The 65,745-nt window shown below is 40.5% G+C and overlaps 8 protein-coding genes across 15 annotated transcripts in view; 2 read left to right on the forward strand and 6 right to left on the reverse strand.

The window, feature by feature from the left end:
- Positions 1-7,510: 7,510 nt before the first annotated feature.
- On the forward strand, positions 7,511-8,520 carry foxd7 (forkhead box D7). Its single transcript, XM_040123812.1, has one exon. It carries the CDS (start codon positions 7,546-7,548, stop codon positions 8,518-8,520), a length of 975 nt encoding a protein of 324 aa, XP_039979746.1. The 5' UTR covers positions 7,511-7,545.
- An 18,331-nt stretch (positions 8,521-26,851) lies between these two features.
- Positions 26,852-31,985, reverse strand: si:dkeyp-69e1.8 (uncharacterized protein LOC100001340 homolog). 2 transcript variants are annotated; one of them, XM_040154888.1, is made up of 3 exons: positions 31,882-31,985; positions 31,264-31,412; positions 26,852-30,403 (listed from the first exon to the last, which is right to left on the reverse strand). In XM_040154888.1, the coding sequence occupies exons 1-3, from the start codon at positions 31,904-31,906 to the stop codon at positions 29,537-29,539; spliced, it is 1,041 nt and encodes a 346-aa protein (XP_040010822.1). In that variant the 5' UTR covers positions 31,907-31,985; the 3' UTR covers positions 26,852-29,536. The 2 variants fall into 2 exon arrangements, with proteins under 2 accessions (XP_040010822.1, XP_040010816.1); XM_040154882.1 differs by having other exon boundaries at positions 31,806-31,978.
- A 904-nt stretch (positions 31,986-32,889) lies between these two features.
- Positions 32,890-38,965, reverse strand: hmgxb4a (HMG box domain containing 4a). Of its 4 annotated transcripts, none has more exons than XM_040124358.1 (13): positions 38,877-38,965; positions 38,090-38,195; positions 37,661-37,797; positions 37,439-37,514; positions 36,763-37,350; positions 36,390-36,593; positions 35,204-35,382; positions 34,887-34,968; positions 34,706-34,770; positions 34,470-34,566; positions 34,175-34,338; positions 33,886-34,008; positions 32,890-33,709 (listed from the first exon to the last, which is right to left on the reverse strand). In XM_040124358.1, the coding sequence occupies exons 2-13, from the start codon at positions 38,124-38,126 to the stop codon at positions 33,665-33,667; spliced, it is 1,797 nt and encodes a 598-aa protein (XP_039980292.1). In that variant the 5' UTR covers positions 38,127-38,195; positions 38,877-38,965; the 3' UTR covers positions 32,890-33,664. The 4 variants fall into 4 exon arrangements, with proteins under 4 accessions (XP_039980292.1, XP_039980294.1, XP_039980293.1 ...); XM_040124360.1 differs by having other exon boundaries at positions 38,090-38,168; positions 38,877-38,961; XM_040124359.1 differs by having other exon boundaries at positions 38,090-38,168; positions 38,599-38,920.
- Positions 38,966-39,199: 234 nt separating this feature from the next.
- ankrd54 (ankyrin repeat domain 54) lies at positions 39,200-44,161 on the reverse strand. The gene is made up of 8 exons (XM_040120058.1): positions 43,415-44,161; positions 42,751-42,798; positions 42,565-42,663; positions 42,175-42,246; positions 41,886-41,933; positions 40,251-40,375; positions 40,047-40,154; positions 39,200-39,890 (listed from the first exon to the last, which is right to left on the reverse strand). The coding sequence occupies exons 1-8, from the start codon at positions 43,806-43,808 to the stop codon at positions 39,816-39,818; spliced, it is 969 nt and encodes a 322-aa protein (XP_039975992.1). The 5' UTR covers positions 43,809-44,161; the 3' UTR covers positions 39,200-39,815.
- A 113-nt stretch (positions 44,162-44,274) lies between these two features.
- foxred2 (FAD-dependent oxidoreductase domain containing 2) lies at positions 44,275-51,278 on the reverse strand. Of its 3 annotated transcripts, none has more exons than XM_040120047.1 (10): positions 51,114-51,278; positions 50,303-50,526; positions 49,887-50,192; positions 49,542-49,793; positions 48,733-49,050; positions 48,399-48,565; positions 47,949-48,114; positions 47,013-47,239; positions 46,721-46,891; positions 44,275-45,026 (listed from the first exon to the last, which is right to left on the reverse strand). In XM_040120047.1, the coding sequence occupies exons 2-10, from the start codon at positions 50,518-50,520 to the stop codon at positions 44,794-44,796; spliced, it is 2,058 nt and encodes a 685-aa protein (XP_039975981.1). In that variant the 5' UTR covers positions 50,521-50,526; positions 51,114-51,278; the 3' UTR covers positions 44,275-44,793. The 3 variants fall into 3 exon arrangements, with proteins under 3 accessions (XP_039975981.1, XP_039975965.1, XP_039975974.1); XM_040120031.1 differs by lacking the exon at positions 51,114-51,278 and adding an exon at positions 50,638-51,085 and having other exon boundaries at positions 50,303-50,523; XM_040120040.1 differs by having other exon boundaries at positions 44,276-45,026; positions 50,303-50,523; positions 51,114-51,277.
- A 1,230-nt stretch (positions 51,279-52,508) lies between these two features.
- Positions 52,509-54,209, forward strand: hmox1a (heme oxygenase 1a). 2 transcript variants are annotated; one of them, XM_040123790.1, is made up of 6 exons: positions 52,509-52,591; positions 52,683-52,741; positions 52,890-53,001; positions 53,111-53,326; positions 53,409-53,681; positions 53,857-54,209. In XM_040123790.1, exons 2-6 carry the CDS (start codon positions 52,692-52,694, stop codon positions 54,019-54,021), a joined length of 816 nt encoding a protein of 271 aa, XP_039979724.1. In that variant the 5' UTR covers positions 52,509-52,591; positions 52,683-52,691; the 3' UTR covers positions 54,022-54,209. The 2 variants fall into 2 exon arrangements, with proteins under 2 accessions (XP_039979724.1, XP_039979725.1); XM_040123791.1 differs by lacking the exon at positions 52,683-52,741 and having other exon boundaries at positions 52,514-52,591.
- Positions 54,210-54,260: 51 nt separating this feature from the next.
- On the reverse strand, positions 54,261-60,421 carry mcm5 (minichromosome maintenance complex component 5). Its single transcript, XM_040123789.1, has 16 exons — positions 60,078-60,421; positions 59,096-59,222; positions 58,846-58,974; positions 58,585-58,757; positions 58,338-58,493; positions 58,039-58,208; positions 57,744-57,915; positions 57,528-57,639; positions 57,249-57,392; positions 57,097-57,162; positions 56,830-57,006; positions 56,627-56,739; positions 56,368-56,496; positions 56,107-56,249; positions 55,574-55,701; positions 54,261-54,683 (listed from the first exon to the last, which is right to left on the reverse strand). The coding sequence occupies exons 1-16, from the start codon at positions 60,248-60,250 to the stop codon at positions 54,582-54,584; spliced, it is 2,214 nt and encodes a 737-aa protein (XP_039979723.1). The 5' UTR covers positions 60,251-60,421; the 3' UTR covers positions 54,261-54,581.
- A 1,231-nt stretch (positions 60,422-61,652) lies between these two features.
- The window catches only part of gcat (glycine C-acetyltransferase), a 4,940-nt gene continuing 847 nt past the window's right edge, over positions 61,653-65,745 (reverse strand). Inside the window, exons 2-9 of the mRNA XM_040154680.1 lie at positions 65,345-65,475; positions 65,137-65,238; positions 64,888-65,034; positions 64,267-64,421; positions 63,256-63,338; positions 62,867-63,038; positions 62,157-62,278; positions 61,653-61,981 (exon numbers count right to left, since the gene is read on the reverse strand). Coding sequence (XP_040010614.1) covers positions 61,830-61,981; positions 62,157-62,278; positions 62,867-63,038; positions 63,256-63,338; positions 64,267-64,421; positions 64,888-65,034; positions 65,137-65,238; positions 65,345-65,475 — 1,064 coding nt within the window. The 3' untranslated portion in view covers positions 61,653-61,829. The remainder of the gene's footprint in view (positions 61,982-62,156; positions 62,279-62,866; positions 63,039-63,255; positions 63,339-64,266; positions 64,422-64,887; positions 65,035-65,136; positions 65,239-65,344; positions 65,476-65,745) is intronic.

Below are 65,745 nucleotides of genomic sequence, written 5' to 3' on the forward strand. Positions count from 1 at the left end.
CCTGGTGAGATATGAGAAGCCTGCTTTTGTCTGCAACTGTCAGACCCATGGTTTTGAAAACAATTACAAATAAATTTCAAGTGGTAAATTTGCTACCATCTTAGCATTGTAAACTGCATGTGTCATCCAAAAATGGAAAGCTTGATAGGTAAAGGAACGGTATCTAACCGCAGCAGGGCCTAGCAAGTGGTCTCGTATATGTTAAATACAGTATCGCTTTGTTGCCCTGATAATACATGTTACATGTTCCAAATTGATTTTGCTATTGAATCAGACTGAGGAAATCTTCCAGAGGAGCTGTTTCCCTTCTGTGAGAACACTGTACACTGTTACCGTCACTTAAATTAGTCTTTCAACAAGATGTCATTAGGCTCAACAATTGATGTAGAGCAATGTGGGCCACGCTGCATGAGTTACATGTTGCATTGTGCATGTAATGTGCACATCCAGCCTTGGAAAAAAACTTTGTTACAGTACTGTACATCTCTTGGTTTACATGAATGGGCCAGAAAGCAGAAGAAAAAACTGGAACCAACTGCCATCTGTCATCTTGCACTGCCCGCGCGTTTCCAGAGAAAACAGTCTCATTCCAACAAAAATACATGCTCAAGACATTAGCAGTGAAAATCAGTAGAAATGGCACAACTTCAACCACAAATTAAACAAATATAAAATATTCTGTGTCTAAATTAAACCACTCTGCACCTATGTTTTAGTGGCTGTGCCACTGCTGTGTGAGGATGTCAGAAAGGTCATAGGGTGGAGGTTGAACTTGTCCGGTGGTAATCACCCCTGTAATGTGTATAGCATTACAGCTGAGGGTGTCAGTGTCACTGGTGTCTGTTTGTGTGTCTCTGGGTGTGGAATACTTTATAAAATGCATTTGTGAAACCGTGCCTGCATGATTTATCTTGCAAGCATGCATCATGTTTCAGTCTGTTTGTACAGACTTTGCATTTATAAGAACGTCAGAGTTAATTTTAGATAGAAAGGAATAAAATTGGTCATTGTGGATCACCTCTAGACTCCATCATTGTTATTATTTTAAAAGAAAAACTGTTTTTTGTTTATTAATGAATTAGTTTAATTTTTCATTTATCCAAGGAGGTCATTCATGTAGTTCATGACAAGATTGAAATAAAAAATAAAATAAGATGAACTAAAGTTACTCTTTCTTCTAGAAATGCCTTTGTGCACAAGTGTGCATATGTTTCTTTCTGTCAGTAGGATGTTGATGGTTTATAAAGTGGCCCAGTGGCCCAGCAGCCTGACCGCTAAATATACACCCAAGCAACCAAGGGTCGTGACCCTTGGATGTCCAGGGACCAGTTGCTGCGTGGGCCCTCTCTACTCAAAAGAGAGCAGTGGGGTCAAAGCATGTGACCAAACAAATTGCTTCAGATGTCAGGGAATATTTTACAGTGGTCCTTTTGTGTCACACCAACAGTTCTGACAAATGTTACAACTCTTTACTAAGAAAGATAGTGTGTGTGAATATTTTGTTCAGTATGTAAATTTGGAAAATTTTGCAGCTGTTGGGAAAATTTTAAACAGTGAGTAAGTGGAGAGGTTTGTCTGTTCCAAATTTCAGTCTAAGCAAATCATCTTACAGTTATCTTTTTTAAGGATGACCAAAACCAGGGGATCTGTTCCCACTGACCTGAGATTTCTTACATCCAGACTTTGGGAAAGCCTCATGAAAGAAAGTGTGTGACTGCAGCCCTGAAGGGTGTGTTTATACACTGGATTCAGGAGTATCACTGCCCAGACTCACCACCATCTGCCCGCTTTCGTCACACGATTCTACAACTCAGTTCTTGTCTTTCTATTTCATTTCTCAGGAGATCCTTGTCTTAACAAACTCTCTTCATATACTATGCATTTTTCTGTGAAATGCCACTGTGTTCCTTTTTGACATACTGTAACATGCTGTCAAAGCACTGCCAGTCAAGATGATGACACTAGAAGATTAGAATCCTATTTGAGGCTGCAGGAGGGTGAAAACAGGAAGTCAAAAGGGTTTGAACACATCTCTGATATGCCATACGTGTGCCTGCATCGCTGCAGTCAGTCTAAAATCGTGTCATCTATCTCCATCAACCACTGGTGACTGTAAATCCAGGCATGCAGGAGAAAACCAGCAAACTCTCCCCTGTAACTTCTCATTACACCCTATGGTTTAATAGCTCACTTGTCGCTCCAGCCAGCATCTTCTCCCCTAACAATCAGTCAACATGTACTTGTTAAGCTTTAAAACACTACATCTGCATTCTTTCCACCCTCAGGCCCCATCTGCGAGCAGCTCAGGGGTGAACATGACACTGCAGACAAACCGCCACTGTCAGTCCCCATACAAAATAATGTTGGAAATTTCTGCCCTGTGTTCCACAGGCATTTGGCATGGTGCAGTAGTTTTTGGTGTCAAGATATACAGAAAAATACTCCATGAGGTCGGCAGAGTATTGATGCTGACACTCTGCTCAAAGTGTAGCGTGTTTCTGTTTCAGATTGCATTCAGTTCAGAATGAGAGGGGTGACACACCAGGGAACGTGCATGCAAATCCAAAACTGGACCCTAAAAGTACCAAGGCAGGTTAGTGTGTATATAAAAATATTGTGCCAGGCCAAATTTTCCAGTGCTTAGAAATTAATGTAATTAAAAGTTCCTTTGGAAACCAGAAAATCATTATTGGTGAAAGAGCTCCCTCTATTGGAAATGTCAAAGAATTCTTTGAATCTCTGTATCAGTAAAACCTACCATACTTACCTACTGCAAAACTACTGCAAACAATACTTGAAAATTACAACTGTTACTTATTCTCCAATTGCTTCATTAACTGATTAAACATAATTGTGTGATCATCATCTTACTGTATATTGTTTGTATCCTTACATTAAAAGTTATTCAATCTCCTCTTTTATCAAAACAATGTATTGTAATATATGTATCCAAAATTACGAGCTCATTATTCAGCATATCAACATTTTCATGAGCTGAACTGAAGTTCAAGTATTATTTGATCTTGGCCTGTGTTTTCCTGTTATGTGTTGTAAATCTCACAAAGTGCAATGGGACTCTGTAGGTCTACACCACAGGCCCAAACTACAAAGTTTCACTGGCTGAATGCTAACAAACCATGAAGTACAAGTTGCAGGGGATCAACATGGCCAACAGTTTCGCTATAAAACCTTCAATGTCACTTTAATGAAATAAAATTTAAAACTGAAAGAGTGTGTTTGTTAGCTTAGACTCTGAATTACTCCTGACCTTCAATGATCAGGAGCTCACGCCTTGTGATATACAATTCAAGGTTTCCTCCGCTAAACTGTTTAGTTGAGGTGATAAGCCACCCAAATCCTAGTATGTCTCAAGTCATGGTCGGTTTAGTTAGATGATGATGGCCGAAACAATAGACCTTTTTCACAGCAGACCTTTTGACTTATTATAGCAGGAAAGACACACATGTGATTAATAACATCAACAATAGCTCTCTTCCATTTAGGTGTCACAGTAAGCCATGACAATGAACCAGCATGCATCATACCAGACCCCAGAAACTTGCACATTGACATGTTATATTGTCTGCTGTGAGAAAAGTCTATTTTAGCCACACTGTGGAATGAGCTTTTGAATGAACTATATCCAGTCAGCTAATCCAATTGAGAAACGTTCTTATTATATGTCCTAGCATGCAATATATTCGGGTGAATTCTCCACAACACTAACTATGAAGTGCTGCTTCATTCAATATATAAGACAGTTTATAGTTTTCAGTTGAACTAACTGCATAGTTTGTTAGATTCAGATCAAATGAGCTCAAACTAGGCTAAACCGCTAGCCATTTTTATTCATGCTATAGTTTTAACCTGTTTAACTCTTCAATTCACCCTTAAATTCCACCTTAACTTTAAATTTTTGACAAACATCGAAACCTTATGACATTACTTTGTTTATTCATTGTTAATATTTAAGAGGAACAGTGCAGATTAATGTAATAAATGTGCCACAGTTAGCCAGAAGTCTATTATTCATATGTTTTCCCTAGACAGGTGTCCAGTCACCCTAAAAAAAGAATATTAGAATCACATGTATATTCTGAATTTGCTTGTTTCAGCAAATCATTTCAGTAATTACATGATACCAGCACCCACTGAAATATTCAAATCCAATATGCCATGTTTATTAATGCTAAATTTCACCACATGGAAACCTCCATGAGAAGTTAGAATACATCTTGGTGGGAGTGAACAATCTTTTGGCCTAGTAAGGCACCTATGTAAAGACACACTGAACGTCATGTATGGCACAATATAGGAGTTTTTTTTTACAACCAAAATATACCCAGTTAGCCAGCTTATGAGCTAGAATTAATGTAGCTATAGGCTAATACAACAACCCCAGAATAAATTATACCTTCATTAAGGTCTATTTCTGTTGAAACGGTTTAAATGTGGATTATTTTAGAGACTGTATTTGTGTTGCTGTTGAATAATACATTTTTATACAGAGAGATGTTTCTAATATTTTATCTGCCCTATTGGAAATAGATGGGGGTTTTCACTTTTACACCACAAGATGTCGCCACTTAGTCAGCGTGCCACTGTCCTGTGATGGTAGGACTTCGGATACAGATGTGTCAATCCTCAAAAAAGGGGCCACGCAGCACAATAATCATTGAGATAAAAGTCCTTCCAGACAAGAATGAAGTGAGATGATACAAAGAACACGTTGCATCAGCTTATGTGTTGCGGAGCCGTTTATCAGCCCATAAACTTTGTGTTAATGACCATTTCAGCTCGTGAAATTTACACATATCTCCCCCTAAACTCTATGAGTGCGTGTGAGTTTCAGATGTGTGTTTGGCTCAGCACCTCTGCATTGTCTGACTTGGTTTCATGCAGTTTTGATTCATGATACCTTAAATTACACGTAATATTACTGTCCACTGCATTGCCAGGACTTTAAGGGAATCAAGATGGAGGGGGCATTATGTGAAAACAACCTCAGCTCTTTGAAGCAGTTTCAACCTCTCCCAAAGAAAAACACGCTCGGTTTTTTTTTATCACTCTCTGAATCATGCGAACAGCTTCAAGATTTCACCGAGATAAAAAAAAACAAACAAACAAAAACAAAACAAAACAAAACAAAACAAAATAAAACATTTCAACTGAAGTAGCCTGTAACAGCTTCATCTAACCCTCTTTCTGACCTGCACGGATATAGTTTCATTTATCCAGAATGATCCAGTGAGATCCCCAGGCCTGTTTAGTTCCTGCCAAATGATGTTATTACACCAAGCCCTTGGTGGCTGCTCACTCTCCTACTTATTCATCTGCGATGCAGAATAAATAAGATCTCTACAATGGCCTTTTTTGTTAGATAGCAGATTTATTATTGTTGAAAATATGTTTGTAATGTGTCTTCTGGATATAAAAAAAGGCCTTATTGATTTGAACGATTCCATGTTTCGCCTGTTTTATAAGAAGAAAAACACCTTATACTGAGCCCCAGATTTAATGTTGCATAGCTTTTACGACAGGAGGTCCTATAAAGGCCAGGAATAAAAAAATGAAGGCCATATCTGCAAATCTAACATCGGGAACCATTCAATACCAGCTGCATCTGTGCAGGAAAGTTCAGTCAGCTCTGGAAATGTCTTGTCCATCATCGGCCACGGAACCGTTTGTCCCCAGAAATGACTCTTAACACGTGGCTTTCCAAGTTTTGGTGTCAGATGATCTAGTCCTTGTGCCATACCTTCAGCTTTTGTAGTGATTTGACGCTCCCGCTCTGGCCTTTTTGAAACCACACAACGCGCACGGGCCTGTTTCCAATCTGAAGACATGCGTGATGAATTTGGGAAATCATCTGCAGCTTTACTGGTACCGTATAGCCCACCCAGTCCGGACCCAGTCTCCCTCTGCCCCGAGGTATCAATACGATTAGAGGCAGGAAATGTGGGAATCCCCAACAAAGGGCTCCATCATTAAACACAAACAACCAGAGGCCTCCCAACAATACCAAAAGCGCTCTCCTCTCCTCACTTCTCTTTTATGTCGGAGCAAGTGAAAGTCTATTACTTTCATCCCAATATTACCATCCTGCTTTCAGTTGCATTATTAAAGAGGATAATCTGACGGGGTTATGGCGGACTTTGATAGTTCTGAGCTCCAATGGGGAACAGAGTGTGTAGAGTTTCTGCCTCAAAAATCTCAGGTTATGCAGACTGCAGATTAAATATTATTCCTTCCCAATTTCACACATGGTGATATTTATCAATATATTTCTCAGGGAACGTAAAATATGAGGGCAGCCTTTGGAAGTTTTTGCCAAAGGCGCACCGTCTACCTCTTAAAAATGTATTCGAAGAAAAAGCTCCAATGCAGGGTAGGCAACAAATTATTATTTTCGCAGCAGCACAAAATCAGTCATTCCAGTTTTATCCTCTGTGGAAAACATGTAATTGTGCGTCAAGTTTGTGCGTAAAGTGCGGCTGCAGGAACTTTCCAGGAGGATTAAGGCTTAAGTCCCTACCTCACGTAGAGAAATGTTTGGGGGTTTTCCCCCTCAGTGTTAAAGCTCAGGATGGTGATCTGATGTCCCCAAAGAGTCTATCAGTTTATGTGTGTTTTCTCGTGTTATTTTAATATCACTTTGTACTGTCACTATCGCTGCTGCACATTAAGATGAAAGCCTTTTGTTTGTTTATTCATACACGTTTCCCCTTCTTGTTTTTGGGGTTGATATAAAAAAGAGAAATGCATTTCAAAAATTGTCTTGGTTTCCAGCAAAGTTTCTTCAGGTTTTTATACATAATTTCTTCTTGTGTCTAACTCTTACGTCTTCTGAATCATTTCTGGAAAAAAAAACAATATTAAAATAATATAAATGATTATGAAGCTATTTTGACGTATAGTCCTACTTTAAACCATCCTCCCTCTACTTTATGTTATTCATATTGTTCAAACTGAATATTTTAATACGACTCTGAAATTAACTTAATGAGGATTCCTTATTCCTCTCCAAAAAATTCTTCCTTTGGTTTTTCTGTTCATAGGGATGTTTTTAGTGGATGGATCTCTAACGTCCGCGTCCACTTGGCACTGATGTGCTGATGATGAGAGTGCACTGGGAGGCTGGTATAGGCCTTCTTGGTACCATTTGTGTCGTTTCCATTGGTCAGGATCCTTTTCCTCGTGCCTCAGCGTGACATCACATCCACCCGACCCGCAGGAAAGCAACACAGATTACAGATGATGCTGGACATCTCAGAGGACGCGCACACTTTTCAGCTTTACGCATAATCATTCGCTGGCCGCTCTGTAGCGCTTTAAGGCACCAAAAATAAAGGATATCAGAGCTGATGCCTTGCGGTTTGTAGAGTGTATTTCCTAAGAAGTAGGAGGAGGATTGTGCTCGGATTTTCACTTTTTTGTGAGCGGAGATGAGCTGTGCGTAAAAATCTGTTTATCGCCTTTAAGAGAAGGGCTGTCACTCTCCCACCTGTTGGCAGGTGGTGTTGGCTTTACCCGCGGACATCTACTATGACATTGGGTTTGGAAATCATGGAGGATATCGTTATCGACGTAGTAGGGGAAGGACTCAAAGATAACGGAGAGGAGCAACTTTTACCTTCGGATGAGTCGCGGAGTGAGCAGGACGGCGTCACGGAGACTTTCAGCAGCCAGAGTAAAGGCCGGGACACCTACAGCCCTGCACGGGCGAGTGCTCCTCCTGCTAAAACCAAAGGTCCAACGTCGGTTAAGCCTCCATATTCATACATCGCTCTTATCACGATGGCCATACTGCAGAGTCCAAAGAAACGGCTCACCCTCAGCGAGATCTGTGACTTTATCAGTCACCGCTTCGTTTATTACAGGGAGAAGTTCCCCGCCTGGCAGAACTCTATCAGACACAATCTGTCCCTTAATGACTGCTTTGTAAAGATGCCTCGAGAGCCCGGAAACCCCGGGAAAGGCAACTACTGGACTCTGGATCCCAACTCCTCAGACATGTTTGAGAACGGGAGTTTTCTGCGGCGGAGGAAGCGCTTCAAGCGGCAGTATTTTCGATTCGACCCGCTCAAGGAGCAGCACCTGGAGCCAAGCGGACTGCATGGCTTCCCGCACGGTGCCTACGGGCTCGGCGCAGCGGCTCTGCAGCTGCCCAGTCTGGAGATTTACCCCTACCTCCATCACCATGCGCCCTCGCCGTGCGGCCCCGCCACCATCCCACCTGTCAGCAGCATCCTGCCGGCACTGTCCAGTTTCTTCTCCTGTAGCGCCCTCACAGCCAAAGCTTTCCTCCAGTCGCAGCCCGGCATCGAAGCCTTCTCGCCGGCCCAATGCACAGCATACTCCTCTCCTCTGACCTCCGGCGCTTCCTACGCCTCCCCTGCGCTCTTCCACCCGGCGGCAGCTCCGCACTTCCTCAGTTTACACCAGGAGTATCAAAAACTACAGACTCAGCGTGGCACCGTCGACCTGGCCAAACACATCAACACTGCTAATAATGAGTAATCACGTTAATGCGGACTTTTAACTCGTGTTTTCTCAGGTAACAGAGACAGTTTAAGCCGAAGCTCACAATTTCTCCAGCGATGGAAATTGGATGGATGCGGTTTAAAGAATGTTGTGGATATGTTAGAATATCTCCGTCCTTTCCCTAATGGCAAAAAATCTGTTAGCTGGCGCTCTTTTAAAAAAAAAAAAAGATTTTGAATTATCATCTTTTAAAAAATATTTAAATGACGAGTTTCCTATATTTTTTTCTGGAAAGAAATAAAAGTCAATATTTAAACCTTGCGTTCAGTTGTATTTTGTACAGATCCATGTGGCAAAGGTTTTTATTTAGCTCATGGATGACCTTGAAAAAAAAAAGTTTAGATTTAAAGTTACACTCTTTGTTTTTATATGTCCTGTGTTGTCTTGCTTTAAATGGTAATTTCTGGGTTTTTACTATGCCTGCGCTGATTTAACATCAGGCCCTAACTTGTAATGATGACAGTTAAAATAAGATAATTTTTGTTCAAATGTCAAGAAGTGTTGCATTGAAACAGCCAAAGAAAAATAAATTAAACAATGGTAAAGAATAAATTTGCTATTAAAATAGGCTGCAGGTCTATTAGGCCTAATTATCCTGCACTACTGTAAAGATGTGCTTCAGTTCTGCATAAAAAATCATAAAGTCAAAACAAAATTACACATTAAAAATACACGGTTGTCGGCATTTGTAATATAAATCACTGGGATATTTTGTATGTTATTTAATAAATTGTAACAATAAAAGAAAACAGCAAGACAGTAGCTTGTAAAATCATATATTTAATGTTTAAAAAATGATGGAAAAAAGCAATATTTTGCACCATGTGAGGTAAGGGCTGGTGCGTCAAGGTCAAAGTCAGTTAGGATGCTTCTGGATTAACACTTCTAATAATGCATGCAATTATAATGAAACAGGAATAATAAGAATTTCCCTGATCACACCTGTCAGCAGCTGATGATTTTAATACTAGAAGAACAAAAGGGGTCTTAGCTCTAAAGCGCACAGGCCTATCAAGCGTATACGTCTATGTGTGTGTTGTTCATGGCTGTAACACTGAAAATATACATGCCCATAATTGCATTATTTTGTAGGGCCACACACGTACGCACACACACACCTTGTCCCCCCTGTCCAAGCGAGAAAATCTGTACAACACATTTTCGTGTCAGATAAGTTCAATCATAAAGCTGCTTTCTGCTTGATTACCTCCCAAAAATCCCACAGTGCAGCCCTTTTAGTGAATCACATTATTATTATTATTATTATTATTATTATTATTATTATTAAAGAGGAAGTTAGGTCCAAAATACTGTATGTTGATTGACTGTTTTTTTTCTCTTTTTTTTTGTCGTTTTATTTGGGCATATTAAAAGTGTCCTAAAAATTAAAAAACAATGTCCTGAATTTTAAAAGAGACAACTTCCCAAATTAAATAATATATAATAACCTAACAGAACTTTTGTCTTATGTGGTGATTTTGGCAAATATTAGAAATTCAAGTTATTCTTTTTGCAAAAAATAACCCACCAGTTCAATTCCACAATCATAAAAAAATGATCTTTCCTGCTCAGAAATTGTCAATCCTGGGTGAAAACAACATTTCACAGAGGAATCAAAACCGTCTGACTTCTAACAGACTACTTCTTCTTGTTTCTTTTGTTAAAAGACATATATACATTTGTTTGGGCTGAATCAATCTCAACATGATTAGATCAACAATATAAACTACAGCCTAAACCTAAAACAAATAAGTGAATCTTTTTGCTTAAGCAGACATAGTGTGATTAAGGTACACACAGGTATAATCAGTAAATATACTGTATAGTGAGTGTGATTAGTAAATCTGTCCCAAAACCTTCCACCCATTTCTCCATGCTATTAATTCACATTATCTGATTTATTTTTCCTTTTCTTTTTCATTTAAGTGAGGGCAGCACTGCTTTACAGTGAGAATGACAGTAGTAAAAATAATTCTAGGTTTCAGAGCATGGAAGTATTTATTTAATTCTATTCTGAGTCTGGTTTAGATAGATTAGCATGCTGAAGCTCTTGGTAGGGGCTGATGGATCGCCCCACACACTCGTTCCTTTAGCAGACTTTGGCACCCAGGGAGGGACTGAAACAAATAAAAAGATTGTTACCTGATGGTGAGCTCTTAAGTTGCCTACTCCTGAAAGAAAGAAGAGCACACATTCTTACTGAGCCTATTCTTTTTTCTTTGCTGCTTTCAGGAAATTTTAAAAACTCCAATTTTTGATGCTTAGGTTTAATTCAATCTGTTTTGAGGTTTTGTACTTTTTTTGCCATAACCAAATCTCTAATATTTGTACTGCTAATCTTAAACAGTGCGGCACAAGCTGTGGTTAAACTGATCCACCATGAGATTCATATCATACACCACAGCATTTCTGCTATTAGAACTTATCTGATTGAAAAGCAAAATCTATTTTTCTTGCACTGTGGTTGTAGTCCTTTAGTCAAAACTGAAAATGAAGTTGCACTGTAGAAAGTCATGAAATCTTTGAAGAACTTTTAGTCTTGTATGTTCCTGCATGTCATCTATTTAGCAGGCATAAGTCAAGATGCACCTTCTGCACAATCACACACACATGGGCAGGATGTTTGACTTTAGTGGCTGAACATCATGATCAAGTATGACTAAGGAAATCTTTTTCATTATAATGAGCTTGCTCTGCCAGTAGGAAGCCAAATGAAGAGAAACTGAAGCAGAAGAACACTGTTGCTGGGAAGGAGAGAAGTCAGGGTCGTTTTTTTTGGGGGGGGGGGCTTGTGCACCTGATAAAATAAGCAATCGAGGCTTATGTGTGTGTGTGTGTGTGTGTAGCTATGACTGCATGTCAGTTTTCCATCCTGAAGGCGGTAAAAGTTGCCAGTACACTGCTGAAAGTCTTTTTACTTTCCTTTTTACTTTGTGCGTCATTGAGTGTGACATGGTTTATTAAATCTTTACTTGTATTATAAGTAAAAACCTCTTTTTAATGATTAGCAGCAAGATTTTCCTGTTTTTAACACTACCTTTTCTACTTTATAGTCTCTTTAATTTGTGAGATGTCCGAAACTTTAAAATTTAATGTAATCTGCTAAATCACTCAGAATTTGAAACAAAGGGATTGTGTTTCAGATTGAATATGTCACCAGCGAACTTTACTCAGTGTCATATTAAATTGATTCATCAGATAAGTGGACATGATGAATGAATATTTATGTGATGACCTGTCAGTGGTGCATCCCATGTTGCACCGCTGCATTTTCTGCTCAGTTCCACGTGGATTATCAGTTCTGAGTTATCGTAACTCACATCTCCCCTCTGATGTGGAGGTCGTTTCTCTGGGAAAAGTGAGTCAACTCAGTCAGAACTCCATTCATGCCTAACTGTGCTGCTCTACCAGGCTTTCATTCTCCACTTACAAACGCCAAGCCAAACAGGCAAGATAAATTCATTGGTAGTGCACCCCGCCTCACTGCCTTCACTCCTTCTGCTTCCACAGCAACGACCGATAGTCCAAGAAGGGAGACTGGTGCATTCTGGGATAACCCCTGCAAGTTCAGTCAGGACAGGAAACACAATGTCGCTACGTTTTTCCAGAGAATTTGAAATGCATAATTTGGAATAAATTCCCCTAAAATATTTTTCCTGTGCCTGATGTTGTGTGTTTTTTTTAAAATATGAGTTTAGTACCTGCAAATCACATGGGTTAAAAAGTTACCCAATTTGGGTCAACATAGCACAGATGCAATGCTGAGTTAATGTTAGTCAGTAACACTGCATTTTGATTCAGTGTCAGTGTTTTATATGACTGTTGAATTAATGCATCAAAAGAACTCCATGTCTTTGGTCTGTTTTCTACCCATGGGTACTGGGTTTTTTTTTAACCCACTGTTTTTTTAGTGTGTATATACTAAAAATCCCTGTGTCAAAATTGAGAACCATAACAATATTTTGTTAAGGGTACCCACTACATGTTGGTAGAAAACCCAAGACAACGCATTGATCCAGTGTTAGTGTTATTGTCTTTATTACTATTGAGTTACCGGATCAAAAAAGCCCCTTGTCTTGGCAGGTTTTCTACCGGTGGGTACTGGGTTTTAACCCAGTGTTTTTTAGTGTGTATATGCCCTATAAAATGCTAGATCAAAATTGATCCATTTAGGATCAATATAGCACCACTGTTGGTATTATCTTTTATATTAGTGTCATTATTTACCCAAATCAAAATCATAGTATGGTTGCAAAATGTTATAATCTGCGTAATCTGATTCAGTTTACATGTCACTATTTTGAATGTCACAAGTCAAATTTGTGATAGTTTTAAGGTTAAATTTGTTCTTTTTGTTTTTAACACTGGGTCAAAAATAATCATATTTCAGATGGTGAGATAACCCAAAAGTAAAACAAAAAAACAACATTTATACTGAGTCCAGAATACCCATTGGTACTGGATCATTTTGACCCAGTGATTTTTTAAACTGAACAACTGTTTGCCAAACATTGATTTGTGTTTGCTTTAGTACTTCAAGAGTGTGCTGCTATAGAATCAGAGTTTGGTTAATATAGAGGCTTAGGTGTTGTGGTTTTTCAGTTATCATTAGTAAATCTTGCACCTTTCTGCTGAGGTAGATCACAGCTGAGGTTTTCTCTCCTCTCACTTTAATGGCTGACTTCCACAAGCCTCACTTGCTCCTTGGCGTTTACTTTTCCTGGCAGGGCCAATCCCCTCTGCCCTGCTTCAGGGAGTTATTCAATTATAAATCTTCTTTTGCAGCACCCCCCACCCCCAGCCCCTTACTTTCCCTCTCTCACCGGTCTATGTGTTACCCTGCCAAGCCCAGTAAAACATGCTGCTCTGTTGGTGCACCCCTCTCCAGTCTCGTGCCCAAGAATTTATTATGCTCAGGGTGGTGGGGTGGATTGCGGTGTGTTTTTGGAAAAGGGACCCCCCCCCAAGCCTCAGTGCCAACAGATGACAGTGACATATAGCAGGAAAGCCACCCAGAAGGAGAATGATCTCACACCTCAGCCACGCGCTCAGAGTGGGGTGGGAGAAAATAGAGAGAGGGGAAAGATCTGTGGCTGGGGGTAAAGGGGACAATAAAATCAAGATGAAAAGAGGCAAGGATGGAGAAACAAAAAGGAATAAAACAAAAACAAAAAAACACCAGCAACCGAAATCAAACACCTCAAAGCAAGTGAATGATCTGATGACACTTAACAAAAATATGTCGGCAACTTCTTTAAATACTTTAGGTTACTTGCTAAACTTGAAATGTGTTATAATAATTTCTAAAAAAACCAAACTATGTTAATCCTCTTAGATATTCTATTCTTACCCTTAGCCCATGGCTCATTTCTGCAAGCCAAGGTTTTGAGGAAATGCACTGCTCCATTAGGCAACCTAAGAAAATCCGCAGTTGGATTCAAGGTGTTATAGCAGATAGATCCTCCTCTATACCACGTCCGTTTCTCTAAAAGCTTGTGAAGCAGCCAATCAGTATGTAATTGTGTGGCACTTGGTCTTGACCCCCCCTCGTTTCACTCTTTTTTCAATCTTCCTGGTGTCCTACTGTTCCCCAGCTGGCAACGTCATGCCCTCACCCTGTCCACAGTGCTTGACATTGCTTCGACATCCCCTCTTCAGATTTTTGTGTATCACCACGTGTCTGCATGGGCGCGGGCATGTGCAGTATCCGCTGCAGGTAGAAGGCCTCCAAACACCAAGAGAAGTGCTCACCCTTTACAGGCCCAAGATGAAAGGCAGCGGGAGTGTGATGTCACCCACAGCAGCCCCTAAACCACTTATTGCACTAAATGAGAGCTATTAGCCACACAAACAAAGACATAAAAGTCTCTGTCATTTAATCAAAAGGGGAGCAGGAAGCACAATTAACATCTGGGCCAAGATGTGTCATAGAGGGGTCAGGCTATAACTGTGCAAGCTCTTATTACAGTTGTAGAGTCCAAGGCCTGGCAGTCAGTGTAAAGCCTACTGAGAGTCAGTAACCCCAACCTGGCTGCGGCCCTCCCGCTCCCACTGATCTCTGAGAAAGACAAAGTGGTCTGCCTTCCACACCAGGCATCGCCATGCAGAGCAGGGGATGTTTGAAAACCAGCCAGTTAATAGAAACCTCCCTCACTCCCTCTCCCTCTCTATCTCTCTCTATTGACTCTCAGTATCTCTCTCTCTCTGTCTGCACTTTCTCTCTCCACCTCTCTCCCCCATTACATTTGGTTTTCTCCCCTCAATAACGTCTGCAGTGGCATATTACAACTTGGAAATGGATTTTAAAAGGGAGTAGAAATGGTTGCCAGAATGGGAAAAACATGGATTGGCTCAATGGAAGCAGATTAAGTGGGCATGCCAAACCTCACGCTTTGTAAGAAACAAGAAAAAGACCCCTTTTTACATTAATGCTCAGAGTTAAGGACCAACCGCATAGTGGGCGGAAATCAAAAATCCCACCCTCTTTGAAAGAAAGAATGAAAATTCTGGGCGATGAATTGTCACCTAATATGAAAGAAATGGCTCTCTTTCCTGGTCATTGTGACCGGAGTGAATACAACTGGGTGCTGTAAGGCTGTCAGTATCAGAGGACAGGCCTACTTTTTTATCATTGCTGCAGGTCTCTGTGTGCTCAGGGAACTGTAAAGCCAATTCATAGGCCTGCAAACATCCTGTAACAGTAACATAAATCCACTAATTCAGGCCTTTGTGTTTGGTAATGGATGTTGTGCCCTACTATGTAGATGTGATATGATAGGATTGATTGCTCTGAAGAACACTGAGGCTGCTTTCTAGCGCCGCCCTGCCACCCAAACTGTTGGCCAACGAGCCGTTCATCCCATGTTGCCTCTGTTGGTGGTCCCTGGTGTAAGCTATATTTTCCCCTCACTTCTCTCTCTCTCTCTTTTTTTTATAGCTAACACAAAATTGTTCCTAATTCGCTGCTGCTAGAGGGGGGTAATTTGCGGCTTTTGGCTGAGTGTCGCAAGCCCCAAATTTGAAAAAGCTGCTGAGTTAAAGGCGTTCTGTGAAAGGCAGTAGGAGCAACAGTAGGGAGAGGAGAAAGGGGGGGGGGGGGACTAAATTTAATCAGTTGAAAAGGAAAAACAGCAAAACATGATAAGCCTCAAAAGGCAAAAGACTGAAGTGCAATAATAACTGTTGGGTAATGTAATCCGTAGCCACCAATAATTATGGCTCTTTTGATGAAATGATGGTGATAATGTCTCCTCTTCTATCCCAAGTTAATATGATTTTGTTTTAGCTTGTGAAAACATTCATGTTCTAATCAGACTATCTTGGCCAAAATACTTTAGCTCATATTTCATCTGTGTTTAGTTTGTCTTGGTGTCTCAAATTCTCTGAGATAAAAACTCTCTCCAGCTGACTCTCTGTTGCAAAAAATGCAATCTGTAGAAGAAAAAAAAACAGTTCGATATAGTAGCTTCATATTTACCGCACAGACATGAGAGTGGAATCGGTTGTCTCGTTTAACTTTTGGCAAGAAAAAGGGTTTTTCCCTAAATGTTGAACTATTCCTTTATAAGCAACATGTCGAAACCCTTGTTAGAAATTGAATTAGGTTTTTATTTTAGACACAAGCCCTGTTTCTCATTTGAAGCTAGAAGGGCGTGTTGCTGCCTTTTTTTTTATCAGTTCTTGATTAAAGTGATTTGTTGTGTATAAATACTTCAGCATAGTTGAACTCATCATATCTAATTGATATTTGTAACAATATTAAAACTACTCACACATAATTGTGCTTTGTAATGCAGAGTTTGGTGGCCATCTCTGTCCTTACGTCAAATCAGTCAATGTTTTTTTTAATTTATAAATCCTATCTGGGCAAATTACCATCAAATCTCTGGAGTAGCTCAACTAATTTGAAAAAAATAGAAATTACAATTTAAAAAATGGCATGAATTGAGTCTGCTCTAACACCTGAACATACAAGATGAGTACACAGAAACTAGTTGCTGGTGTAGATGAAATAGCACTTGAGGGAATAAATGAAATAGAGGCTATATAAAATAAAAATGTAACGATGGTTTCAGTTATTCTGACCTGCTGTCTACATGATACTGGAAGGGGAAAACAGGAAGTAACTGATTGAATATCTGCAGCCGAGGCAGTTGCTGCTAGCTGTGTGCAGGAGAGCGTCTGGCTCTCTCTTTACACCGAAGCTTCATGTTCCCAGAGCAAAGGGGGTCTGAGAGCTCCTCTGCGGCCTGAGAGGTGCTCATTCATTTTGATTAACAGGGCCTTCCTCACTCTCATCCCATCCTTGGTGGTTCACTCTCTCCTCAGGGGAAAAGCCCGCATGGATGTTTTCCTTTTTTTATCCCACATGGTTTTTCACTTCCACAACAGCACGTCATTACCCGAGTGCTTAAACACTTAAGAACAGTTTAAAATGAGGGAGAGGAGGTGGTGGTAAAGGAGGGGGAGGAGTGAAATAACACTCACAAGCAATGAACAGTTCTACATTAACTCTGTATCACTCAAGGGAGCTGTGAAGGCTGCCCCGTAAGCAAAATGAAGTCAATAAATAAATGTGGCTGTTGTCAGATGTCTGGAACAGCTTGAGAGGTTTTCAGCATTGGGGCAGCCCACCATGTTGAAATGAAGGGTGATAAGTTTAGGCGGCCCCACAGAATTAAATACTACAACTTGCTGACTGCCATTGACTAATGAGGGCGCATTTGCTGCATAATAAATTCAAAAAACGAAAGGAATGTTTGATCTGCACCAAAGCATAGTTTTTTTAAAAGTCACAGTGTCTGCTCAGCTCCGGTTGGAGAGAACACCACCATAACACAGAAGAGGTCTATTATTTTATACATATCCCACATGAGCTGCCTCTGATAACTACACTACTCCGACAGAGGCTTGCTTTCACAGCAGTCAATCAAAGCAGCAGTGACAACAAACTGCAGAAAGAGACAGGAGCTGTCAATGGAACGAGCACGCCTACTTCATTTCATGACTTCATTGGATTAAAATACTTCCCAAAACACTGTTTGCCGAGATGCAACTACAGCTCTTTCTCCGCAGGTCGGCCCTATGGGAACACGAGCAGAAAATATAAAACATGAGGAAAAGCAGTAGCAGCTGGATGAGTGTTTTTCCAAGTTAAAGCAATTGATCAGTTAGAGTCCAGAGAGTCCTAAGGAGGAGGAGGTGGAAAGGGGGAGCATGGTTCAGAGGAAGCTGCAGGTGTGGGGAAGAGAAAACACAATCACATCTCAAGTCAAACAAATGCATCTCCTCTGATGGAGATAGATAGAGGGTCAGCATTCCAGTCCATGCTGAAGATCCCCACCGCGTAGCCCCAGGTCCTCTATCTCACTGCGTCTGCTGCTGCTGCAGGGTCAAACATCTGGACAGAGGGAGAGAAAGCAAGTAACAAAGAGGAGTGAAGGAGAGAAAGTTACAAGAGAGACAGAAGGGTGGACGTGAGGCTGAAGAAAGGAGAGATGAACTGAGGTCAAGAGAAGAGGTGAAAGATGTTAAACGCACAGCCGTGTTTATCTTCAGGACTCCTGCGGAGGGGGGAACGCACATAAGTGAGCTTGTGTCGGTGGGGGAAAGTTCACACCCTCCTTGTGTCTGCTCTCTATTCCTCTTCATCTTCATCTGCTTCACCTCTTTCTAACATTTTTCTAAAATCTTCCATGCAGCTGAAGGTCAGAGGCTGCAGCAAATGGGGCAACATTCTGTCTAATCATGCAGCCAACACTTTAACTTCTTCTATCAGTCTCCTCTCTCCTGCCATCCCCCAGAGAGCAGAAGCCTTAAACTGACTGCTAAAAACTTTGCTCTGCCTCCTTTTTTGTGTTTTCCCCAGGAGTCCTATAAAAGCCTACTCTGCTCTTGTTTTCTCTGCAAGTCAAGGGATGAGCTAGAGCTCATAAAGAGACAACCAAGAGGGCACACTGAGGTCCTGGGCTGTGTAAAAAGGCTGTGGCCACAGCTCTGGTGGTAGTAGCAGTGGTGTAGAGGAATATAGAGTTATATACACACACACTACACCTTGAGAGCATTTGATCCCTGTGAACACTGCACGGCCTGGGGGGGACACGCTCTGTAAATTTCCCTCTCGCCTGCTGTGTTCTCTGTAATGGCAGCCTGAGCTTGTAAAAAATAAAAAATAAAAACTACACACATGACAGGTGCCAAAGTCAGGAATGTGAAAAAACTGAATGATGAAATATTTTCATGCCAGTTGCTTGTAATTTCCTTTCCTTTTACTTTTTTTTAGTGGTGTGTGTGCTTTTGTAAAAACAGAGTGTTTTGAGTGTGTATATCAGCATTTCTACATGCATGCATGCAGTGCTGGAGGAAGTATTCACGTAAAAGTGTTACATGAAAATGTTACTGAAGTACATATAAGGAATAGTAGCGGGCTGGGTTCGAACCCCAATTTTGGCTAGATCTCTTTGTGTCGACTTTTGTGTTGACTTTGCATGCGTGGTTTTCCTCCGAGTGTCCGGCTTCCTCCCACAGTCCAAAGACATGCAGAGTAGGTTAACTGTTGACTCCAACTTGCCCGTAGGTCTGAATGTGAGCGTGAATGGTTGTTTGTCTCTATATGTCGGCCCTGTGATAGACTGGCGACCAGTCCAGGGTGTACCCCGCCTCTCACCCAATGTCAGCTGGTACAGGCTCCAGCCATGCCACGTGTTTGTTTGATCTAATTTTAAACTGGATGCTATTTAACACTATTAATCATATAAAAATGGATATTGTTACAGTATCTTTTTTCATACATTTAAACTATCAGTGTTCACATTGGAATGGCAGAAAATGTTTCAACTATTTATCCATTACTTTTTACATTTTCACAACTTAGCCATTTCCTTTAGCTAAGTATTTTGACCATTTGTTCATTACTTTTACCTATAGTAATAATTTTTATTCATATACCACATACATTATAAATGTACCTATATTTCAAATATGTATTTGCTACTTTTAGCTTTTTCACCATTTTCTATCACTTTAGGGAAGGGTTTAAACTTATGTGCTCACTTGCTTATTAGTTTTCACAGACTCTCAGTTTCAACATGTAGTGGTCAGGCATTACACCTGACTCAATATGTGGATTTTTAAGGCATAAACGCTTTTTTTTTTTTCAAATTAGTTGAGCTACTTAATAATCTTTCCACCCTAGGAAACTGTAGAACTACCTCCTCTGATACAAGTACCTGTAGTTGGGAATCACTGGCTTATCTTATTAGTTCTAATTTTAATAACTAATCATATGTGCTGTATGTACAATCTTAATCTGGAAGTAACACATAACTAAAGCTGTCAAATAAATGTAGTAGAGTAAAAAGTACAATATTTCCCTCATGAAATGTAGCTGAGTACCAGTATAAAGTAGCATTAATTTTAATACTTGAGTAATGTACTTAGTTATATTCAACCACTGCATGCATGTGTGTGCGTGTGTGTAGTGAAGGTTTGTGCATGTTTTTACTGTTGATGGCACAGTGGAGGTTTATTTGAACAGATGTGAACTCTCAGTGCCAGGGTGACCTCAAGTCTTACTTGGCTACACTGCAGCTGAACTCAGTTTAACAAACTGACCTGTGAAAGAAAAAGCTTGCTAACACACTGTGTAATAAGTCCAGGAATAAGGCTACATTTCCTATCACAGAGTAATTGAATCTCAGTGTTACCTTATCAGTGCATGCCTTGCTGCAAAGTGGAGTGCTTGTGTCAGGTAATGTCCTTGTCTTCTGTGAAATATTTCAGTATCAGTAAATAGACTATACAGTAATACCAGAAGTTATATTACTTTTGAGGTCAGATATTTGGCAATAGATTTACACTCTCATTGACTCAAAGTAGAGGGTTTATACCAAATGCACTGCACATTAACAGCACAAAGCATGAGTTAGGGGAGTGCAGAGGTTGCCGACAAGAGCCATAAAGGAGGTGAATTTATGTGTTGGAGTGATACAGGTGGGAGGTCAGAGGCAGAGTGAAGTGTGGAGGGTCGACAAGGATGAAGAGACAGCAATGTTTGGAGAGAGGACAGGAGTGAGCAATGCTAATTTATACCCCACTAATTGGAAACAGCAGAGTCCTGCACCTGAACCGCATTCTCGGCCCTGTGGCCAGCGTCGGGCCCGGGCAACGTGGGAGGGTGATGAGGGCCAGGGGGATGGAGAGATGGGATGGAGGTTAGGGTCAGTGTCAATGGCAGCCTTGTTGTTTCTATCCCTGCAGACAGGATAGAGGTTTTGGTGTGTGTTGCATGTGTAAATGCAAGATGTGTGTGTCTGAGCAGAATTACTGTGTATGTTAGAGATTTTCTGGGGGTCGTGTTGTTGTGACAGTCTCACATACACACACACATCAAGCCGGAGCCAGAGTGAGGACCACCCTGCCTCAACACAGAGAGGGGAAGGGGGGGGGGGGTCAGCTAAATGTGTCATGGTTTCAGTCTGACACGATCTAACATACAGACAAGGCTGGACTTCAGCAGTCTTAGCTTTCTAGTTAAACAAATATGACAGCCTCCTCAGATAATTACCGTACTGTGACCATGTTGAGTCATAGCATCCGTTAATTATTAGATGGGCCGTGTGACTACGTGGATTCATTTTTCAAATCCCTGCTGCTTGTGAGTTTCTGATGTCTTTAATATTTCAGTGAGTGATGGTGTATTCAGATGTTGGCTGTGACTGGGGTCTGGCACTGTGCTAAAAAATGAAGTAATCTTGGAATTTAGATTGAAAAAACATTGACGTTACTTGATGTGCTTCATATCTGCACGATCTGTTTGCACTGCTAAGGCATGAGTCTTAGTGATGGCCCATTAAGGCCAGTGATACCCAACCTGGGGTATTTCTGCAGTTGCCAGGGGGTACGTGGAACGAATGTGAAGTAGCTCTGAACAAAATAGAAAATTACATTTAAAAAAAGATTATATACATATATATATATATATATATATATTGAGTCAGCTGTAACACCTGAACACTACATTATGCGATTGAGAGTATGTGAAAACAAGTTGTAAGTGAACATTAAGCTAAAAGTGGTGGATCACCGGTTAAACTAGTTAGCTAAAATGGAAAAAGAGTTGAAATAGTTAGATAAACATATTGGATAAATAATGACATAGCTAAAAGTAATGACAAAACAGTAAGATAAAAGTAATGGCTTACAGTTAAAATAGTTAGCTAAAAATGGATAAACAGTTGAAATATTTTAAGACAAGTATTGGATAAATTATGAAATAGATAAAAGTAACAGATTAATGGTTGAAATAATTGGCTAAAAGTAGTGGATAAATGATTGAAATAACTAAAAAAAATTAATACATTGCTGAAATAGATAATATTTGTCTAAAACTATTGGCAAAATGGTGAAAAAGCTAAAACTAGTCAGTAAATGGTTGAAATAAAATAATGGGTAACAGGTAAAATATTTATCTGAAAGTATTGGATAAATGGTTAAAAAGCTACAAATAGTGGATAAATGATTGAAATAGTTGACATTAGCTAAAAGTAATGAATAAACAGTAGGCATAGTTAGGTAAAAATAATGGCTGAATAGCTGAAATGTCCAGCTTTGGCCACTTCAAGTAGTAGTATGTAAACTGATGAAAACAACTCAAACATTGACAGCTGAATTGAATGACAACAAAATATTGTTACAGTGTCCACTTTTATATAATTAATATTTTATACAATTATATAATTATTAGTGTTAAATAGCATTGAGTTTAAAATATATTGAGCACATTTGGAACATGATTGCTGGTGTTGATGAGGAGGTACCTGAGGTCATCTGACAGAGCTTTGGGGGTACCTCAGAAAAGAGGTTGGGATCCACCGATTTAGGCCCTGCTTTTCCTAATACTGCTGTGTGTGTGTTATTAATAAAGTGAGCCATCGAGTTAATGCTAGGTGATGGGCTAACTGCATTTATGCAAAGAGAGCATTCCCCTATTATGCAGGATACATAGAGCAAAGAACAGATAAATTGATATGTGATCAAAAAGCCAAATTCTTTAAAAACAAAAAACTGGACATGGACATATGGGGAGGATCTTGGTGGCAAAGTTCTGATCACGCAAGTTTCTTTTGAGGAGAAGAGAATACAACAAGATTTAGATGTGGTAGGGGCTGTTTTGTTTCCCTTTAAAGGCGTGTCAGTTGTCTGCCCTGCTTAAGGATATTTGAAAGAAAAAAACGTCTTTCTACTTCATCACTTCTAGTGATTGACATCTTGATAGACTGCACACATAAATGAGTGTGTGCAAGCCATTTGTGAATTACAGCACCAAACATGCACACAAAGTCCTACATACTCTTCCACTGTAGTGGTTTGCAGCGAGATGTTTGTCCTATGATATTCCTTTTTTTCCACCTAGTATCTATTCTGAGGACCGAGCCCCTAGCACACATCAAAGCCACCACAATCTGTCTATTTCTCTCACGATTTGTCTCTCACACACTCCCTCTCTCTCATGCCCACGCCTATGCACAAACCATGAACAAACCGAAACACATTTGTGTAAGAGTATGTTATGAGAGGGATTCAACATATTCTTTGATCACTGTTCATCTGACAGTAAATCCGCTCCAAAATACTGTTCAGAAACATGAGGGATTTATCTTTTGAAGTCCTCGATTTTAACATACTTACCATATTTTCTTTGACAAATAATATTATTTGAGATTTAAAAATGATGAGATAGAGCCAGAGTCAATGCATGTAAGAAATCCCCTCGTTTTGACACTACCTTATCATTTCCACATTGATTCCACTGCCCTCTCTGGGCCAAAGTAAAGCCACTGCAGCTGCACATCTTATTCTTATTTCTCCTCCATCCTGGCCTGTCATGTATACTTGATGTTTCCATCTCTACTCTCTTCTAAAGGATGCATGGTTTCAAATGGACCACAGAACAAATCAGAGGCCCATTCCTGAGCACCGATGGCCTGTCTCTCATTTCAGATGGAGATTGAAGGGCATGTCTACCCCTGGGGCGTCAGTGCGGATCAGGGGCCTCAGTAGCACCAGCCATCCCAGGGCCTCTGTGTTTCCACTGCGTGGGAGCTGGACCATGACACACACTAAACGTTGAGGCCACCGCAAGTGCCTCTGCCCTGCGATCTGCTGTCTGGTGCACACAGTCATTGGAAAAGCCCTGAAAGCTTCGCATGCATACCTGGTTAGCTCAAGGTCGAATGTGAGTGGAGTGTATGTTTTGGGTTTTGCATCCTTTGAAAAGATATGACAATAATGGGCTCTTGAGCAGGAGTTATTATGTGTTTGGCTGAGTGCAAGAGCTTGTGTTGCTGTAAGGGAAGTTAGATGCTTCCCTGTGTTGTTTTGAGGTGCTTTGGGTTTGTTAGTCATAGCTTACTGTAAAGTGTCTTTTAAGACACTCCTATTTAGAGATTGTTTTGTGCACTACAACTCTGAAGTGGTGTCATGGGTCGGCTCTTCTGGCTTTCCTGGCGGAGGATGTGTGAGGCTTTTGGGTCTTTGAAAACAGGGCAACAGAAGATCAATTCCAGGTTGACGGCACATACTGTGAGACATGGCTCCAATCTTCCTGCATGTCTGTCTCTAGCTCTGGTCTTTCTAGGCCTCTATTAAGCTCCTTCAGCTTTCATATGACCCGGTGATACCCATCATAAGCTGCATGACAGCATATGGACCTGAGTGACATTTGATGTATGTGGCAGGAGTGAGTGCAGCTCCTCTTTGTGTCTCCCATTCATGTGGTGAGGGCAGGATTAAGACTTGATCCAATAGAGCAGAAGTGGAGAAGAACGAGCTCGGGTCAGATCTGCCTTGAATTAAGTCAGTGTTGCAGCAGGAATAATACAATCACCTCCCCCAAAACCCTATAATACTACTGAAGGTTAACGTATGTGTGCTTATGTGTGTTTGTTTGTGTGTGTGTGTGCTGAGCTTGGCCTGTACCGAAGCTGCGACCAAACCACAGGCTGGTGTCCCTTACAGAGATGAGGGGTCTATGTTGATGGTTCAAACACAGCCCACAGCCCCAGCTTCAAAAGGCCCCCAATCATCGCACCCACTAACAGCCAACGGCGCATGTCACTTAATGTGGACCACACTATTCATCAATTATGGTGAGTTCAGGGGCTGTCCAACACCCGCACCACAGCTCCACAAGCAGTGAGTTGTCTTCTGTTCTGACTGAAGCCCCCCCCCCCCGAGACTCCTCAAAGGCCATCTGTTGCAGGAGGTGTGGTGTGAGACCACTAACTCCTCAGAGCTGTCACACTAGCAGAACTCCAGCTTTCCCAATTCTTTCATGCCATGTTATCTTGCTACAACTCCGAACTCCTCATGCTCCTGTAAATTTGGCCTCCTGTAGCATACTTTAAGCCTTACAACAGCTCACCTCTTCCCCTTCCTGATATACTTGCCATTCGCGTCCATCCACACCCCTCTACTTGTTCGACAGTAGGCTAATCCATGCGCCTGTAAGAAAAACAAGTCCACAACCTTACCCTCCTACTCGCTGTTTATATGTCCATTGGCAAGAGAACTGAGTCAAACGGGAACTAATTTAATGTCATCTGATTCTGACATGTCCATGAGGTATCATTTAAGCCCAAATGCCTTTTTGGTGTCCAAGTGACAGGAAGTATATTAAGGTTGTAAGAATGAAAATAAAGGACACCAATGTGGTGACCTTATTTAGAATTCCCTTTAAACAGAGAGATGACGGCAGGACATGCAAACCACACAACATCAGCCAAGTCTTAATCCTCTCTTCCTTGTCATTCTCCTTCTCTCCAGTCCCATTCAATGAGAGGACTTCGGGCGTCACATCTGGACAGGACTCAGGTCAGGTTGACCCGGCACAAGGGGACAGAGGGTGACTGTCATGCTGGCTGATTCATCCTGCGCACCTCCACTGGAGTTGTGCCCCTCCTATCCCGGTCCAGCGGTCCAGTTGCTAGTACACGTGCGGCTGATTCAGTGTGTGTACACCAGAGCTATAACCTCGGCAGCTGTGTGTGATTTTGTATTAATGATGTCTGGGGGCTTCTTTCCTGTTGTATTTCTTTCCCTGTCTGTCCTGACACCTTGTTCTGTGTGGTGGAGACATGCGCTGGTCAGATTGTGGATGTCAGCTGCTTTATGTCAGCTCCAATGCTTCAGTATTTGAATTTTCATTTCATCTGTGACAAGGCAGATAATACACAAACACCTTTTCTTTCTGTGCTTGAAATTTAAGAAAAAAGTGCATTCATGCATGTTTTTAGAAAGAAGAATTAATAGGAATATCTTGAGCAAGTTAATTTTTGATGATATGTGGGGATACAATAAATCAGTGATTCCCAGTACTTTGTCAGTTGCAAGGATTTGTTCAAATAGTTAGCTAGAAGTAATGGATAACCTGCGGAAATAGCTAAAAGTAAAGAATGTAAAAAAAAAAAAGGTTTGGAAGCACTGCTTTAAATTTTGGATCTCATATATCGTTCATAATAATACAAAAAGAAAAAGAAGAAGAAATAATACATGGTGGTCACTTTTAAAATTACAAATTGTGCATATGAAATATTGACTAAATAATGCAAATTGTTGCATAAATCCATGTTGGACACACACACACACACACACACACACACACACACACACACACACACACACACACACACAGACACACACACACACACACACAAACACACACACAGACATACACAGACATACACAAACACACAGTTGGATGGTGCAAGCATTGCTTCATAAACAATTGCAGCCACACACGCTCATGCTAGGAAAGAACATGAAAACAGCACTAATGGGAAAAATATGAGAAAGCTCACAGTGAGCACACCCAGAGAGAGGAGGAGAGAACCGGCTGTTGGACACCGTTGTCTCCGCCTTGCTGGTACACACCATAAAGCGCTGGGATCAGATAGAAAGTTTGCTGCCTTAGGTCACATTGTTAAGAAAAATCCACTTGAATTGCTAGCTTGGATTTTATACATTTGATCTATGGCATATTCGTGTTATTTTAAACAGCTTCCCTCTTGTGGATCCCATTGTTTCACTTTCTATGATTTTATCAGTTACTTAACACAATATAATACACACACATTATATTATTATGTCATTGCTATATTTCTAAATTAGCATATTTATGGTGTCTTTTCAGCTATGTATATTTTATTTCAAAATAAAATGTTGGTATTCAATAATAAAATATTTTTTGGGAATTTTTAAAAATGCAATTCAAAACTAAAAAAGTAACAAGGGCCATATTTTTGTGACATTTAATGTCCTTTCATTATTTAAAAATTATATGTTTCATTTGCTCATAAATTATTCCAGGACTTTTGTCAGGAGGTTTTCTATATTTTTTGTAATTCATGGTGAGTTCATACAGGACTGTTCTGCATTTTCATATGCATTATTATTATTGTTCAGATTAATCAAACAGATAAGGAGTAAAAATCAGTTTAAATTTTCAAATGTTGAATACTGAAAGAAAATATTCAGGTCAGTTAAAAAAATGTTTAAAACTAATGCTATTATTATCACTCTTAAGGCAAAGAATTTTGAGCATTTAATGATAAAGTGTGATGTCTGTGAAATCCAGAAGCGAGAGAACGGCCTTGTGCTGTTAAGGAAAAAGTGTGTCATCTTGTTTATTTTCCTTTGGTTTGCTGTCTTTTCCAGCCCATAGGGCGCGATGATAACAGAAAAATATTGCGGTGTCCACGTCTCACAGCGGACTGCCCCCTCCAATCCGATGAGGGACCACAAGGCCCTTACAACAACATTTTTGCTCTGAGGGAGAGGAGCAGAAGTTACAGCCTGTGTGTTAATGATGGCTCACTAGTGATTCCCTCACATATTTGTTCAGATTTTGGCTTTGCTTATACATACATGCACAAATCAACTCTGCATCCCGTTTTTTCCCCTCTCTGTCCTGGTGAGGTCTCATCTTCCAGAAGTGATACTGGCTGTTGCTGCCGACACTCTGGACTTGTGCTACCTTTGATCTGTGATACTTTTGTTTTTTGTATTCCTCAATTTTCCCTCCATAAAATTCTCATTAATTTTTTTTCATAATGCAAACTCTATCATTGGTCTCTTTGTCTTATCCGTGATGTGTATCCACTAAGACTGAATAATATTTGGACAGGTGTTCTTTCATATACATTAACTTGCCGGGGTCTGGTGTGCTTTTTCATTGCAGTCTCATAAAGAGGAAAAAGGCAGCATAGCCTGGCTGGTGTATCCTTAAACTGGTGCTGTATACTGTAGTCTATATTGTATGTGTAATCCGTAACAATAAAAAACTGTTTAGCACCAATTTTCCTTTACTTTTAAAAACTTATTTTTTCCTGTTTCAGACAACTGTGGAGGCCACATCTGGAAGACAGATGTAGTCACAGAGCTTGTTCTGTCTTTGACTGTTGCTCTCTCTCCCTCGCATTCGCTGCTTCTCACTCACTCTTTCCCCGCTCTCTCTTTCTTGCGTCTTTCCCTCCCTCCCCTCTCTTTTTGGGAAACATGAGAGCTGGGTTAATTCTCTCCGTCCCTCACTTTCTCTCTCTCTCTGTCTCGCTCTCTGTCTCTCCCACCATGGCCAGACCACCCACATTCGGAAAAGCCTAGCTGTTCCTGAAGCAGAGCCACCGGCAGTTTAGAGAGACAGAGGGAAAGCGAATGAGTGAGGGAAGAGAGATGTAAGGATGGGTTATGACTGACTGTTTGAGCAGAGTATCAATTACATCAATGTTAAAGCCATAACCTGCCATTGTGTAAGGAGGAGAGTCTGGGAGAGATGGCTGCTTTATGTACAGCTTTTGTTCCTTTCACCACAGCTATCCATAGTTCCTCTATTTTCAGAAAATACGTGCCCTTAAGTTTGCCTTTGTTATATAGTGATCATCCATAAATTGGGTAAATTTGTCCATAACTGGATCAAATCTATAAAAATGAAAAGATCTCAAGAAAAATAACAGTGAAATGCTCTTAAAACAGCAGCCTTTATTTGCTCGGTAAGCAGGAAATAAGTATCTCTCAGTTCACCTCAGACATTCAAACTTTCCCAATTAGGGTCAATGTCTCCACCTTGTGGATGTTTCTTTAAGTGTTTCCTGAAGTGTTTTGAACCATCTCACCGAGTTTTTTGCACCACAACTTTAAAGTTCTAGTTCACTCTCACAGCTCTCATAGCACTGTTTTATGCACAGAGTGTCGCTGTACCCAGGGAAAAACCTCTCAAAACCCACTGTACACTACCTGCCCAGCATCAAACAGAAACCAAACAATATTAGTGACTAGCTAGTGAACATAGTGGGGCATTAAGCAGCTAAGGCGTCAGATTTTTCCTTTGGGATTTGCTGAAGACAGAGCTAACATAGAGTGAATATTGGATTTTACATTCATTAGGTACCCAGAATCACGACTCCAAATAAATGCTAATGTTGCTCCGTGTCTGCTGGATGTGTAAATAAGTAACTGGTTGCTAACAAGTTCGCCATATGTCAATCTTAAGTTTACAGCTTGTTTCCGCTGCCCCCAAGTGGCTGAAAGTCAGTTACTGCAGGTTTAACAACATTCACATTCCCAGACATAATGGATTAGTGTAGTGGAATGGGACTAGTTCATAACTGAGTAAATTGAGCCATCAAGATGAATTACTAAGCTCACTGCAAAGACAGAGCCAATTATACTGGAGGAAGATATACACCAGCCAAAGGGATTTTTCAAACCTGGCAACCCAAATGTTGTTATTATTAATGGGTTATTACTGATCTATGAGTGTGGTAACATTTATAATATAGAAAATAAGTGCTGGATTTTAACGGTCAAGCTTAAATACTATCCTGACAAGTGCTAGCTAGGAAGCCCATAGCTCAACAATACACTGATTTGTTGAACACAGTGAAGTGACTTTTAAGTGTAACCTAATGCATAATACATTAATATCTAACTAAATCTCTTATTTAGTTTTCTGAGTTTTTCTTCTCCCCACCTCAGTAGCCACTGATCCCACAGTGGCTCCCACCATACCCCCAAATGGCCCTCCCACAAGCAGGCCGACCAGGGCTCCAAACAAGGCCTCCCTTCTCACCAGTGTAGGGAGTTGCCTCACCCAGTCTGTCAGCTTCTCCCACAGGCTCCAGAGAAAAGAGGGCGCAGGGGAGGAAGGGGAGACACTAGTAGGGGGGAAAATGCCATCTATATCCACATTCAGATCACCAATGCTCCTCTCTGCCTCTTCCCGGACTGCTTCCATTTCTTCTTCTGTAACATTTTCCCCTGGTTGTGAGTCTGTGGGAGACCCCTGGTCGCTCATCTCCTCTGCTCTTCTCTGTCTCACTATCTCTACCTGCCTCTCTCTCACTCTTTCTTCGGCCTCTTGGTACAGAGGGCAGCTCAAGTGTTGTGTCCCGCTCTCCCATACTACCTGCTCAACCTTCTCCAGCAGCTCATCAACACCTTTCTTCTCATCTGGCTCTCCACTGTGGGTTTCCAGGGTGTGGTAGCGGTCACCACATCTTTCCACCAGCTCCTGGAGGTCTTTGCGCCAAGTGACAAGGTATTCATCCAGCTGCTCGTCCTCCTCCAGCTCCTCTGTGTGGGTGAAGAGTACAATGGTGTTTCTGCTGACTGCAGAGGGGCCAAACAGCTTCATCAAGACATCCAGGGCCTCCACCTCTCCATCAGCTGGCTGGTTCACAGGGACACAGAGCAGGAAAGCATGCGGCCCAGGGCTGGATAAGGTGATGAAGTAGGAGATGTGTTTTCTCCTTTCCTCTGGGTTGCAGCCTGAGCCGAACCAGGCTGGACTGGAGACTACCACCACCTACAGAGAGACAGCAGAAGCCCCAAATCAAGGTTGAGTAGTGTTTGTGTTTTTTTGCTTTTGACGTGTTGGTGTAACCAAGTGGGATTTGTGTAGATTATACTGAGAGTAAATTAAATGAGAAGTAATATATAAAATAAGATTAAAAAAGTAATCGATGGAGAGCAGGACAATAAATATTTGGGTATGCATAAGCGTTGCATGTGTATCTGTGTGAGTATATATACACATGTATCCATATATGCATGCAGATATGCAGTATAAATATGCTTGTGTGGGTAAATCTTTTCTTTCTTTCTCTCTTTTGTATATATACTATTTTTATTAAAGGGAGCATTTTTGTATTTATTTTTACAGCAAAATAAAATGGGTGTATTGATGTGCATATTATGTGTACCCACAATAGGCCTGTTTGAAAAATTAAATTGGCATTATGTAAAATTTTTCAAATTTTGTATTGTTCTGAAATCACTGTAATATAATCACCACTTAAATTAGGCCCTAGAGCTTTTATTTTTTCTCATTTATGTGTCATGATTTCCTCTACTGAAGTTATAATCCTTAATATTTTCAATATAGCATATCCAATTTTCAATACAATTTATGGCTGACATATATTCTCATGTAGCCATTTAATGTAATTACCCTCATTAGGTACCTCTGTATATAGTGTTCTGCGTAGTCAGTGGCGGGGGGTAGACAAAAGCCTGTAAAAGCCGGTGAGGCCCTGATATCTGTCTTTGTTACCCTTGCCTTACTGGCTTTATATTCCAAAAACTCAGTTTCAATTCAACTTTTAAAAAGATACCTGCTAACTCGAATCACTGCAGGCTTATTTTTTGTGTGGATTCCTCTCCCACCTGTCTGCCTGCAACCTCTCCTCGGTGTTTGCGGCACTCCTGGGTGATGGCATCATCTGTGCCCTGCTCAGGGTCTGGCAGGCCCAGGAAGGTGCAGACTGCTGATCTCTTTCCTGCTCCGGTCCGGCCCAGCAGCACCAGCCTCAGCTCTGCTTATCAAGAAGAAAAGGGCCAAGATACACAGCAGTGGGAAAAAAAAGATAGTTTTCACGGTACACTGTTCTTTGTTTATTTGTAACACTGAGGGCATAGTGTGTGTACGTTGTCCAGAGAGTACGCAAGTTTTTCAAATTTATGACAATGACATCACTTGAATTCTTAAATCTTCCATTTTATGCGTGGAAAAATAATAGGCTATCTGTTGTGCATTTTGCGTCCTGTTTCTACTGTTAGTCAGCCTGTTATGCTATCATGTCATCAGCACGTATAGCCAGAACCGCTTTGAAATCCCCTAGAAGCGGCAGCGCCCTTTGCAGCTGCCGTCTCTTCTCATCTCTTTACCTCACAGATACCGAAAACACGGAATAGGAAGCCGCACCTACCGACTCTTCTCCTGTTTAGTCCCACATGGATACGGTTTTTGAAATACGACATTAAAATTTTAATTATCAGGCGTACCTGAGCGCGAAGCAGATGCTGACATTTCTGATTCTGTTCACTGCCGTATTTAGTCTTGAATCAGGGATGAACACACTTCCTAGTTCCTGCAGGCTGACTCAGCTCTGCCTCGGTACTGGAATGACTTCTCCAGGGGTTATAACACAGATCCATCTGTTGTGGCGGCTGAGGCGAAAACCGGGGCCCGGGGACCACGTGGGGTCCGATGTAAAATGAGTAAACGGTTTTCTTATCACTTCAGCCCATTAGTATTTTAGTAAACATGAAGAGGGCTGAGCTTTATGGTACATTTTCGAGGATTTTTTTTACTTGAAAAACCCTTTCACCTCTTTCTTTCATTTTTTTTTTGTATATTTCACTGCATATAGTCAAGCCTGTTTTATTGTTTGCCCTTTACCTAGCCCTAACACATCTATTTAATGCATTTAAAAACTACAATTACTAAAGTACTCTATAGTAATCCATCTATCTGATAAAATAAGAAGGGTCTACATCCATGCTAGCAACCCTGTTACCACAGTAGTGCTCTTGGAGCTAGGTTAAAATCTAACATCAGCATGCTAACATGCTCAAAATGGCAATGCTAACACGCTGATGTTAAGCAGCTATATTGTTTATAATGATCAACATGTTAGCATGCTAGCATCTGGTAATTGGCACCAAACATAGGGTGCAGCTGAGGCTGATTGGAATGTTATTACAGTTCATCCAGTAGGGAAATATGAATGTCTGTAACAAATTTAATGGCGATCCATCCAAAATGTCTCAGAACATTTTGCAAAAACACTAAAATGTGAACTTCTTGGTGTCACTGGAGGAAAAGTCAAAGGATCACCAAAGTAAGTGGGCTTTATCATATGGGCACCATGAATGTCTGTACAACAAAATTTCATGGTAATCCATCCAGAGTTGTGTTGAAATATTTCAGCCTGGACAAAAGTGGTCCATCATTGCCATCCCTAGAGCCACACTGCAACTGGGGCTAATAAAATAGCAGAAGCTGCATCATAGCTGAACAGGTCATATTTTAATGTTGCCGTTTTTTTAAATTTGAAGCTCTGACAGTGAATTGCTTGAACAGCTCTTGATTACAACAAGGTTACACCTAAAGGTGTTTTCTATCACTTTTTGAAATTCTACGGTACAGTCAAAATCTAAATGCTGTATGCACAGTAAAATATCAAATCTATAAAAACAGCAAGACATGACAGTACTTTTTACATGATAAAAGAAAAAAAAGCAAGTGTTATATATATTACGTTATGTTGATGATGAGCAAAAGAGAATGACTTAAATGTTCCTGTACATTTAGGTAAAAAATCCAATAATCAAGACATGTACAGGACACTCAACAGTCATACACAAACAATCAAATTCACCTTAAACCCACCCAACAGCTAAACAAATACACACCAATCAGCCACAATATTAAAACCAGTTAGCGGTTTTAATGGTGTGGCTGATTAGTGTACATACAGGCACACACCCATTCATAAATCAGGACACTGTACAGTAACAGTAAAACTAAGCTGACATGCCAAGAAAGATAAGCGCGTTCAGTAAAATGTTTCGTTTAAAAAATATGACGATTACAAAATTAAGAGAATGAGGTTTTTAAAAAAATACACTTTAAAAACAGGTTGACACTAGAAATATCCAAGTTTTCAGATGCCAAGGAGTGGCTTAAATTAAAGTCCAAGGGTCACTCCTGTAATGGAACCATTCCAGTCAAATCTGCTGACTTTTGATGACAAATCTCTCCAGACTGATTATCGTCCTTTACTCAGAGTCCAGGCATGATGTAAGCGATGTTGTCCAATGTATTTGACTATATAAAAAGAAAAAGCTTTGTTAGAATACTGCAATAGAGGTTCACAGGATTAAGCCAAGTCTATATCTCCTGAATGCAGTCCACAGAAAAGAAGTCAAAGTGAATAAGTTAGGAAGCTGAAAACGCCTAAAGTAATTCCTTTCCTTCAACATTTAAACATGTCAATACTATACCAGGACGTTTCGAGGGCATCCGTTTAGCTGTGGTATCTGTGATGTGAGACAGGTCAGTGGCCCCAGTGCACACAAGATGGAGTCCAAAAGTACCGACAGACTCCCGGACACGGCAACCATCCCCTAACAGAACAAAGCATCAGTCACATGATTCACTTATTCCACTGCATAATAATGCAACATTTCAACGTTAAACTTAAAACATTAAAATTTATTAACTACATGTATATTTTATAACTGTAGTAAAAACAAACAAACAAACAAAAAACGCATGCATGTGGAAACTTGCCTCTGTTTCTTGTAGTCGATGCCCAATCAGGGACAGGGACTCTCCTAGTAGCTGCAGGTGAGCTGCTGCATCGATTGGATCTACATCTGGGACTCGCGCGGGGGACAGGGACATAGTGCCGGTAGCTCTGTCCGGTGACACCATCCCTGTTCCCGTTCCTACAACTTTTATGATATAAGACAATTTAAAGAAAACAGTAATGAGATCCAACAGTGAAAGGACAAAATAGATAAGAATACTAAGATGATAAAGTTTTCTTATTAACCTCTTTAAAACTTTAGAGGGTTAAAAATACCTTTGCTTTTGCTCTCACTGGAGCTCTTGTGTTTGATTGTTGTGGCCTCAGCTTTGTTCTGTTTGTGCTGCAGATACTGAGCTTTCTGCCTCCAAACCTGTAACGAAGAACACACAGAAAGCACGTGATGTTTAGTGCACCACCACAACTGCAAGCATACATTGATATTCTATTAAATTGGATACATTTCCAAAGCGTTCTCAGATACTGATTACAAATAAGAAAAAAAAACGTACTAGTTTGTCTTTCTCAGGCATCGCCTTCCACACCTCTGCCAACTTTTTGCTTAGTTCGCCAAAGACTGCATCAGACACACAAACATATTGTTTAAATGTTTTTTTTGGTAATATTTCACTGGATAATATGCCAGTGACTGTAATTACAAGTGAGTTATACCATATGTCATTATTTACCCACCTAGTCCTGGCTGTTCTGCATTTATGTTCACCCTGTACTCCTTACAAAACACCTGATATGCTGTTGTGTTCTTCTTCTTGGGCTAAATGAGGACAAAGAAGAGAAACAAAAATGTAAGAAACAAAACCAAGCACAAGAGCAATACACGGTGAGGCTGACAGATGTTGGTCTTTATGTGAGGGTTGTGGATGGATTGTTTATGCCAACGACTCAACAATCACTTGACATTTCTGGCTAATTTTCTCTTCTAATTTTCATCTCTACTTTGGAACACCAGCTATCGACCCTAAAAGAAATATGACTGAACAGTATCTTACCTTATCTTTATCTTTCTCATGCTTTTCCCGATCTTTCTCCTCTTTCTTCTTCTTTCTCTCTGTCATTCCATCACTGCCTTGATGGTGGTGTGGAGGGATGGGTGTGCCCATGGCATACATAGGACCAACAGCACTGTGAGTGACAGTGGGATGAGAGTGGCTTTGGCCCCTTGATGAGTCTGAAGAAAGTCATACAATGATAAAGCAAAGGTTATGACAAGAGTGAGGGTATGAGGTTTAAGAAAGCGTAAATGTATATAAAACTGTGAGGGATTTACTGACACATTCAGCCAATAATTAAGTATGATTTTTCATACTTGGTTCAGTCAAGAATAGCCCCTATTTTTGGGTACCTTTAAAAAGACAATAACCCAAATGCTGCCACTCAACAGATTTAAAAATAAAACTCTGTTTCATCTGTTGTTATTACTCTTTTCTACTTCACAATTGAGACATTATTGAATTTATCTTGGCTAAGAAAAAGCATAACAACAGAGTAAAACTTGCAATCCTTAAGCTTCCTACAAGGGACGTGCCGATATCAGATTTTCAGGCTACATTTATTGTGGCCAAAAATATCATGGTAAACAATATAATTGCAATATGAATCAAACCGTCCTTAAATACTATTTTTAGAGCTAAATTAGTATAATTAATATAGCAAATATACTAAAATTACTTTCCATCCTGTTTGCCCCAGATTTTATCAGGCCTCACACATCCATTCATGTTTTCATACATGTTCTGATTTCTTTAGGGTGTTAATGTTTAAAATCATTTCAAAAAAAGGAAAATGTTTGTAAACAGTCACAGAATGTAACAGTGACAGACTGTGACACAATTATATTTGGCTCTTAGAAGCCACTTGTACTGCCTGCCCTCTGCACTTATACTAACAAATGCAGTCAGTTGAAGCTGACCACGAAAAACCTAAAGTGCACTATCTTGAGCAAGGAGTTTCTCTTGTCAATCATATAAAATATTTGCTCTGTTTCTCACTTAACATCGTGTCTCAGCACCAAGGCCATGGTACCTACAGTTAGACAGACAAAGGGCTCGGTTTGCCGGTCCTGCTGTTTGACCAGTAGAAAGGCGCACCCTTGTGGCAAATTGGAAATGATAATAATAGAAATTGTTGTGTTTCAAAATCGGTATAGTGGCACACCTCTTTTCCAAGCAAACTCACCTCCATATCCTTTGCTGTGCTTCTTGTCCTTCCCACTTTTATCCTTATCTCTGTCTTTCTCCTTGTCCTTTTTCTTCTTGCTTTTCTTGCTCTTCTTCTTCTTTTTTGACAGGTGTGTGTATGAATCATCTATAACTAGCTCTCCTGCCTCCAGCTCGCCCCCAGATGAAGAACTATCGTCTCCCAAGCCACCTCCATAATGACCTGTTTGACAGAGAGAAGAGCAACACAAACCACATATTAATGAACAAAACAAATCATGGAGTTCCACTATCGGTTACTACCAGTGGAAAGAAGAAAGACTCTCTCCCCCTTTAAAATGTTATCATTATGTAACCTTGATATATTTGGATAACTGTTAGGTTTATCTTACCTTCCACTTCCACCTCTTTTCCAACTACAGGCAGTGGATCTCGAATCTGCTGGAGCTTCTTCTTGGGTGACTTTGAGAGCTGCATCCTGTCTCTATCCTTCTCTTTCTTCACACCTCCTTTGGATGAGTGTGGTGTGAATGGGAAACTCTCTCCTTCCTCTTTCTCTGGCGACATGATGAGCTTCATCTTCAGTCCGTCGGCCTCGCGTAACGTCAAAGGCTCCTCTTTGGGGGCGCCACCGTGGAACAGAGACGACTTTGAGGAAGAGGAGGAATGTTTCTTGGAGGAAGATGACGAGGAAGAAAGAGGGCGGGAGTTAGAGAAGGAGTGGCTCCCTTTGCTTCCACCACCACTGCTGCTCTCACGTTTGCGGTCCTTGGACGAGTGTGAGGAGAAGGAGGGGTAGGAGGGTTTCTTGTGTAAGTGGGGGTTGGGGTCCGAACCTGTAGCCAGGGGAGAGGTGATGGCCTGCAGGAGGCCCATTGCCGTATCTGTTGGATGGGAGGATGATGGGGAAGACAGGGGTGGGGAGCGGTCTGCAGACTTGTGCTTTTTCTTGTGGGGAGGTGGGCCTGAACTATCGTGGTCTGACACAGGGAAGGGAAAATTTTAAAAAATGCAGTTGGAGTCAATTTTTGTGAATTAAAAGATTATTACAATATATCAACATCTCACCTCTGTAATAGTAGTCATCGCTATGTTTTTTCTTCTTTTTGTGTGAGTCCCCTCCCAGCATGAAAAGTTCTGAATCCTGATTGGATATGATACAATTACTTTCTATTGACCAATTCAGACACATCGTTCAAAATATTAAAATGTCCAATAGCACTGTAATATCTAAAAAGCTCTCTGTGATATTAATCTATGAGATGAAGTTATTGCAGAGAGAGAACTTACCTTGGGCCGTTTCTTGGAAGACTTTCGGACCTGAGCAGCAATTTCCTCCTCCTCCCTTAGCAGATCCTTGTACGACCTCCTCTTCTCTCTCTGGCTACGACCAGCTACAAGGCCTCTCTCCCCCTCCATCCCCACATCTAAAATATAAGAAATCTTTGTTGTAATCCTTACCGTCAGTTAAAACTTGATTCTCTAGGACAAATGCGCCAGTGAGAAATATTTAGCAGCCTATATGATGGGTCTAGTCGTGTCTCTTGACCTGTTCTCCCTTCCTTGTGCAAACTAGAATTCAAATCAGTGGAGCAAAACCGGCACGTCATGCAGTTTTATCACTGCTTATCATTGTCTTTTTGACTGCACCAAAGGCAATATGTTTGATAAGCCTGTACAATAGGAACACTGTCAAACTAAATTACAAGCAGGCATTACCCATTCCTCCTTTACTCTTGATCTCCTCAAAAGCCATGGTTCCTCCTTTGTCAACACGTTCACTTGTCACAGGATGTCACTGACAACATAAAGGCAGGATAATGACCTGTTAAGTGAACACCAAAAAAAAAAAAAAGCATGCAAGTGAAGGAATTGAATATTAGTATAGTAGTAATGTAATGGTAATAGTATCTTTTCTGGACAAAAAATATTGTGAACAGTTGAACATAACAAAGTGGAAAACTTAGCCATTTGTTTCTTCATTTTTCCGCATCTTTTAACATTACCTAGACATCAACACAGGTAACTACACCCAAATGGGTATTTGGTTGCTACAACTATTCCTGGTTAGTACTAAACTGAGCGTTCCAAGCAACAATGGAAAACTTGAGGAAAAATACAATTTGCGTAAAATTACAATGATGATGAGGTCTGTCACCTACAAAACAGTACAAAAATTTATAGCTAAACAAATTCCCGCCTACTTTTGTAAAGATACACAAACACACCCCCTCTCCATTCACTTTGACTCCTTAGCTTCCCATTCCCAACATTTCCAGCACTCGAATCTGTCCCGCCGAGTGTGCCCTCAGACGGCTGGTGAGAGCGGGTAAGGAAAATCCGAGGCTTTCACCCACAGCTAGGCCGCAGTCGCGTCAAGTGGACAAAAGCACTGGCAGATATGCATTTAACTCTGCTCATGTCTTCGTCTTCTCTGAGATTGTAGCATGTGTAGTTTACAAACAACAGGAGGTAAGGAAATAATGTTTTTATTAAATTTTACTACCTCTAAGAGATCTCCAATTTACGCGGGTCCGGTCGCCATCTTTTATTATCGGCGAAACAATACGTGTCCGAGTAGGGGAGGGGCTTAGGTAATGCAGCCAATCGGCGTGGGGGAAATTAGTCATATTAGCAGTACATTCGCTAAAACTGTAATACAATGTATCCTACTATTCACAATGTAAATTACAAACAGCGCTCTCATTTAAAATGTTGAAATTGCAATACGTATATTATAAGACAAAACAGGCCCAGATAGATATACCGGTCTTAATCACGATGTATGAAAGACAATATCGGACGAATATAGTCAAAGATATTGATTTATTGATTCACATATATCAATTTCCAACAACAGCCAAATCAATTTTTACAATATAGTTCACATACAAATAAAACATGCAATGCAAGAGACGGGCATTGTGATCCGAAGATGCTGATAAGAAATCCAAAAGTACAACAGTGAAAACTGTTAAGTCATTTCGTGACACACGCACACAAATTAGAGAGCTGAGGTCCCACTGCACTGGGTTAGTTTCTGTTCCACTAGCTTCCTGTTCTAAATGTATTTTGGCCGTAGGGTTTCCTATATCTTTTTTCTGAAAAAGTAACTTGTGATACTCTTTTTCTGTCCATAAGCTGAATGGTTATCTACTACACTACAGCAATGGCCATTGGAATTTGAGCATCTTTTTGATTTTACCAAGATAACAATCATTTCTTGTTAAAAGCTAACAAAATAATCAGTCTTGTCTTGGTTAAAATGGCAAGTTGTTCAAATGTTACTGTCCATTACAGTAGTACTATAGATAAATATTTAGTTTGGAATATGGACAGAAAACCACGGCATCGTGGTTCAGGTTCAGGTTGTCTGGCAAAGGCGGGTGGGGCAGACGCTTGCTTGAAAAGGTGCAGGACTTCAACTCCCTGTAAACTTTATCTTCTATCTATCCCCCAAATTCTGTTTCTGTAGACTGAGTGATGTAAAACCGGCCAACAAATCAGTCACCTCATCCACCTGGGTAAAAAAACAAAGCAAACATGTATGAGTTGGTGAAAAACACATGCATAATAAATTTATAAATAAATTGAAGAAACACACACACACATCTCATTTCAATGACAGCATAAATCTAGGTTTTTATGCATGTGAATTTGACTATGTAGGTCTCACCTGCTCTTTGGTGCGTGTGTGCTGCAACTGTGTTGAAATGTGTTCCAGCCTCTCTTTAGCTTCACTTTGGCCCATTAAATTCAGGTATTCCCTCAGCATTTGAATAATCTATGAAGGAAAGTGACATTGAAACCAACATGATCTATCTGTACCAAACCATCATGTACTGACTTATTAAGCCAGGCAAGTTAATGTATTCTCTACCTGTGTGACTTCCCCTCTCAGTGTTTCTAAGCTGCGTGAATCTCCCTCCTGCAGAATGTTGAGCTTGGAGCGTGCTAGATGCAGCGGGGTCCTGCCCGCTCGGTCAAGGGCATCCACACGGGCTCCTTTACAGCAACAGTATGAACACAAATGTCTCCATTACACATGCTTATTACACTCTCTCGATGGACACTCAATTCTAATTGACAAATAATTATAAGTTTATCAACTCTGATTGAAAGATTGGTATTGTTGTTAATTTGACAACATCATTCAAATTTGTTGAGACATTTATTTATTTGCAACAACATTTTGAATCTTCATACATACATTTTTAAAGTATAACAGGCTAACTGCTGTCATTTAGATGGTTACAATCTTACAACTGAACTTTATTTAAATGGAGTGTTATTAATTACTTTTGCTTAAAATAACTTTTTGTTCTAAGGAGCCACTGGCTGGCAGTTGTCAATTAGATCATATACTGGGACATCAAAATTATATTACCAGTGGAAATTTTAGTTACCATTCTCATGGTAGCCTATATTAATCTACAAGAAATTACTGCAACAATACATTTGTTTTACATTTTATTAATGGGTAAACTCACCAATCTTTAAACTAAGTTACAGTTAAAAAGGTACCATGTGGAGTTTTTGACCACTAGTAGCTCTATGGACCAATATTTTCATGTGAGTCCCTGTTTTGTTTGTACTGAGCACACTATTGACACAATACACATTTCTGCCAATGGTTTCACACTATACCAATGCTTGACAGTGACAATGCAAGCTAACAACATAAAAAATTCAAAAACACCAGCTTGGTAAATGTTCAATGATAGGGAAAATGCAATCCACACATTTAGTAGACGTCACGGATGCATGCAATCAATTTTTGGTTAGAAACACTAAATGTAAATATAAATTTTTGGTTGTTTGCAAGAAAACTCCGCAGGGCACCTTTAAATAAAAGTATTGACATTAGGAAGAAGAGGTTTAACGTGATGTGATTTTGTATATATTCAGTGAATGGCAATAGTATGCTGTAAGCACTTTTTCTGCTTTGCCCTACAGCTGTCTTCACCTCCACTTTGTCCATTATTTTCCCATGTTAGAACACTGTAGAGTGCATTATTGTACTTATAATATGGTTCCTTACCTGTACTGCTTACTTATGCAATTTTTTGTGAATACTCATGTCTAACTGGCTTGAGGTCATGTGTTGAAACTGTTAAATGTAAATGTACTGGGACTAAGATTTAATTATTGTTCTAAATGTATACAGGTGCGAGAAAGTTACTGGCCAGTCTGAGTAATTTCAAAAACATGCTGAAACTCTGGGAACAGCAACCTTTTGGGTTCATATCATGGGTGACCATGTTATAAGTAGGATAATCCTCTACAAGAATTCTGGGAAATTTCTTACAAATAACCACGCTCCTTTATGCATTACACCTTACACGTGCTCCTTCATGACAACAGACACCTAATTGCGAATTGTCCCTTATATAACATGTTAAAAAAGTTGATTTTATTTCCATTTATTTTCAGCTAACTTATAAAGAGCTGTCTTTAATGGGAAACTGTGCAATAAATATACACAAAGAATTCAACACTTCAACAGTGGTCTCACCTCCTCTCAGCAATGTGGTGATTACAGGCACATGGTTAGTACAGGCCGCTACAGAAACACAGGTTGAAATGGGCACAAAATAAATTAACAAAGCTGTTCTAAAACACTTGTTGCATACATAAACATCACTAAAATTTTGTTTAAGTTATTCTGTAGTATATCTGTACATTTTAATAGGTGTGAACCTAACGCAGCTGCACAGTTATGTGTCAGAGTGAAACAACAGTCATATGAATTATTGACCACAGTGCTACAAGTTTTCCTGGTCATGGTGATTGTTCTCACTTACCCAGATGGAGGGGAGTATTTCCCAGACTGTCTCGCTGGTTGGGGTCAGCGCCATGGCTCAGCAACAATTGCACTACAGACATAAGAAAGACATTTAAAAAAAAGAAGACTTGATTGATAAATTGATACATTAATTTGATTAAGAAATTGATAAATTTATGAATGTTATCCCTGATTGAACCATGGTGATTAGTTTTATTTTTGGGGTTCAGGTATAGGGTAAGCTACAAAAGAGCACAGTTGTTCAGTGTATTGTCGAAAGACACTACAGCAGGATTTATTGTTGCTGAATTTGGAATTTGAGGTTTATGCTCTTTCCAACTGTCCTGCTGCATTACATGTGATTTCCTATGATACTGTCATGACATACTCTTAGCTGTCACCAACCTACCAATGCTCTCATTGCCATTGCAGGAAGAGAAATGAAGAGCTGTTCTTCCCTTGTCATCTGCTGCACAGGGGTCTATGTCATCTTGCAGGAGCTTTCTAACTGAAGGAACACAACTTTATTAGTAAAACCCAGCCTTCTCTTAAGTCACTTGAAAGGTTTTTAATGGTATCACCTCACTGCTAATACCTGTGTCAATATCATTGCTGTTTGCTGCTTCCCTCAGTCTTTTCACAGCTGTGGAGATAAGACATTCAAAGTGAGAGGTATGTAAATATTGCTCTATGATTGGATGAATAGGGTCAGATTGCATGGCATTAGAGAAACAAACAAAGAAAGCATTTACAGGGACACTGGCTTTACACTTTCTAGGGGGATGCTTGTTAACTCCAGCATATGTTGCAAATGTATGTTGTTCATCAGCCTAACGTTGTGCTTGAATAGAAAACTAATATGACATTGATGTGAAGAGATGAGACTAGATATCTACTGTGATTTTATCATAATATGACTTAGCTTAAATTTTGTTCTTCTGTTATTCAGCGTGTTACACTGTGATACAACTTATTCAACAATTACTATCTTTAACGTTTTGGTTAGGTTGTCACGCTTAACTTTAAAATTGAGTGAAAGCACCATGCTAATATACATAAAATATCGTCACATTGGCGATATTGACACCGAGTCTAAATATTATACAAATTAGCGTAGCTTGTATTTTGTACCTAAACCTACAAATATACCCAACACCTTGCCTTGCCCCCCCACACACACACACACACAAACAAACAAACACAAATACACTCGACTTGTTTATTTTCTAAAATTTACAGACAACGTACCTGTTCCTTACCATAAATATCTTTACCAATGGGACCCAGGTTCCGCACGGCTCTGTGGTGTCGCCTGGCCCTGCTTCCCGTCATCTTTCCCAGCTTGCTCGCCACACCACCGACGCCACTAAGCTCTGCTCGTTCAGGCTCCCACAACAAGTGCAGGTACCTCAGTTCTTTGTCATCTCTCTGTCCGACTCGACCCAACACGACTTTGCCCTCACCAATACCACTTATCCCAAACCCGACAGCAGCGGTACCCCCGTCGTCCATCCTCTCCACGTTACCCCGCTGCTCTCTGTCCGCCGCCTCCCGGGTTTCATTTTCGTGTCCGTGCTCCACCATGTACTCCTCCTCGGAGCTGGATCGTTCATTATCCGAGGCTGCTCTAACGATAGGGCTCCAACCCTCCATACTTTATTTTGACATGTAGAGGCTGTTTTTCTACAACATTCGTTATTCGTTACATACGGTCATTACTGCTCCTGCCGAAGCAAAAAGGAAATAAAGCCGTCATAAATATCAGGAGTCAAATTTGATTATGGCTTCTGCTGCGTTAGCAACGCCTGGGGCCATTGCACGGCGCGTCAACACAGATAATCCCCCATTAAAGTCTTTTCATCCTGGCTAAATTGTAAATAAAAAATAGAGGATGCTTTTTCTTCACGGTACCAAAATGTCCCCCATTTCACGTTTTCCATTTCATCGGATCAAGGTAGTAAAAAACACACCCATTGTACAGTGAACAGCTTCAGTTCACTAACGACCAATCAGATTCCCTGTTGTTCATTTGCTCCGTTCCAATAGGATCAACGCAACCAATCAGCCAATCAAACCGTTCCCGTAGTGGCCCAATGATTGCGAGGCGAATGCGCGACACAAAACAATTTTATTAGAATAATAAAAAAAAAGACAAACTTTGTATTCCCTCTTTAATGTATGTTTAATCAGTTAATACCATGTAAAAATGTATAATGCATAATAATTTTGTAACACCCAACCTCCACCTATATAGCTTAATTTATTCTAAATACCCATGAAATGGAAACGGCATGTTATAATGTATATAAATATTTTATGGGGAATACCAATAAGAGAGTTTTCAAGAGACAAGTTGCCTCTTGACGATGAGCACTGATTTCCAATCATAAACATTATTAAAATAAAGCAAGGAAAATCCCTCTTTGGTTGAAATAGTCAAGTGGTAGAAATCTGCAATTGGTGAGGAGGGGTTGCAAGTAGAGAAACCTATAAGGTTGGAAACTACTGATCTGTAGGATGGTATTCTGTTAAATATATTTGGTCTTGTGGAGGGAATGATTATGGGTGCTAGAGGTAGTAGGTCTGAGGGACCTAAACAGCATCATAGGCATAGCTTTAACACGCTTAAGTAAAACAGTCAAAAGTCGAGTTTCAGTCCTGAAGACATGGAGGCTCCAGCTTGTGCCAGGTAGTTGGGGAATGCTGGGTCCGCACCTGATGTGCCTGCATCCTGCTCAGTGGGCATCAATCCAGCGTCATAAATGTGCTGCCACAGCTGAGTGTTGTGAGCAACACCCTGCTGCTTCAAGTATCCTTGCTGACAGAACAGCGGTGGTTTGCGGTGGGTAAGGGATGAGCGGAAACATGATTCTAATAGACAAGACGAAAAACAGGATTGAGTCACAGCATTTAATTTTCTGCAATTATAATTCAGTTTGAATATAAGCTTTAAGATGCAATTTCCCACACCACTATTGTAACTATCTAAAATGACACCCACATCTCATGGTTTAGTACAAGCATCAGTGGTGTTTCAATTGGTCAATATGTAATGCGCTGAAGGACAGGTTCATTAAGTGAGAATTAAAAATAGAAACTCAGAGATTTATACTGTAGGATTTCAGTTAATATGCACTAGACAAGATCTTCATGAATGTGCAGGTTAATGTATAAAAATGTTACTTCTGTTACAATAAAAATTATAAAGCCTCATCTCTAACAGACATTTTCTTGTCAAAAAGAATGTGTCTTATTGTAGCACATCTAGCTTTCTAGTCACAACTAATATACTGTATATGGTCACTCCCTATAGGTTTTTACACTTATTTTGCCTGATTAGCCATCTTATTATTTGGTCAAAATTGAGTTAAGACCAGAATCTGACTTTTTGACATCCGTTTTATCATATAAAAAATATCTTGCCATATGTGTAATTGCAGTGAAAATAGCATGAAGAAATTCAGTTACTGGGAAATGAAGCTAAAATCAAACCACAGCTCTGCCACAGAGCCTCAGCTAACTAGACAGCTGAAAAAAGAGCTATATGAAGTGAAGCCACTGAAAGCCCTAGCTAAATGTACTTTTTCCTCACCTCTTTTTGTGTTTGAAAAACATCAAATTTTAAGAACAGACATCTGGATAATTCTATTTGTTATCTCACATAATAAATGGGGCTGAGGCTAAATCTCATGATGACAAAAAAAGGGTGGGCTAGCTTGGCTAAAAGATAACTAACCTAGCTTAGCAGTATCTGCTGTCTTAGCTTTTGGCTCTATAGTGGAATTCACGTGATTTGGTGTGGTTAAATTGCCTTAAAACGCATAAAATCAAGGTATTACAAACTTTTTATCTGTTGCACAGTTTGTCAGCCAGCCTGAAAACTTTAAAATTCTTTTTTTTCCATCTTTACTGTTTCTGTAGTTACTACCGTCTGCCTTTTTTTGGCAGTACAGACTGTGAATAACTGACCTATTTGTTGTATCTGTTAGGGCTGGACAACCCACACCTTAACTGTTTTAATAATATAATAAATACAGTTAGGTAGATAAGTGTTTGGACAGTGACACAATTTTCGTAATTTTGCCTCAGTACACTACCACAATTGATTTGAAACAAAGCCATCAAGATGTGATTGAAGTGTAGACTTTGAGCTTTAATTCAAGGGGGTTTAACAAAAATATTGCACTAACCACTATCTAATTGTAAGTCAATTGTCCAAATTACTTTTGAGTTTCTGAAAATGAGGGACTACGTATAAAAATGGCTTTGTGTGGTGTACAGAGGCAAAATTACAAAAAATTGTGTCACTGTTCAAATACTTATGTACCTAACTGTATATGAATAAAGAAAAAAATAAAACATTTGGTGTGAAAGTCATTTGCAACACAAACACACCTTTAGTTTAACATTTTACTCTTTTACTGATTACTATGAGGTATAACCAGCAGTTCTTATGTGTTCTGTTCTCATTTTTATCTTCTCACTGTCTATTACTAAAGGCATTTTCTGACCTGAACATATTTTAATGTGGCTAGAAACAGATCAGGTGTCAACATGTTGTTTACCTGCATAGAAGGTCCTGAGGTCAGTCTGGACACAGTGCTCCAGGAAGCGTCGCAGTGGCTGGATGTGAGATAAGGGACTCTCCCATTCTGTGAGGAAGTCTTCAACCATGTGATGAATTGCCTTGGGCCTTGGTAGAGGCCAGCCACGGGGACGGAGTTTCATTTCTTCCTCTGAGATAAAAAATGAACTTACATAAACTGTTATTCAGAGTTTGTTCCCTGTCAAAACTGCAGTGATTCTATTACTAAGAAGGACATTTATTTTTTTAATGGTAGCAGAATTCCTACTCACCAGTAGGAAGTGTGTCATAGTAGTATAAAACAGGGTGCAGAAAGTTGGATTTCCAAGCTTTGGTCCAGTCTGTTTCTGCCCTGCTACGCCCCAGATAGTCTATCTTCTTCTTCCCATACTGCATGACTACAACTACCAGTCCATGGTTGGACACCTCATGGCCCGAGAGAGAGGAGAACTGAGGCAAGGCCTGGATTGGAAACTCTTCCAAGTATTCACAGTGAGAGCTTAGAGTGAAAGATAGAGAAAGGGATGAAAGATGATGAGCACAAAAAGAATTAACTTTTTGTTTATTATGAAAAGGTCAGGTAATGTAATTCCCAGTAACACAACTTGGGGTTTTTATTCCTATCATCATAGGAATAAAAACCCCAAGGCTCTTCAGCCTTCTATTAAATGCATACACACAGGGAGTGATAGGATGAATAACCTGTTGCTGCAAAATCCAATGTTATCTGTCAATTCTGATATTGCCTGGATTGACAGTCTATGCTTGTTGGAATTACAAATTATTTGTGTAATTTAATGTTTCAAAAGCATTAAGGTAAAGTAGTGAAATATGTATTTCTGGGAAATTTAACACTTCATAGATGATTTATTTAGTCTAGATTCCTCACTGAGGATGTTGCTTCCTTTGCATCCAGCCACTGTTCTTTCACATTAATTAAAAGGAGACAGTCAAGATGGTTTGGGCATCTAATGCCTCCTAGTCAGTGGCCACATCCATTTAGTGATGTTCACCGGAAGCAGTTGAGAGAAAAGCTGAGGAACAGCAGTTTTTTTCTAGCCACTGTGACCCTGATCAGGACAAGTAACTTATAAAGGGGTTGATAGATGGATAACTCAGCAAATGACCGTGGTCAGATCTCACAAACAAAACAGCATAACTGTAAAAAGCAAGTTATTACTGGTGATATCAAAATAACATCTGCTTACCCTCGAAGAAGTATAACATCCCCAAGCACCTCAAACATTTGGTATGGCCCTGAGGCCTCGCCCACCCGCTTCAGAATCCAGGACTGCAGCTGCGTTGTCAACAGCTTTGTTGATGGCCACAGGTGGCTATGGTAACGACGTTCAAGTACACGATGTACAGCTCGCACTGTGGCAAAAAATCCATACAGTTTATTGATTAATAACTTGTTCGTGTGTTAAATTGGCACAATAGAGCTGCTTTATTTAAACTCACAGCTGTCGAAGTCTAATTTCTCTGCATTCCAATTGTGACACATGTACTCCACATGTACTCGCATCTTGTTCATGTAGAACAAGATGCGATAGTTGTAACAGGATGGATGCAATGAATGAATGAAGGCTTGGATCTTTTTCAGCAAGGACTGCCTGCTCTAAATGTCACAAAATAATAAACATCTGTTGGACTTTCACCTGTGTAACGGAATCCATGGATGAAACCGCCGGCAGATGAGCGGTAGTCTCTGGAGTGAGCAGCAGTTCCCAGCACAAACAAGCCAGGGGTGTTCTTCCCTTCATACCAGGCTGTCACCCCCGGCAACCTCCCTTTTGCATTTTCACTGTTTGGTGGGCAGGCAGAGCTAGGGAGATTTTGTAAAGAAATGTGAACATTATCTACATGAAACATCTTTTTTATACATAGTAATATGATACAAGATAGGGGCATTTGTCGACAGGACAGTACTTGTCATGGATGTATAGATATTGACACAATACAATAATGCTACCATTTTACATAAATCTATACCTGTCAAATATGCTGAAGTTGAATCTGAATCCAAGGCATCGAATCACGCGGTCGTAGGGGTTTCGTATAGGGAAGTTGTCAATGTGATACCCTGGCAGTTCTTCTTCAATCACATCAGAAGAACTCTTCTCTCCGGGGTTTTGTATGTACTTATTTAACGTCAGGTACAACTGTCCCTTCTTCTCTTTCTTCTTTCCACCTGATCTCCTCCTGCCTTGTTCCTTGCGTTGAGAGATGACTATTTTCTCCAAGTGTGCCTCCACCAACCCATCGAGGGATTTCAGCTGATATGTGTCTAGTAGCTCATTATTCACAGCTCTGATAATCAAAAGCAGTTGGGTCAGTTTATATGCAAAGCATCAACATAGAATGCTGATTCCTAACCAGAGGCACTTCGTACCCTACAGGGTACTTCTACAGTTGCCAAGGGGGAGGTGAAAAATGTGTATAACTGGTTTAAAAAAAAAATTATAATTTGATTAAAAAATGTATATCTATATACTGAGTAAGCCCTAACACCTAAACACCAAATTTAAAAGGTAATGGATAAATGGTCGAAAAGTCTTGACCAAACCAACCTAAACACGGTCAATTCAAGTGTATAAAAAATATTGTAAATATCCACCTTTATATAATTAATAGGGTGTCAAAAAAACATCCAGTTTAAAATCAATTTTAAACTGCTGAAGGGTGTTGATGAAGGGATTCATATAATCATCTAATAAGGTTGTGGGGTTACGTCAGAAAAGTGTTGGGAAGCATAGAAACAGAAAAAATAAGGAAAGAAATCCCCACATCTTGAGCTGTACCTGAGATCTCCAACATAATGTGTTTGCCAAGCCAGTCGAACAGGGCTGGAACTGAGCATGTGCACCCGACTTGCTCTTCCCAAAATGCTCTGGGCGGTTTCAAAAGCAGAGTTCCCCTTTCCTAGAATAAGTACGGCCTGGTCCTTGTAGTCCTCAGGGTTTGTGGAGATGGACTCATAGCCCTCAACCAGCTCAGAACCAACAAACTCTACCTTCTGAGGAACCCACAATCCTGTTGCTACCAGTAGGACACTGAGGGAGAGAGGACAGAAATACAATGCAATGCAATCCACAGACCAAACAAATGTAAAATTTTCATCTCAGGTTCAGTATGATACAAAATACCTGCATTGGTAGTCTGACGCGTGTTGATCAGTCAGGATGTAGCTCCTGCCAGTGGCTGACTGCATTGCCCCGATCCTTCCAATGTCCACACCATACCTGACCCTCAGCCCAAGCTCCTTCACGAACATGGACAGGTAGAGTGGGAAAGCATCAGCTGGTGGGTAAAACTCACTGCTCACTCGCTTGAACAGGAGGTCAGGTTTATTGCTCAGCAGCGAGTTCCAGTCATGGCGCAGGTTGAACTCTCGGTTCTGCCTTCCTGTGTGGATTTTGTTAATGCTAATGAGCTTCCTGTGCCTCGGGTATCTTGATACAGAAAACAGAACAAGGGTGTCAAGGGTGATTCAGGAGCATAGACAAATACAATTTTCTTGTGTCTTCTGTACCATATGAGATGATTTCAAAAGGTTTCTTACTTGTTAAAGAAGCTGCCTGGTCCTGAGTTCCTCTCCAAAATGATATAGTCTCTTTTGGCCTTGGAAAGGAAATATCCCATCTGCAGTCCTGCAGGTCCAGCTCCAAGCACACAGTAATCAAAGTGGCGGGTGTCATTGCGGTGGTGGTCGTGATCAAAAGAGCATTTGACACAGCCAATCAAGATGAAAAGGAGAAAACAAGGAAGGCTCGAATCCATAACCTGCTGAACATGAAGAAATGTGGAAAAGTATGCGAGCTATGATATAACATAATAAAATCACATAATAACATAATAACAAATAAAACCAATTGAACATTTACAATATTGCAGTACCATAAAATTCCGATTGCTTTCCATTGCTGAGACACATAAGATTTGAAAAAATCCACTTTGGACGCATCTGTAAGTATGGTGGGGAATAACTGAACCATAAAATCGTTTGTAAAATGTCTTAAATATAACTCTACTACATGTGTTATTTATTTAATTCACTCCTAGCCTGTATAGGCATTTGGGCCACGATTGAGCAACGGGCAACAACACTTCGGCTCGGTACTCCGGAGTTTACAAATTCAACCCCAAATTGTTACGCCATCAGACCCACTGGACTGTGTAGCTAATGCGACAATTTGGCGAGGTGAAATGGGTGAAAGCAGCAGCGGACTTGGGATAAGAATCCCCCGGCTCTCCCTGAACACTCTGGTCGATGTTATATCACTCAGCTGCGTATGCAGCAGCTGCCATCGCCCGCTGAACCAGATGTGAGGTCAGCTAATGCATTATAACGTGCGCACGTAGAGCTACGTTACCTTTTACATCCGTCGATCCCTCGCGCGCAGCATTTGTGGTTTAGCATTTATCAAACCTGTTGAGATGGCTATATGTTTACTATGTTGCATTTTAAAACTGGGTATGTGTAGTCTCCTCTGAAAACCCACTAGCACAACCCACTTCTCTCCTTGGATGACAAAAAAACCAATGGAGGGCTGCTTGCATAAGGGGGCGTGATTAAAAAAAATACCATGGACTAGAGCAGATTAGAATAGAAAAGAATAAACCGCTGAATGAAAGATGTCCTACATTCCCTGGGCAGGTTCTTATGATGGGGGAAGTGTGACTATCATATTTCACATAAAGTTAAAGATCCTCCCAAGAAGTGTTTCAGGCAGATAAAAAAAAAATAGTCTGCTTTAAATAATGATCTGTGTCTGATGTCCACAAAAACATTCAGTCAAATAGTTAAAATTTCTTACACTTACACTTTAATTTCTTAAAACTAAACCTCCCCATTCTTCTTCATCGAACAAAATCCAGAATCTATGAATATGTTTTATTTAACGACTGGACTACATGATTGGCATCTGTAGTTGAAATTTCACAAAGCCATGTCCATGTGTACACATCTCAAACTGAGATTTAAGGTGAGCACAGAGCAACTTTCCCTCTTCAGTAGATGTTGCCTTCTATTGTTAAACTCTAAACACATTCTGCACAGTGAAGTATTCAGATTTACTTAGGTAATAGTAGAAATACCACACTCTGAAATGAATGCATTGCAAGTTAAAGTCCTGAATTCAGAAAGTTACTAAAGTAAATGTACAGAAGTATTATCAGCCAAATGTACTATAATAAATACTTTCAACGGTGAAAGTATTCATTATACATTATTTCCGAGTGTTTTATTATCATAGTATACGGTATTATATTGTACTGTAGGATATTAATACTGATTAATACATGTAAACAGAATTTCACTGTTGTAGTCTGTCCATGTGGAGTCAATTTCAATTACTTTATGTAGTATAACATATTTTATAAACTCATCATAGGTTTTGTGCATAAACTATAATGTGGTGGACTAAAAAACTACAATACTTCCCAATGAAAAATAGTGGAGTGGATGTATAAAGTAGTATAAAATGAAAATACCTAAGTGAAGTTCTTAAGTATAGTACCTATGTTAATGTACTGTAGTTAGTGTTACATTTCCACAGACTACATTTCTTTTATCAGAGTGAATACATAATCTGGCTGTAACTGTTTTTTTGATTTCTGCCTTATCATGTTTTCTGTTTTTTCCACCTCATCCACACATTGCTCTGTCATGTTAAGCTGCAGCAGTCTGAGAAATGTGAGTCAGCACTCACAATTCCCATTTGACTCAGCCTCTTGGCTGTATAAAAGAGGCAGGACAGAGTTGCGAGGCCACAGTGGACCATTCACTCAGAGGAAGTCACAACTGTGGACACACTTCAACCAGCGTAAAGGAGACTTCACTTTATCACAGGTAAATAAAAGCTGTAACATACACTGTTATGTACCTTTTCATTAATATTAGATGTGTTTAACTAAACCAAATCAATAATCATTCATTACAGTCTGCATAGATGGAGAACAGGAAGAGTGCAAGGAAAAATGACACAGGGGAGGTTGGCGGGTATGAAAACTGACTTGTGTAAAAAGAGTTTTTAAAACATGGTTGACCTGTTTGGTTTCATAGCTGCTAATTGTGTGTTTTCATGATATGATTTCATGCTTTAAAAGTTCCCTATGTTTCCTTTCTGTGTTTGCCATCTTGCCCTCAGTGATTTGTCAGAGCAGATTAAAGCAGCCACTAAACACAACCACATCAGAGCTGAAAACACACAGCTGATGCTGAGTTACCAGAAGGGACAGATCACCCTGCCGCAGTACAAGGTAAGTTTTACTTGGTACCGGGCTCATTTAACATGTTTGTAACACTAAATGCTCTGTTTATATTTACCTTGTCCTGAAAAGTGGATATATATCTGTATTCGTCCGCCAGGTGCTGTTGTGTTCGCTGTATGAGATCTACAAGGCCCTAGAAGAGGAGCTGGACAAAAATTCTTCCCATCCCGCTGTTGCACCGATATACTTCCCTCAGGAACTCGCCCGTTTGGAATCTCTCGAAAGAGATTTGGAGCATTTTTTGGGCTCAGACTGGAGGAAGAGGGTGATTGTTCCTGCAGCCACACACAGATATGAACAGAGGCTACGAGAGGTGAGTGAAATAAGGTTGTGGCCTGTTGTGTAATGATCCATGAATACAAGCACACAAGGCTGATTACGTACTTATTTTACAGATTGGCAAGGATAACCCAGTGCTGTTGGTGGCCCATGCGTACACTCGGTATCTTGGTGACCTATCAGGAGGTCAAGTGCTGGGGAAAATCACCCAGAAGTCTCTTGGGCTGAACAACAAAGAGGGGCTTGCGTTTTTCTCTTTCCCTGGTGTGGAAAGCCCTAACCGCTTCAAGCAGCTGTACAGGAGCCGAATGAACAGCATTGAGCTGACAGAAGAGGAGAGGGCAGAGGTGCTGGAGGAGGCTGTGTCAGCCTTCGAGTACAACATCCAGGTAAGAAACGAGGGCTTAAAGAGCAGATGAGCAATTTGGTGTCAGTGAGCAGTATTGTTTTCAAGAATCACTTAAATCCACATAAACAAGTAAAAAGAGGAAGCAAATCTGTCAAATACATGCAGAGCAACCACAGTAGCAATTTGCTGATAGTTTTTGTAACCTTTCCCCACAGGTTTTTGATGACTTGCAGAAAATGTTGAGTGTCACAACAGCACCAACGGACCAGTCAAACAGCAACTTCCCAACTGCCATGCTCCCTTCCTCACATATCATGCAGTTCACTGTGGGACTGTGTGTCGCACTTGCCACTATTGGAATGGGAATCTATGTTTACTAGTTTTCACCAGTGTTTGTGACTGATATGCACATACAGCACTTTACTAATTACCTAATGCAACAACTGAAATCAAGCCTGAAATTTGTGCCTTTTTATATACACAATCAAATCACAGCTTAAAGTGATTTTCTCAATTTGTTAATTGTCATTTGTATGTACTTTATTAAACAATCATACACTGTGAAAACTGTCTCTATAACTCATCTTTTCATGATTTGAGTTAAAAAAAATAAACTAAATTATTATTTCAAATACTTTAATTCTTTATTTTTACTGAGTATGCAGACACTTGATAACATCTTTATATTGATACAAAACATCATTAACAGCTAAATAGCTTTATCCAAAACATTTTTTCATTGTTTTTCAGCCTGATCAGAAATCAGACGGTTGCTGCCATGAATCCAGATCCAACTGAATCAGTCCCGAGGTTTGAAAGCAACAGCTTTCACCATGACTGAGATCAGAAATTATTGGTAAACACAGAGTAGCACAAATAGCCAGACCAAAACTATTTACATCAGCAACAGCATGGATATGTATTTGAGCAGCAGTTTGCTCTACTTGACTCTGTAGAGCACTTTCCTTTGCATGCGGTGCTGAAGCTCACCCCTCCTCAACATCAGGTGCAGGACTTTGTAGATGGCGTGCTCTGGGTACTTCTGTAACAAGGGAGCAGAGGGACAAACAGGAGAATGTAAAGGTTACTCACAGGACTCAGACCAGAATAAATTACTGATAGCTTATTCCCTTTTTTTAAATTTAATTTATTTATTCATTTTTTTTTTTTTTTTTAAAAAAAAAAATCAAATTTGGGACTCGATAACTGGACTGAAACTTAAACCTTTTATAATTTTGTCTTGTTTTAAATCACACCCCACTGGTTTTCATTTTCCTTTTCTGGTAAGTGTAGCTTTATACCCATGTAAAGCATTAAATTGCATTTGTGTGCTCTACAAATAACCTTTTCTCTTGCGTAGGGTGATATTTGCATGAACCCATGATATTAATTCACATATTGTCTTTGTGAGTTGCTTCTGTGTTACATGAGTGGGAAACAGTACTGCTTTTCCCCTTTTTATTCAATAATTTAATAGCTATACAGGTCTCAAATAGAACATGTATCGTATATGAACAGGAACAAAGCAAACTCTGCCAATATATACAAAAACAAATCCTCTTTTTTGGCTAGTTATTAGTAAATGCACAACCATTTTCATTTTATAATGGAAGAAAAGTTGTGGTTTGTGTTCATTTATGTACTAAAACAGATATTTCCAGTCTGTTTTCATGTGCAATGAGAGTGAATGGAGAGAGAGAGAGAGAGAACAGAATATTATTCCCCATATTCCCCTTATCGAACACAAGAGAGCTGACAAGACTCAGATCCACAATATCTGAACTTTTCTCAACTCCAGGAAGCTATTTGGTCCCAGTATCTACCAAAATTATTTTACCTTTCAGAAGAAATCGAAACAGGTAAATGCAGTGTTCAAGTTATGTAATTTACTTTGTGTGTTGTTTTACACTGTTATGATTTCCTCAGACTGACCTGTTTGGTAAAGTCTTGGACGATGCTGTGCTCGGACACCTGGGAGCCGATAGCAAAGCGTCTCTTCAGCTGTTTCTCGACACGCGAGATCATTTCTTGGTCCTCCTGAGAAGTGAAGCCCTCCACTCCTAGACACAAAATGTGGTTAGAGATTTGTTAAGACCATGAAACTACTGTGTCCAGTTTAAAGACATGATTATCTGAGTCTCAACAATCAGGGTAGATAAGCAAAGCACCGGTTCTCATCCTTCTCTGTCACATACTCCCACAAATTCAGATGAAGTACCCACTTCAACAGCAGTAATTACTTTGGTGCTAGCACACTGCAGGTACTCATTTATGTTATTTCACTTTACATTGGACAAAGGTGAATACTGTAGATGTGTGTATGTTCATTTAATAAAATAAAAAGTAATGGCTCCAGTCACAAACATCACACACACTCTCACACACACACACTCTCACACACACACACACTCTCACACACACACACACACACACACACACACACACACACACACACACACACACACCTGAAAGGCTGCCAGACAGTGCAGCGTCCAGTGTGGAAACCTGGAAGAGTCTGAGGGCCTCATCAACCTCTTCTTCTCCAGCCACAGCCTGCAACTTCATCTTAGCCAGGGACTCTGCGATACGCACAACCGCCTCCAGCTGCCTGGAGAACCAGAAACATAACATAGATGCCCTTAAGTATAAACTTAAGTAAAATAAAGGTGGAGTAAACATACATGTCCATCACTGACGTGCAGACATAAGACAACATGTGAAAATACCTGACAGTGATAGGGATGGAGGGTCTTTTGTCGCTCTCCCTTTCATGCTCCCTTGCACCGCTCCTCATCACTATGTATCTGTTTTTCAGCTTCTCAGCCGCCGCCGCAGAGAGTCGAGGGCCGCATTTGCTGTAAGCAAACATTCAGATCACATTATATCGATGAGCATACAATAGTGTAAGGAGTAATTCAGTCATAAGTGAAGCTTCCAAAATGCCTTGCTTTGTGTTGTCAGAAATACAAATTCAGATATACTCACGCTCTGCCATAGGCAATGTATTTCTTAAAGGTGGCCAGTGGGATCTCGCCCTCAACACCCTCGGTCTGTGTCTGAGCACTCAGGTGAACATTCATCACGTGACGAGCCAGAGTCTGCAAACAGTGAAATATTAAACATGATACTCAGCAATAAAGTTTCTGTTGAGCTGGAGATTTAAATCAACAAACTTCCGGCCTCCTTACCATGTCTCTCTGCTGGTCATGCTGGTCTTTGATGATGAAGATCATGTCAAAACGGGACAAGATGGTGGGCATGAAGTCGATGTTGTCCTCCCCCTTTGTGTCGTCCCAGCGGCCAAACACAGAGTTGGCTGCAGCCAGGACTGAGCAGCGGGAGTTCAGGGTGGTGGTGATACCAGCCTGGGAGGATTCAAGACATTAGTTAGTCCCCTCAGTACAGTAAGGATATTGTGTTCTAATTTTTTATTTTAAATACACAACTGGTAATACCTTAGCGATGGAGATAGTCTGTTGCTCCATGGCCTCATGGATGGCCACTCTGTCATCCTCTCTCATCTGAATAACAAAATTAGAGGTTTTTTTCTTTAATCTTGGGTCACAAATTAAGATAATTAAACAGCTCCTGCTAGTCATATTCCTACCTTGTCAAACTCATCAATGCATACAACTCCACCATCAGCCAGCACCATGGCTCCCCCCTCCATGATGAATCCACGAGTGTTGGGGTCCCTCAGCACAGAGGCTGTCAGACCAGCTGCACTGCTGCCCTTACCTGAGGTGTAAACCTGAAGACAGAGAATCAATACTCAGTATCAGTGGGTAGCATAATGCAATTTATGATGAGGTCTGGTACAGATACAGCACCAAATAAAAACTTTTCTATTAGTCAAAGCTCCATCAGCAGAGGAAAACATAACTACCCCAATAGGTGAGCATCTCTCCACGAACTTGAGCAGCTGAGACTTGGCTGTACCAGGATCTCCCAGCATCAGCAGGTTGATGTCGCCCCTACGAGTGAGACCATCAGGCAGCCTAAAGGAGAGGAAACAAAAGCATTACTACACCTGAAGGAGGTGGGCTTACAGTAAACTGTGGTGATTTAGTATAGCCTTTTCTCCTACATTTGGTAGCCTTACCTTTTCCTTGAACCTCCAAACAGCAGACAGGTGATGGCCTTTTTCAGATCATCACTCCCGTAGATGGAGGGAGCGACGGAGCGTGCCAAAGAGTCGTAGACATTAGGAGTAGCAGACAGTGCTCTCAGTTCCTCCTCTTCCTGCGGAGAAACTGATCCAGTAGCACCACGGCCTGCAAGAGACAAAGAAACAATATATTAACATCTGACTTGGGCCTATAAGTCCCCTACTAAATGCTAGAAATGCATGTATCACACAGCTACATGAGCGTTTTAATGCAGAAATTCATCTTTACCTGCTCCTTCTGTGTCCAACTGGAGGCCGACCACTCGCAGGTAGGACGCACGAATGCCCACACCAACGCCTTTCTCTTTGCCTTTGGCCTTTGCAGCAGCCATTTTCTTGATGGAGTAGATACCCATGATGGTCACCCTGTTGCCTGGGACCACACGGTCACACAGATACCTGAGAGAGAAGGGCAAAGAGAAGAGGAAAACAGTTTTGCAAACGCTCACATTCCTCATTGTGTAGGAGCACAGGAGCAGAAAACACCATCCTGGATTAAATAGGTTAACTTGAAAATGTACACCTCACCTATCACAGTAGAGCTGTAGGTGACGTGGCATCTCTCCATGAGGCACAGCATCTGGAGATTCCTGCAGGCGGAGAGTCTGGAAGTCAACACAAACGCAGCGGTCTGGGATGATGAAGTAGGGGTCTACGGGACACTTCACCCTGCCAGCATTCTCACTGACAAAAGAGAATATGTTGGATTTTATCCCGCCTGAGGAATTCATGGTGAAAAGTCATTTTTGTAGTCATTCCTGATGGTCAAACTCACGTGTTGCACTTGCGCGGCAGAGCATAACCCTGCAGGCCTGGAGGCAGAGGGATGTTGTTGATGACTGAGCGGCAGCCGCGACACTGCAGGCACACCTTGGTGGCCTTTGCCCTCACCGCTGTGGCTGAGATGATGATGCCGTGAACCTTCACCAGCCGAGACACCTGCTCAGACTGCAAGGGAGAGAAATAAAATAAAAAATTGGACCAAACTGTTGTTGATGACTAGAAGAATATGAGACACAAAGAGGTATGTAGGTACCTTGAGGCTGCGAACAGACGCATGATGCGCATCACTCTTCAGCATGACCTGGATGTCCTGCACTGTCTCCTCCCCTACAGGCCGGGGACGGGTCACTTCATCAGATACCTCCTTTGCAGCTTCCTCCAGCTGTAAATTAGACCAAATTATTAGAGGGGAGCAATCAAGTAAAAAAAAAAAAAAAACGTTGTGTGAAACTTTAAACAGAAAGATGAAAAAGTGGGCAGTCTGAATTTAGCAGTAGACCCACCAGTGGCAGGTTCTCGGTAGGTAGCTTGTAGAGACAGTCCGACAAATCCTCGTCAAAGCTGGCGAGGTCTTCCATCTCCACCTCCACCCAGTACTCCCCGAGGGTGTAGCGTCTCTTTAGTTCATCTCTGATTTAAAAAAAAAAAAGAAAAAAAGAAAAAAAAAAAAAGGGTAAAAAATGAACAATGTGGTGTTGAAGAACCAATCTCGTGCCACCCCAGAAATGAAGATCCACAGGAATAAACTGTACTTTATCTTTAGCTTAAGTTAACTGACTGTTAACAAAAACTTAAGAATGAATAGTTCAAATATTCCCATTAAAAAACAAGCCACCGTATACATGTAAATTACACAAAACTACCAATGGTAACATAGAATTAGATATCTACTACTTCGAGCACTGAAATGCCAGATTGGCCAGTTATTAGGTAAACCTCAGTTATTTAGTACTGCACTTCTTCAAGTTTGGAGACTCACAAAAAACAGATTACAAAAAAACGTTGTCGACATAGAAGCATCTGAGGCCGCAATATTCCGACTTTTGCTCTCTGATGTAGGTCAAACTCCAAAAATGATGGACCCTACATTTCCCATAATGCAACTCAATAGCATATTTTCTTAGACCCCACTGCCTCCTTAATGCCTACTTATTTCAACTTCCACTTTATAATGCAGACTCTTTTTTAAGTCTCAAGCCTAATTTGAGATGACTTTGATGACATAATCAGGATTATTTCTTTTAAGACTTTAGAAAGCTCCTCCAGATCAACATTAGGTATGGTAAAACTGTTTTAGAAGGCTGAGTAGTTTGTCTCATGGTGAATAAACCTAACTTCACCTCACCTCAAATTAGTGGCGTGTCCCTTTAATATGGGCGCCTACTTCAAGAGGTTCACCGCTGGTATTTAGTTATTATACCCATATTTTTCATTCTTACGTAGCCTAGGAGATTAGTGTTATTTACGCTTGGAGGTTTAGATCACCTGTATTTATATGTGAAGCCGGTGCGGTCGGTCCCCACTCTGAATTGCCGGAGGAACTCACGGAACCGCTTCTTGATCTGGATCCTCTTCTGACCACCTTCATCCGCGCCGGGGCCCTCTCCACCCCCGAAGCTGTCACTGTAGTACACTCCCGGGTCGTCAAAGCCAGACATACTGAAGCAGGTCGGTCTATACAACGGTACGAAAGAAAAGTAGAGTTTAATAACTAAAAAAAAAGCTGCTCTGAGTGTTTGTTTTCGCGGCAAGAAATGAACTGCTTCCCGTCTGTTTCCCGCGAGCCGCCTCTCGCAAAGCCCCCCTCCAATCCTCTGATTGGCTGACAGCAAAGTACGCCTGTTACTATTGGCCGAAGCGACCCCCTGGAGGCGTGCCTTCGAAGGGAAGGTGGGGCTTGTGAGCACTGGTGGCGCGAAAAAGACAACAGGAGGAGGGGAAGAAACGTGGGGAGTATCAGCAACAGTGTGCCACAAAGAAGCACGAATAAAGTATGAGATTCAATCGCAAACTGCCGTCACAGTTGAACAGACACATATTTAAATATCCTTTATGAGTGTTCACGCAGTTTTTAAAGGAAGCTCTGTTTTGTCAGTGTATATTAAAATAAGCATAGTTACAGTAAAATAATTAACTAGGTCAGTTTTAGATGCTTCTACAGAATTAATTTCTCATGTGAAATGACAGAGGGTGTCACTATAGCTATAGATGATCAGTGAGTCTCAAACAATATTCATCCATAAATTACCAAGCTTTCCTACAACACCAATGCCTTTTAAAGATCAACAAAATAAAGTTTAACAAGTTAAGATGAAGATCATATCCGACATGTTTAAAGACACATAAAAATACTCTACTTAGAACAGTAATTTATCATCTGATATAGTTCTGTAGTTCAATTACATTGTTAAAATCTTGCTATATTACATCTACTCCTCTCCCATTCAAAAATCCATAATCTAAGAGTATAAAAATATTGTTCATTTCAAATGATTAAGTACTGATCACAGGATGTCTCCTACTTCACTGAAAAGGCCATCATCAGTGCATGTGCGCTGGAGGTTTCAAATTTCCATAATGACACTTGTGCAAGTTGCAAAATGGACCCCGTCTGGCTTCCAAACCAGTTGTGATGTCACCAAATCCTGCTTGTATGTACACGTCCTTAACTCAGATTTAAGATGAGCAGAGAAACTTTCCTTCTAGTGTCAAACTCTGCACATACATCATTTTGCACAGTAAAGATCAAACATCCAAATGAAGAGACAATAAGCAAGATACATTTTTGAGTGGAGGGAAACTTTAATATTTTCCTTTTTTTTTTTCTTCTTCTACATCCAGAATTTGCATATCTGCTGTTGCATCTCTTGAGGAAAAAGGCAAAGAAGCGCTTCTACTGACGAGATTATATGTTGAGACACAGCATGTGACTTTTCGGTGCTTAAACATTATTAAAGCCCAAACCGTCAAATTTCATAAATGTTGGCCAAAAAAAAAAAAAAAAAAAAAAAATCTTTCACGCACTTCTTAGCATAAAAAAAATGCCTCGGATTCTTTCACTGTTTTGAAGGATGAGTTTAATGTCAAAAATAACATTAACCTCCATTGACCTACAAATGTAACTAATATATCCATCAAAATCATTCATAGGTCTGGGGTAATGGGCACCACGATATGCAAGAGCAAGTGGATCAAAGTTCTTCAGTAATTCTGCTGATTCTTGTTCATTTGTCCTACTCAGGAGACGACTCCATGCTTTCTGCCTGTCTGGATGAAAGCGTCAACACAGCGGTCGATGTCTTCATCTGTGTGCGCTGCTGAAATCTGAACGCGGATTCTGGCTTTGCCCTTTGGTACGACTGGGTAAGAGAATCCAATCACATACACTCCTGTGAGAGAAGAGATGCGTTAACAGATCTTGAATAACTGGTTCATTTACATCAGCTGCTCTCAGTCAAAGTCCAAAGCAGTGTGGTTCAGGCATACTGGGACACGAGTTGCATGAAGGGACTAGGTGTAAATGAGGCCACATTTTATTGAGTCAGGTTTTCACCGCTTACTCACCTAGCTTCAGCATATCATCGGCCATCAGAGAAGCCAGCCGTGCATCGCCGAGCATCACAGGACAGATAGGGTGAGCTGAGCCTGCAATGGTGAAACCAGCCTGTGTCATCTTGTTCCTGAACCTGAACGGACAGCATAGAGGAAAATATTACAGTCGTGATCACAGACGGATAACAGTTTAAACTGTAATCACAAAAATAGTAGAAATCTAGCTGTATATAATTTAGCCCTTATGTATGTATGCTTTGTTCAGAGAGCAGTTCACAGTTGCATAATGTGTCCTGAAGGCTATATGTGGGTGTTACTGAGCAAGGTTAAGATGGAAGATGATAGCAAATGCATTTATTCCCTGTTCACATTTAGAACAACTGTGCTGCCAATACAAATATTAGCTCATTTGGTTACTGTTCAAGATAAAGCAGTTTCTACAGTTTCTCCCCCTGGATGTTTTATGGTTTAATTTCCCTATAAAAAACACACTGTATGTTATATATGTAAAACTTTAAAAAAAAAAACGTATCTTTTTTGACAGAAGGACTGTAAAAAGCTGAATAAGAATAACTGCTGTCAAAAAGAAAAATTCAAGTGAGTAGCTTCTAAAAAACAAAGAAACAAACAAAAACACCACAACTTATTTCTGAAGACGCTACAACAATTTTGAATAGGTGTGAACAAATACACTGACTTTCAAAAAAACGAAACAAACGCACCTCATGGTTTTGGCTGTCATGCTCTGTGCAATTTCATTGGAGGCGAGCAGCAGCTCCACAGCACGGCTGGCGCAGCCCACTACAGGAGGGGGGAGGGAGTTGGAGAACAGGTATGGCCGTGAACGCTGCCTCAGCAGGTCAATGAGAGGCTTAGGGCCAACTGTGTAGCCACCTGGAAAAAAAATCTAGCAAGTTACAGACCCAAATGTTTTTCTCCGGAGTTGGAGACCAAAACCTGAGCTTAAAAGGAGACTGACTACTGGATTCACCAGACGACCTGAAACGTTGTTTTGGGTCTGTTAAATGTGTAAATATGAAACTTTTTGCCCACATGTTCCCCATAAAAACTATCTAAGATGCTAATATGCCAGATGCTGTGGAAGACTTACCAGCTGCTCCTCCCAGTGCTTTTCCCAGGGTGGAGTTTACAATGTGAACTTTGTCCATCACTCCCAGGAGCTCGTCTGTTCCTCTGCAAATCATGGGGAATAGTACTATTAGTATATGTCCTATTAGTGTAAGTAAGATATAGAACTTGACTTTACTGAACCGCCTATGTATACAGTTGGATCTGAATTTTTCTGACTTTGACAACACCTACTGCTGATATCAACAACTGACACTGTCACAAAAGTTGCAGACAGCAATTTTCACTGCCTTTGTCATTACAGTAATTTAAAAAATCTTATAATCACCAGTTTCAACACATAGGGACTTTAACAAATGAGGATAGCACCTGTCTCGTCCCATCTTTTCCTTCTTCTAATTAGTACTCATTATGTATAGCAAAACCTCAATCCATGCTGAATAGCATGCTTCTTTTCTTATTCAATAGAAGAAAAGAAGTGATAGAAATAGAAGCAAAACAAGAGTTAACATTGACTTTGCTTTCCATCTCTGGAGACAGCTTTGGCGAGTGAAGGAATTAAGTTTTATGCTGAACCCGCAACATTTCTTCTAGAAATGTAAGTAAACGGCTGTCAATGGTAATGTTGGCTATGTAGCCATAGCAAATAGTTACATATAGCAGCTTTAAACTATTTTCCATCCTTCATTTTTTTTTTTGTCATATTAAATATGTAATGCCATTGTAGTCAGTTCGATTCAAAGTCCCAAAGAGTCAGGATATTGATGATGTCCTGATTCAACATAGTAGTTGAAATAAAACATAAAGGGACTATTCAGCAGTGCTCAAAAGTTACATGTCTTTGTCCTTCCTGCAACCAGGGTGTCTTTGTTGACCCCTCACAGGGCACTGTTGCAAATTTTACACTAAGGAACAGGCAGAAGGCTACAATTTTCGTGTTCCTCTACTGGTATACCAAAAATAAACCATCAATTAATACATAGTAAGATGCTGTATATTCTTTGCATTTTGGGTAAATCAGCATCTTACTCACCTGCCGCGGCGCCCAAGAAAGCCGGTGGCGTGGCATTCATCTATAAACACCATGGCTCCATACTGTTCAGCCAGGTCACAGATTCCTTGTAAGGGAGCCACATCTCCATCCATGGAGAACACTCCGTCTGTCACTACCAGGCGCATCCGAGACGACTGAGAAGGACAAAACACAGTGATCATTAAAGCAAACACTGGTGCTCTTACAGTCTCATTAATATTGTAACCCTTCACTGACCCTGTCAAATCAGTAATGTGGGTTTAATGCGCAATGGAACTCTAATGGTCATGATATGAGACTGACCTGTGTGAACTCTTCTGAGTAAGCCTATGAAATAATGTACATGTCTCAAATGAGGAAAGTTGTGATGAGCATTTAGGATTATTGTTTACATGTCTTACCAGTTTTAGTTCTATTTGCCCAGGTTTTGCCTTCGCCCAAATACAATGGACAGTTCGCTAAGCCCTGTCTCCCTTAGTTACTTTTGCTACACCAAGCTTTCTGTTCTGGCATGGCACGTAATGGAGTTTACAATGCTAACGGGAGCTGATTTAACTCTAGAAATTCTTAATAATTTTTGAAACAATGGGTTTCCTGCAGCACAGGAAGAGATCCACACACCTGTGACTCTTTGAGCTTGTTCTCCAGATCACTGAGGTCCATGTGTTTGTAGCGCAGCCTCTTTGCTCGACATAGACGGATCCCATCGATGATGGAAGCATGGTTTAACTCATCAGAGAGCACTGCGTCATCTGGGCCCAACAGAACCTAGTGTAAGAGTAATTACATGCTTTATTGAGCACAATAGGAGAGCTCTTTCTGATATTGTCCAAGTCTGCGTGAGACAGTAGTGTGTAAAGCATGACATACCTCGAACAGCCCAGCGTTAGCATCAAAACAGCTAGCATAGAGGATGCAGTCTTCCCTCTCATGAAACTCTGCAAGCCTCTGCTCCAGATTTTTGTGTAGGTCCTATGAATCACAAAGCGTACTCAGTACCTCAGTCAATGTAGCTGTTATGAGCTATGTGTTGTCTTGCATGTGTTAACGTGTTGTTTGAGTGCATTAGCCATCATACCTGTGTCCCACAGATGAATCTGACAGAGCTCAATCCAGCACCATACAACCTGAGAGCATCAATCCCTGCCTGCACCACCTCTGGATGACTGGAAAGTCCAAGGTAGTTGTTGGCACAGAAATTCAATATGCCTGAGAGAGAGAAAGTTATGGAGAACATGCAACAAAAGGTAAAAAATTCATTGTTTGAGTCGGGTACCCATAAAACGAACACTTTCCTATTTAATTCCCTAAGACAGTAACCTGTGAGCAACTCAAAGCCTACAACAGAAAGTTGGTCTGTATTTTCGACAAAAAGGGCATGTGACAAAAACAGAACAAATAAGCCAACATAAGATCGAAGAGTGAAAGAAAAAAAAAGAAGAAAAAAAACAGTGGGCATGTGGCATTGCCATCCCAATG

The sequence above is a fragment of the Xiphias gladius genome, chromosome 3, assembly GCF_016859285.1.
Source record: "Xiphias gladius isolate SHS-SW01 ecotype Sanya breed wild chromosome 3, ASM1685928v1, whole genome shotgun sequence".
NCBI classification, from domain to species: Eukaryota; Metazoa; Chordata; class Actinopteri; order Istiophoriformes; family Xiphiidae; genus Xiphias; species Xiphias gladius.

Bases quoted from the DNA above. Each gene is read 5' to 3' on its own strand.
- mcm5 (XM_040123789.1), bottom strand. From the start codon at position 60,250: ATGTCTGGCTTTGACGACCCGGGAGTGTACTACAGTGACAGCTTCGGG. The intron at 59,223-60,077 runs GTGATCTAAACC...TTTTTAAATCAG, and splicing joins GGCTTCACATATAAATACAG to AGATGAACTAAAGAGACGCT. The intron at 58,975-59,095 runs GTGGGTCTACTG...TCTAATTTACAG, and splicing joins CTACCGAGAACCTGCCACTG to CTGGAGGAAGCTGCAAAGGA.
- ankrd54 (XM_040120058.1), bottom strand. From the start codon at position 43,808: ATGGAGGGTTGGAGCCCTATCGTTAGAGCAGCCTCGGATAATGAACGA. The intron at 42,664-42,750 runs GTATTAGCAGTG...GTGTTCCTTCAG, and splicing joins CAGCAATGATATTGACACAG to TTAGAAAGCTCCTGCAAGAT. The intron at 40,155-40,250 runs GTAGAGAATACA...TTTCCTTCATAG, and splicing joins TGAGAGGGGAAGTCACACAG to ATTATTCAAATGCTGAGGGA.
- foxred2 (XM_040120031.1), bottom strand. From the start codon at position 50,661: ATGGAAAGCAATCGGAATTTTATG. The intron at 50,524-50,637 runs GTACTGCAATAT...CATGTTCAGCAG, and splicing joins AAAGCAATCGGAATTTTATG to GTTATGGATTCGAGCCTTCC. The intron at 45,027-46,720 runs GTAAACAACATG...CTTGTCTATTAG, and splicing joins CCTCAGGACCTTCTATGCAG to AATCATGTTTCCGCTCATCC.
- hmox1a (XM_040123790.1), top strand. From the start codon at position 52,692: ATGGAGAACAGGAAGAGTGCAAGGAAAAATGACACAGGGGAGGTTGGC. The intron at 53,327-53,408 runs GTGAGTGAAATA...CTTATTTTACAG, and splicing joins ATGAACAGAGGCTACGAGAG to ATTGGCAAGGATAACCCAGT. The intron at 53,682-53,856 runs GTAAGAAACGAG...CTTTCCCCACAG, and splicing joins CCTTCGAGTACAACATCCAG to GTTTTTGATGACTTGCAGAA.
- si:dkeyp-69e1.8 (XM_040154882.1), bottom strand. From the start codon at position 31,857: ATGTCGTATTTCAAAAACCGTATCCATGTGGGACTAAACAGGAGAAGA. The intron at 31,413-31,805 runs GTAGGTGCGGCT...CTTGATAAGCAG, and splicing joins ACTAAACAGGAGAAGAGTCG to AGCTGAGGCTGGTGCTGCTG. The intron at 30,404-31,263 runs GTGGGAGAGGAA...GTCTCTCTGTAG, and splicing joins GAGAGGTTGCAGGCAGACAG to GTGGTGGTAGTCTCCAGTCC.
- foxd7 (XM_040123812.1), top strand. From the start codon at position 7,546: ATGACATTGGGTTTGGAAATCATGGAGGATATCGTTATCGACGTAGTA.
- hmgxb4a (XM_040124358.1), bottom strand. From the start codon at position 38,126: ATGGCTTTTGAGGAGATCAAGAGTAAAGGAGGAATGG. The intron at 37,351-37,438 runs GTGAGATGTTGA...TCCCTGTGTCAG, and splicing joins CGATGACTACTATTACAGAG to ACCACGATAGTTCAGGCCCA. The intron at 34,567-34,705 runs GTACGTTTTTTT...TCTTCGTTACAG, and splicing joins TGCCTGAGAAAGACAAACTA to GTTTGGAGGCAGAAAGCTCA.